Consider the following 72,089-nt stretch of genomic DNA (forward strand, 5'->3'; position numbering starts at 1 on the left):
CCTCATCATGGGAAACAACTTTGCCACATCCACTCTGTCTATGCCTTTTAACATTCGAAATGTTTCTATGAGGTCCCCCCTCATTCTTCTAAACTCCAAGGAATACAGTCCAAGAGCGGACAAACGTTCCTTATATGTTAACCCTCTCATTCCCGGAATCATTCTAGTGAATCTTCTCTGTACCCTCTCCAACGTCAGCACATCCTTTCTTCAATAAGGAGACCAAAACTGCCCACAGTACTCCAAGTGAGGTCTCACTAGCGCCTTATAGAGCTTCAACATCACATCCCTGCTCCTATACTCTATTCATCTAGAAATGAATGCCAACATTGCACTTGCCTTCTTCACTACTGACTCAACCTGGAGGTTAACTTTAAGGGAATCCTGTACGAGGATTCCCAAGTCCCGTTGCATCTCAGAACTTTGAATTCTTTCCCCATTTAAATAATAGTCTGCCCATTTATTTTTTCTGCCAAAGTGCATAACCATACACTTTCCAACATTGTACTTCATTTGCCACTTCTCTACCCATTCTTCCAATCTATCGAAGTCTCTCTGCAGACTCTCCGTTTCCTCAGCACTACTGGCCCCTCCACCTATCTTCGTATCGTCAGCAAACTTAGCCACAAAGCCATCTATTCCATAATCCAAATCATTGATGTACAATGTAAAAAGAAGCGGTCCCAACACTGATCCCTGTGGAACACCACTGGTAACCGGCAGCCAACCAGAATAGGATCCCTTTATTCCCACTCTCTGTTTCCTGCCAATCAGCCAACGCTCTATCCACGTATGTAACTTTCCCGTAATTCCATGGGCTCTTATCTTGTTAAGTAGCCTCATGTGTGGCACCTTGTCAAAGGCCTTCTGAAAATCCAAATATACAACATCCACTGCATCTCCCTTGTCTAGCCTACTGGTAATTTCCTCAAAAAATTGTAATAGGTTTGTCAGGCAGGATTTTCCTTTAAGGAATCCATGTTGAGTTCTTTGACTCTTTAGATTCGATTATATCTTCTTACTTATGGAAGAATAAATCCCCCCAATTAAACAAAGTTCATCTTCAGAAAACTCAAAAAATATGGGGGATTACCCCTCCCCAATTTTAGGTTTTACTACTGGGCAGTCAACATATGCTACGTTATGTTTTGGATATACTACATTAATCATGAAGACTGCCTGTTTTGAGTTTTTTCAGAAATTAATTCTGTTAATAAATTTTCTATTATTTCTCTTTTTTGTTGTTCAATTCCTCGATCCTTAAGTAATTTAACTGATAATTATGTAGTTAAGCATACTTTGAGGATTTGATTACAATTTAGAAAATTCTTTCAGTTATTTGGTGTTTCACTCTCTAGTCCCATTTTTTCTAATTATGTTTAAACCTTCTTTGACTGATGTAGTTTTTAAAGAGTGGAATAGACTAGGAATTAAATGTTTTCAGGATCTGTTTGTAGGTGATAGTCTTTCCTCATTTGATCAACCATCTATTAAATATAATCTTCGTAAAGCTCACTTTTTTAGATTTTACAAATTAGAGACTTCTTGCGTTTTCAACTTTATACACTTCCTAAATGTCCAGATAAGAATTTAATTGATACAATTTTTACTTTGAAACCTTTTCATAATGGATCTATTTCTAATATTTATAGTATGTTGTTGGCATTGTGAAACATTCTGTTAGACTAAATTGCAACCTCTGGGAACAAGACCTACAGATTTCAATTGATGAGGATATTTGGAATGAAATGTTAAAACTTGTTCACACCTCTTCGTTATGTGCGCGTCATTCTCTTTTACAATTTAAAGTGGTTCATAGAGCCTATATGACTAAAGACAAGCTCTCTCATGTTTACTCAGATTTTTCTCCATACTGTAATAGGTGTCATGTCAAGAGGCCTCTCTAATTCATATGTTTTGGTCCTGCCCACAGCTTGATAAACTTTGGCAAGAATTATTTCAAACTTTCTTGGAGCTTTTTAAAGTAAACTTTAAACCCAACCCTCTGACTTCCTTGTTTAGCATTGTTGGAGGAAATGATTTTACTCTTAAGCTGAATGATTTGCATATTTGGGCTTTTATTTCTCTTTTAGCCAGAAGAGTTTTGTTGCTTAAATAGAAAGGTACTGTTCCGCCTACTCATGCCCATTGGTTGATTGATGTTATGTCATGTTTAAATCTAGAGAAGATTAGCTGTTCTATTTCTATACCCAGACAAGATTTTTTCACATTATGGGGACCTTTTCGGAACTACTTTCACAATCTTCGAATTGTTCAGCAATGATGATGGCTATTATATGTTTCAATTTATGACTATATGTCAGAGATTTTTTTTCTTTTCTTTTAACCAAACAGCTGTTTTTTTTTCTCTCTTTTTTTCTGTTTTGTTATGGGGTTATGATTTTACTTTAGATTAGAATAAAATATACCTTTTCATCATTATGGTTAATTAACTATGCATAGTTATGAGGCATTTCAATCTTGTTTCTGTTTCCATAATATCATAATGTATTTTGTATTCATCTATGCAAGTAATTAATAAAAATATTGAAAAAGAATCGAGACTTGATGTGAGACTGAAATGAGAACAGAAATTGTGTATGAACTGAATGAGTATTTTGCATCAGTCTTCACTATAGAAGACTCAAACAGTATGCTGGAAGTTTAAGAGAGTCAGGGGTCTCTAGGAGTATTGCAGGGAAGGCGGATGAGTTGAGGGCGTGGATTGACAAGTGGAATTATGATGTTGTAGCAATTAGTGAAACTTGGCTACAGGAGGGGCAGGACTGGCAGCTTAATATTCCAGGGTTCTGATGTTTCAGATGTGATCGAGGCAGAGGAATGAAAGGTGGGGGAGTAGTATTGCTTGTTAAGGAAAATATTACAGCAGTGCTCAGGCAGGACAGATTAGAGGGCTTGTCTACTGAGTCTTTATAGGTGGAGCTGAGAAACAGGAAAGGTATGGCCACATTAGTGGGATTGTATTACAGACCACCCAATAGTCAACGAGACTTGGAAGAGCAAATCTGCAGAGAGATAGCAGGCAACTGCAGGAAACATAAAGTTGTGGTGGTAGGGGATTTTAATTTTCCATACATTGATTGGGACTCCCATACTGTTAGGGGTCTAGATGGATTAGAGTTTGTAAAATGTGTTCAGGAAAGTTTTCTAAATCAATATATAGAGGGACCAACTAGAGGGGATGCAATATTGGATCTCCTGTTAGGAAACAAATTAGGGCAAGTGACAGAAGTCTGTGTAGGGGAGCACTTTGGTTCCAGTGATCATAACACCATTAGTTTCAATTTGATCATGGACAAGGATAGATCTGGTCCTAGGGTTGAGGTTCTGAACTGGAAGAAGGCCAAATTTGAAGAAATGAGAAAGGATCTAAAAAGCGTGGATTGGGACAGGTTGTTCTCTGGCAAAGGTGTGATCGGTAGGTGGGAAGCCTTCAAAGGGGAAATTTTGAGAGTGCAGAGTTTGTATGTTCCTGTCAGGATTAAAGGCAAATTGAATAGGAATAAGGAACCTTGGTTCTCAAGGGATATTGCAACTCTGATAAAGAAGAAGAGGGAGTTGTATGAAATGTATAGGAAACAGGCGGTAAATCAGGTGCTTGAGGAGTATAAGAAGTGCAAGAAAATACTTAAGAAAGAAATTTCAGAAGGGCAAAAAGAAGGCATGAGGTTGCCTTGGCAGTCAAAGTGAAGGATAATCCAAAGAGCTTTTACAAGTATATTAAGAGCGAATGGATTGTAAGGGATAAAATTGGTCCTCTTGAAGATCACAGTAGTCGGCTTTGTGCGGAACCAAAGGAAATGGGGGAGATCTTAAATAGGTTTTTTGCGTCTGTATTTACTAAGGAAGCTGGCATGAAATCTATGGAATTGAGGGAATCAAGTAGTGAGACCATGGAAACTGTACAGATTGAAAAGGAGGAGGTGCTTGCCGTCTTGAGGAAAATTAAAGTGGATAAATCCCCGGGACCTGACAGAGTGTTCCCTTGGACCTTGAAGGAGACTAGTGTTGAAATTGCAGGGGCCCTGGCAGAAATATTTAAAATGTCGCTGTCTACGGGTGAAGTGCCGGAGGATTGGAGAGTGGCTCATGTTGTTCCGTTGTTTAAAAAAGGATCGAAAAGTAATCTGGGAAATTATAGGCTGGTGAGTTTAATGTCAGTAGTAGGTAAGTTATTGGAGGGAGTACTAAGAGACAGAATCTACAAGCATTTGGATAGACAGGGCTTATTAGGGAGAGTCAACATGACTTTGTGCGTGGTAGGTCATGTTTGACCCATCTCTTGGAGTTTTTCGAGGAGGTTACCAGGAAAGTGGATGAAGGGAAGGCAGTGGATATTGTCTACATGGACTTCAATAAGGCCTTTGACAAGGTCCCGCATGGGAGGTTAGTTAGGAAAATTCAGTCGCTAGGTATACATGGAGAGGTGGTAAATTGGATTAGACATTGGCTCGATGGAAGAAGCCAGAGAGTGGTGGTAGAGAATTGCTTCTCTGAGTGGAGGCCTGTGACTAGTGGTGTGCCACAGGGATCAGTGCTGGGTCCATTGTTATTTGTCATCTATATCAATGATCTGGATGATAATGTGGTAAATTGGATCAGCAAGTTTGTTGATGATACAAAGATTGGAGGTGTAGTAGACAGTGAGGAAGGTTTTCAGAGCCTGCAGAGGGACTTGGACCAGCTGGAAAAATGGGCTGAAAAATGGCAGATGGAGTTTAATACTGACAAGTGTGAGGTATTGCACGTTGGAAGGACAAACCAACGTAGAACATACAGGGTTAATGGTAAGGCACTGAGAAGTGCAGTGGAACAGAGGGATCTGGGAATACAGATACAAAATTCCCTGAAAGTGTCGTCACAGGTAGATAGGGTCGTAAAGAGAGCTTTTGGTACATTGGCCTTTATTAATCGAAGTATTGAGTATAAGAGCTGGAATGTTATGATGAGGTTGTATAAGGCATTGGTGAGGCCAAATCTGGAGTATTGAGTTCAGTTTTGGTCACCAAATTACAGGAAGGATATAAATAAGGTTGAAAGAGTGCAGAGAAGGTTTACAAGGATGTTGCTGGGACTTGAGAAACTCAGTTACAGAGAAAGGTTGAATAGGTTAGGACTTTATTCCCTGGAGCGTAGAAGAATGAGGGGAGATTTGATAGAGGTATATAAAATTATGATGGGTATAGATAGAGTGAATGCAAGCAGGCTTTTTCCACTGAGGCAAGGGGAGAAAAAAACCAGAGGACATGGGTTAAGGGTGAGGGGGGAAAAGTTTAAGGGGAACATTAGGGGGGGGCTTCTTCACACAGAGAGTGGTGGGAGTATGGAATGAGCTGCCAGACGAGGTGGTAAATGTGGGTTCTTTTTTAACATTTAAGAATAAATTGGACAGATACATGGATGGGAGGTGTATGGAGGGATATGGTCCGTGTGCAGGTCAGTGGGACTAGGCAGAAAATGGTTCAGCACAGCCAAGAAGGGCCAAAGGGCCAATTTCTGTGCTGTAGTTTCTATGGTTGTATGGTTCTATGGGTCAAAGAGTGTGAATTTGCCATTACGAGGAGAAGGTTCTTGGGATACTGAAAGGTCTGAAGGAAGATAAGCCACCTAACACAGGTGGTGTACACCTCAAGGTTCTGAAAGAGGTGGCTGAAGAGATCATGGAGGTATTAGTAATTATCTTCTAGAATCACCAGATTCAGGAATGGTTCCAGAAGAGCTGGAAAATTGTAAGTGTCCCTCTGCTCTTCAAGAAGGGAGAGAGTCAGAAGGAAAGAAGTCTTAGGCGATTTAGTCTGATAGCTGTAGTTGGGAAGATGTTGGATTCAATTGTTAAGAATGTGATTTCGGGGTGGTTGGAGGCACATGATATAACAATTCATAGTGAGCATGGTTTCCTCAACGAAAAAATCTTACCTGACAAGTCTGTTGGGATTCTTTGAAGAAGTAACAAGCAGGGTAGACAAAGGAGAATCAGTGAATGTCGCATACTCAGATTTTCAGAAGGCCTTTGAAACAAGGTGCCACATATGAGGGCTACTTCAGAAGTTAAGAGGCCCTGGTATAACAGGAAACATACCAGCATGGATGATTTAATGGTTGCTTGGCAAAGTGTCGAAACAAGGGGAGCCTTTTCTGATTGGCTGCCGGCGACTAGTGGTGTTCCACTGGGGTCTGTGCTGGGGCCATTTCTTTTTATGTCACATGTCAATGATTTGGATGACAGAATTGATTACTTTGTTGCAAAGTTTGAGGATGATACAAAGATAAGTGAAGGAGCAGGTTGTTTTGAGGAAACAGGGAAGCTACAGAAGGACTTAGACAGATTAGGAGAATGGTCAACTCAGTGGCAGTTGTGATGCAGAGTTTTGACGATAAATGTTCATGCACTTTAGTAGAAGAAATAAAAAAGTAGAGTATTTTCTAAATGGAGAGGACATTAAAAAATCTGAGTGCAAAGGGACTTGAGAGTCCTTGTGCAGGATTCCATTAAGGTTGATTTGCAGACCAGGTCAGTGATGAGGAAGGCAAATGTGATGTTAATATTCATTTCTGGTGACTAGAATATCAAAGCAAGGATGTAATGTTGAGGCTTTATAATGCACTGGTGAGGCCTCACTTGCAGTATTGTGAGCATTTTTGGGACCTTCATCTTTAAAAGGTCAAAGGAAGTTCACAAAAGTGATTCCAGGATCAAAATGATTGTCATATAAGGAGCGTTTGATGCCTCTGGGCCTCTCTTCACTGGAATCCACAAGAATGAGGGGTGACCTAGTTGAATCCTGTTTAATATTGAAAGGCCTCAATTAGAGTGGATGTGGAGAGGATGTTTCCTATGGTGGACGAGTCTTGGACCAGAGGACACAGAATAGAAGGGCTTCCTTTTAGAATAGAGATGAAGAGGAACTTCTGTAGCCAGAGAGTCGTGAATCTGTGAAATTCATTGCAGCAGGTAGTTCATTGCCAAGACATCACTTCTTATAGATGCCCTTGATGGTGGGCGGGTAGAGGTGTAACCATGATAGAACTAGCTGAGACTACTACTCTCTGTAGCATCTTGTATTCTTGTACCTTCGAATTTCCATATGAGGCCATGGTATAACCAGTCAGAATGCTGTCGACTGTACATCTGTCAAAGTTTGTTAGTCATTGATTACATGCTGAATCTTCTTTAATAAGATTCTGGCACACATTCTTCATGATTGCCGCTATGTTCTGGCCCAAGATAGATCCTGCAAAATACTGACACCCAGGAACGTGAGCTGCTCTAACTTCCCACCACATTCTTCAATGAGACCAGAGTGTGTTCATGTCTCTTCTCCTTCCTAAGATCTACAACCAGTTCACATTGTCAATGGATTCAAAATTCTTGCACACTCTTGCCTCACTCTCAGTTGCATATGGCAATAGTATCCTTGTAGAGTTTGCCTCAGCCTGTGTATTTCGCCTGGTTTGGTCGACCTGTCCAAGCACTCAGATAAAATGTGTCCAAAATCCCATGACTAATGTTACTAGATGTCCACTTTTCCAATGCTTGCATTTATTTTAGCTGTCCACAGTGATCCCCTGGTGTGATAAATGGCAGTTAGGATCACTGCCTTAAATTCCTCTGAGCACCGTCTCCATCCTGGCGATTGGACAAAGCAAGATATAGCATGGGACGCAGACACATGGGTATTAACTTAATCCTCTCCAAGTCTTTCAGACCATGTAGTTCCATTTGTCGGTGGGAATTACTGAAGAAAGGCATACCAGTGGGAATTTGTGCAAATTTACGAACCTGTTTAGCTATTTCTATCAATTGTTATACTATAAATGGGATTATGTACATAATGCTGGGTTTAACCAGGCCATTTCTACAGCTGGTAACGAGGGGATTCAGTGGGGCAGAAATTGATTTTCTGTGTGCTGAGGGACTCAGACTGAGTTTATGCTGGACAGGAGGAAGATCTAGACACAGGCTATCAGTCTCTCTGTCCCTCTGTCTGAGTCTACAACTCTCTTTCATTTACAGGAAAATAAACAAATGCAATAGAATTCATGAAAACTATGTATAAAACAAAGACTGATTTGCCAAAGAAGAAAAAATAAAACATAATACCTAGAATATGAGTTGAAATTTTGTCTGTAGGTCATGAATCAGTTCAGGACTGTGGTGTCTGAAGTTATTCACACCAGTTCAGCAACCTGATGGTTGTATGTTAACTACTGTTCCTGTAGCTGGTGGTGTGGGACCTAATCCTTCTGTGCCACCTGCCTGATGGTAGTAGTGAGAGGAGTGCGTGGCCTCAATGGGATGGGATTTGATGATGGATGCTGCATTCTGTGGCAGAGCTCCTCATAAATGTGGTCAGTGCTTGGAAGGACTTTGCCTGTGATGGACTCGGCTGCATCCAACGCTTTCTGTAAACTTTTCCACTCCTCAGCCTTGGTGTTTCTTTACCAGGCCATGAACAAAATTATTCAATGTCACTCCCAGTACACAAGTCTAAAGGAGAACTCAATATTTGTTACTTCAGATCTGATGCAGGATAAGAAAAAACACAATAAGATAAAGAACACAATATTATAATAAATATAACTACAGAAGATAGTTTATATACATAGAGTATGCAAACAACAGGAATTCTGCAGATGCTGGAAATTCAAGCAACACACATCAAAGTTGCTGGTGAATGCAGCAGGCCAGGCAGCATCTCTAGGAAGTGATGCAGTCGACGTTTCAGGCCGAGACCCTTCGTCAGTCTTCCTATGGACTCGGCTGCTGCCCAGCCACATAGGATGAGGATCATTATCGGACAGCTGTTCATCCTTTATGAGGTGAGGCCGACTTGTCCCTCTTGATGCCTAAGATGAGGTTTCTCTAGGCTGCTCTGTGATCCATTCTGTCACTGGAACTGAAGGCAGTGTCCCTGGCTTTTCATAGGAAACCGTTCAGCCAGGGTTTTTGGTTGGTCGTTCTTGAGTCACCAAGGTTGTCTACACACTTACTGATGCAGCTGGTGACAGATGAGGTATATTTCTCCAGGTCTGTGTCCTCTCTCTTTCTGGCAGCTGCTTTGAACATTTTTCAGTTTATCCATTCAAAACGGTGCTGAGGCATGGCGATTGCCTCATCAGGCCACACAGTGATGGTTCTCTTGACTGGTTCCTCCATTTTCAGCAGTGGTCGGAATGCTGAGATTAACATTATGGAGATGGGATCAGAGAGGCCAGGATGAGGGTATGGGATGGCTTTGTAAGTACCGTGTCTGTTAGAATAAACATGGTTGAATCTGTCCCCCCCCCCCCCCCCCCGTGGCAATGGTGATGTGTTGCAGGAATTTGGATAAAATGTAATCCAACCAGTTAGGGCACTCCCCACTGTGCATCTACAGAAATTTGTCTCTCACATTATTTTATATTTATAGAAGTCTCTTGTGTGCTATTCAACTCCTCATGTTTTCTATCCAACTGAACTGGGGTCAATTTCGAGTGACCCATTTGCCCACCAAACAGCATTTCTTTGGTAAAGGAGAGGAAACTGGAATACACCAAAAATACCGACACGGCGACGAGAAAACATGCACATTCCAAGTAAGCACAAAATAATCTGCAGATGCTGGGGTCAAAGCAACACTCACAACACGCTGGAGGAACTCAGCGGGTCGGGCAGCATCTGTGGAAAAGATCGGTCGATGTTTCGGGCTGGAACCCTTCATCAGGACTGTAGAGGGAAGGGGCAGAGACCCTATAAAGAAGGTGGAGGGAAGGTGGGAAGGAGATTGGGGGGTCGCTTCAATAACCCGACGCAGATTGGGGGACCGCTTCGTCGAGCACCTCCGCTCCGTCCGCCAAAACAGACAGGATCTCCCAGTAGCCACCCACTTAAACTCTGCTTCCCACTCCCATTCAGATATGTCCATACATGGCCTCCTCTACTGCCATGATGAGGCTAAACTCAGGTTGGAGGAGCAACACCTCATATACCATCTAGGTAGACTCCAGCCCCTTGGTAGGAACATAGAATTCTCCAACTTCCGGTTATTCCCTCCCCCTCCCTTCCCCTATCCCTATGTCACTCTGCCTCCTCCCCCAGCTGCCTATCACCTCCCTCATGGTTCTGCCTCCTTCTACTACCCATTGTGTTTTCCCCTATTCTTTCTTCACCTTTCCTGCCTATCACCTCCCTGCCTCCCCTCCCCCACCCCTTTATCTTTCACCTTACTGGTTTTTCACCTGGAACCTACCAGCCTTCTCCTTCCCACCCTCCCCCCCCCCCACCTCCTTTATAGGACCTCTGCCCCTTCCCTTTTCAGTCCTGACGAAGGGTTCCGGCCCGAAACGTCGACCGATCTTTTCCACGGATGCTGCCCGACCTGCTGAGTTCCTCCAGCGTGATGCACATTCCACGAACAGACATCATCGAAGGTCAGGAGGACAGGACAGCTGCACCTCCCGCTTTGCCATTGCGCCACTCCGCGTCATCTCGCTGCCTGCAGGCAAAGATTGGTTTGTTTTGTTGCAAACGGGATTGAATATTGTGCAGTAATGAGCAAACATCCAATTGTGATTTAGTTCTGACTTTAGAGGAAGGAAGGTCATTTATGATCATTTCAAACTGGTTTTACTTGATACCAGGACCTGATGAAATCGTACGTCGATATCATGGTGCTGGATTGATTTATCTGTAAATCTCTTAAGGAGGCTTCGATCCTGACACAGAGGGCAGTTTGAATATTCTCTCCGTGATCCTGAGAGTTTCCCCAGCGGCTTATATGTCCTTCCACATCCTAACTGGCTATCGTAAATTATCCACAATGTAGCTGGCTGGCTGAAGAATTGAGGAATCTATATTGGGCGGTGTATATTGGAATGATTGGCAGCTGTGAAAGAGTATATTGTAGTTTATAGGGATCTTTCTGTAAGTGCACGGTTCTGAGTGCACCGTCTGTATTCATGACACACTGAACCTGCAGAATGAAAAGAATCAAGTCACCCAGCAACGAGTGATCTCATGTATATCTTTATTTTCTATTTGATAACACACGTCAATCTGTCCAATCGTGAGAGGTTCACAGTGTGAATGAAAGCGGAAGCACAGAATGTACAAATCGCAACGGAGTGCCGATCCAAAACGGACCTTTACTGACGGAGCCTCTTTAATCAAAGATCCAGTGCAGGTAAAGACAAGAAATTGATTGTCAAACTGAATCTATTTATTACCATTACAGAATTTTAACTGTTAGATTGAGACAATTCTGGGCAGTTTATGTATTTGTAAACTGGGCCAACGATCGTAAAACCAATATCGCACAAACAATTTGAGAAAACTCTTGAATGGGTATTACTTTTGTCCTATTTTCTGCCTCTTTTACTATTGTGTAGACATTTAACATCGGGGATCTGCGGGTTTTCGAGTGGAATTGACGTTGAGCACGTAACAACAGCAGCAAACTGCCCTAAATTGATCATCGTAATCAGGTTTAATATCACCGGCATATGGCGTGAAATTTGTTAACGTTGCGGCAGCAGGACAATGCAATACATGATAAATGTAAAAAAAAACTGAATAACGGTAAGCATATGCAGTATGTGTATTTACTAGTTAAGTAAAATCAAGTTGTGCAAAACACAACAAATAAAAAGTAGTCTGGTACATAAAGAGGTTAGGATGTATCCAGGAAACGGGAGAGCTGGGAGCAAACCGCAATTCAGTCAAACACAACGTGCTGCATCATCGCAAACCGGCTAGAAAACAAGTGAGGGTAAAGATTTCCAGCTTGGGTTTAGTTCACTTTCCCAGCCTATCTGACCATTCCCAGTACTGCGTGAGACTGTATCATAAGACTTTAACGCAAGCTGCAGATCAGGTAAGAAAATCTCTGACCCGCGGACTTTGATGGGAGGTGTAGTGTCCAGCCGTTTGCGGGTTTCTCTTTCCTGTCTCCATCCGGACTGGGAGGTCGTGGAGAGTTAGCACACAGTTCAGATTGAGTGTGACCACGTCAGTTTCTTGAGCCATCTGATATTTCAAGTGCGACGTTATTTTATGATATTATTTAAAAGAGAGAAACAAAAGATGTTAAGGAGAAATCTGGAACACATAGCTAAACTAGAAAGTGATGAGTTGTTTGACATAATTCCACATAGTTGCAGTTTCAGGAAGCAATTCCAAAGGCACAGGATGTATACATCTCAAAGAGGAAGAATATACGAAAGCCAAGGTGACACAATCGTGGATAACAACGGAAGTCAAAGTCAAAATAAAATCCAAAGAGAGGCCATATAACGGAGCAAAAATTAGTGGCAATTAAGAGGATGGGGCTTTGAAAAACCAACAGAAAGCAACTAAAAAAGACAAAGATGGAATACGAAAGTAAGCTAGCCAATAAAATCAAAGAGGATACCAAAAGTTTCTCCAGATGTATAAAATATAAAAGGGGGTTGAGAGTGGATATCAGACCATTGGGAAATGATGCTGGAGAGGTAGTAATCGGGAAAAAAGAAATGGTGGATGAACTGAGTAAGTGTTTTGCATCAGGCTTCACTGTGGAAGACACTAGCAGTATGCTGGAAGTTCCAGGTTTCAGGGGTCATGAAGTGTGGGAAGTTACCATTACTAGAAAGAAGGTTCTTGGGAAACTGATAGGTCTGAAATTATATAAATCACCTGGATTGAATGGTGTACACACCTGAGCACTGAAAGAGGTGGCTGAAGAGATTGTGGAGAGATTACTAAAGATCTTTCAAGAATCACTAGTTTTTGGAATGGTTCTGGAAGACTGGAAAATTGCAAATGCTACTCCACTCTTCAAGAAGGGATGGAGGCAGAAGGAGGGAAACTATAGGCCAGTTACTTTGACCTCAGTGGTTGGGAAAATGTTGGAGCTGATTGTTAAGCATCTGGTTTCGGGGTAACTAGAGCCACATGATAAATAGGCCCAAGTCAGCATGGTTTCCGCAAGGGAAAATCTTGCCTGACAAATCTGTTGGAATTCTTTGAAGAAATAACAAGCAGGATAAATAAAGGAGAATTGGTTAATGTTGTGTACTTGTCAGAAGGCCTTTAAGAAGGGGCCACACATAAGGCTGCTTAACAAGCTTTGAGCCCATGGTATTACCGGAAATATTTTAGCATGGATAAAGCAGTGATTGATTGGTAGGAGGCAAAGAAAAGATAGAGGGTCCTTTTCTGGCTGGCTGCTGGTGACTAGTGAAGCTTCACAGGGGTCTGTGTTGGAACCAATTTTTTTTATGTTATATGTCAATGATTTAGATGATGGAATTGATGGATTTATTGCAAAGTTTGCCAACAATATGAAAATGGAGGAGCAGTTAGTTATGAGGAAGAAGAGAGGCTATAAAAGGATTTGGACATATTAGGAGAATGAGAAAAGAAGTGGCAGGTGGAATAGAGTGTCGAAAATTGTATGGTCATGCACTTTGATAGAAAGACTAATGGAAGGGTTGACTATTTTCTAAATGGAGAGAAAATACCAAAAACTGAGGCAGAAAGTGACTTTGGAGTCCTTTTCCAGGATTCCCTGAAGGTTAATTTACAGGTTGAGTTGGAGGTGGGGAAGTCAAATGCAATGTTAGCATTCATTTCAAGAGGACTAGAATATAAACGCAAAGATGTAATGTTGAGAATTTGTTAAGCACTGGTGAGGCCTCACTTGGAGTATTGTGAGCAGGTTTGGGCCCCTTAGAAAGGATGTGCTGAAACTGGAGATGGTTCAAAGGAGATTCACAAAAGATATTACAAGATTTAATGGCTTGTCATATGAAGGTTGTTTGATGGGCCTGGGCCTGTATTCACTAGAATTCGGGAGAATGAGGGGTGACATATTTGAAACCTATTCAATGGTGAAAGGCCTTAATAGAGTGAATGTGAAGAGGATATTTCCTACAGTGGAAGAGTCTAACACCAGAGGACACAGCATCAGAATATAGGGGTGTCCTTTTAGAATGGAGATGAGGAGGAATTTCTTTAGCCAGAGAGTGGTGAATATGTAGAATTCTTTGCCACGAACAGCCATGGAGATGAAGTCTTTATCTATATTTAAGGCAGAGGTTGATAGATTCTTCATTGGTTAGAGCATGAAGGGATATGGGGAGAAGGCAGGAGACTGGAGCTGAGAGGAAAATTGGATCAGCCATAATGAAATGGCGGAGCAGACTCGATGGGCCCAATGGCCTAAATCTAGTCCTATATTTTCTGGTCTTATAACAGAAGGCATGGGTTTGTCATGAAAAGCATGGTGATCAGTTGGAGAGAAACGGAAGTGGTGGTGGGTGTCAGTAGTCCCACAAAGTATAGTTGGCAGCTAAAATACAATTCCCCAGTCTCACTAGGTCTATTAAGGCTAGATCTTACCTGAATAAGCATTGGAATCACAACAGCACAGAGGTTGTTGTGTCATTGAGTGCCTTCAGGATCCTGTACTTCCTTCCTGATGGTAGTAATGAGAAGAGGGCATGTCCCAGTTGACTGGGGGAAGGGGGAGTTGGACCCTAATGATGGATGCTGCCTTTTTGAGGCATCGCTCCTTGAAGGTGTCATGGATATTGGGAAGGCGAGAGCCAATGATGGAGCTGGCTGAGTTTATAACTTTCTTAGCTTATTTTGAGCCTGTGGAGTGGTCACCCACCCACCTGCATACCAGACGATGATGCATCCAGTTAGAATTCACTCCACGGTGTCATATTGTCTCAATGTATTCTCACTTTTCAATGCTTTATGGACACAACTCTGAAAATTTCATCCTCTTGATTTAATTTTGTATTTAACTGTATCTTTAGTATTTTATTCCCATCTGTGAAGACAGAAAAGGTATTTGACAAGTCAGCTTTTTATTTTAATTTAATTGCAGTTTCACTGACATCTGCTGTCTATAGAAATAACATCTTTCAGTGAATGGTTGGGAGTGTGAGTGAAGAATGCTATTTTTCCCAAAACGATTGCCATGGGCTTTTCATTGAGACAGTAATGTGGCATTTTATAGCACAAGGGTTTCTGTCACTTCTCTTCAAGGTGGTGACTGATTTATGATGATGTTTGAGAATTCCACAGACAATTTTGACCATTCCCATTCAGCTTCAGTTCTCTATGTCCTGAGCTTCATGATAGGTCGCTCTTCATTGGAACATTCAGAAGGATGCACAACTACCCTCACAATCTCTTTCTTCATTTTGACTAAGGCAAGGTGAGACAATACGATTGCGTATTTGTAGTCGCTTGCATGAAACTAAATGTTAAAGGTGATTAGCTTCTCAGTCTAGGATATGTCTGGTAAAATAAAAAAAAGCACAACTCAATCTGTCTTCTCCTCTAGAAGTGGAAAAATCACACAAGGAAAGACAAAGAGGCTCCCCAAACATCATTTAAAGCCCTGTAGTCACTGGATTGTTATACAGACCAGCCAACGAGAGACAGAGATCAGGAATGGGAGGATCAAGCTCCAGGTAGGTCAGAAATTATGCACATTGTTTTTTCCCAGCTCTCCTGCATCAACAAAACCTGCTAGAGCAGAAGCCGTACAGAGCTCAGCTTTCGCTTTAGAACAGGATAGCACTGGCTCTTCGATGGATTAAAACCCTTTTATTTGCTTTTTGAGATGTGGGTATTGTCATCGAGAACAGCAGTTATTAAAAGTTCCTAACAGCCTCAAGCATGTAGCTGGGACCTGCCATTTTGAAAAGCTGCATTCGGGTCAATCTGATCCCATCTTGTGGTCGGCTAATGATTTCAGCAAGGTAGACCTGGTGACATTAAAGGAACAATGATACCTTCCCTCATAAGCATGGTGCTTAATGGAGATGAAGATACATGAGGAAATGTTATCTCATAGTAAAACCCTGATTTTATGGGATAATCAAAACAGTGTTAACGGTCATTCAACTGAAAAATCTCCGAAGAAAGAGTATCTATCAACTTAACCTTAACTCTATGACAGTAACATGGCTAAGTTCCTTGATGATCCATTATTTGAAAGACCAGAAAAATGAAAATCGTGGCTGCAAGAGGAGGTATGGTATCCACCAGTGAGTTGCTAACCTCTTCACACCCCAAAGACCCTCTACTATCTGTGAGGAAGAAGTTATATGCATGCAGGATTACCCCTCACTTTCCTATCATGAATCAAGCTCCAGCAGCACTCAAGAAGTTGGACAGGTGCACCATATGCTACCCAAAACAGTCACACTTTCCACCAGTACCACACAGAGGATGAAGTGAGTGCCACTCACAAGATTTAATGATGCTGCCTGTTTATGCTATTCTACAACAAAATGTCCACAAAGGGAATGAACCAGCGTTTTACTGTGAGATAATATTTCCTCATGTGTCTTCATCTCCATTATGCACCATGCTTATGAGGAACGGTACCATCGTTCCTTTAATGCCACCAGGTGTACCTGGATGAAATGAAGGCATTCCTCTGAAGGCCAGTCTACTCAGTGGGATGGATAACTTACTATGTCACAGGAAAGAGAAGAACAAGTGAAGATGTAAAAGAAACAAACACAACCATCACTGTTTAGACCACAAGACATAGGAGCAGAATTAGGTAACTTCACCCATCGAGTCTGTTCTGCCATTTCATCATAGCGGTATTATATTCCTCAACCCCATTCTCCTGTTTTCTCCCCTAATCTTTGATGTCCTTACTAATGGGGAACCTTTCAACCTCCATTTTAAATATACCCAACGACATGCCTCCACAGACACCTGTAGCAATGAATTCCACAGATTCAATACCTTGTGGCGAAAGAAATTCATCTCGATTCTAAAGGGACGTCCTTCCATTTAGAGGCTGTGACCTCTGGAACTAGACACTCCCGCTATTGGAAACATCCTCTTCATCTCCACTGTATCTAGGCCTTCCAGTATTTTTTACGTTTCAATGAGATTGCCTCCACCCCATCACTATTGTTCTAAACTCCCATGAATACAGGCCTAGAGCTATCAACCACATCTCATATGTTAACTCTTTCTACCCCTGTGACATTCTTGTGAATATTCCCTTGTCCCTCTACAATACTAGCATATCTTTTCATAGATATGGGGCCCCTAAATGCTCACAATACAGAAAGTATGGTCTGACTAATGTTGTATGAAGTCTCAATATCACATCCTTTCTGTAACGTTCTAGTCCTCTCAAAATAAATGCTAACATTGCATTTTCCTTCCTTGCCACCATCTCAACCTGCAAGTTAACCTTTCGGGAATCTTACACAAGGACACCCAAGTCCCTTTGTACCTCTGATTTATGAAATTGTCCTACATTTAGAAAATAATCTATATATTTATTCCTTCTACCAAAATGCCTGGCCATACACTTCACCACACTGTATTCGTTCTGCCACTTCTTTTCCTATTTCCGGATCTGTCCAAGTCCTTCTGCAGAATCCCTGCTTCCTCACCACCAACATCAATGGAACACCACTAGTCACTGGCAGCCAACCAGCAAAGGAATAAAGAGTCGTTGTTTCAGGCCGAGACCCTTCATCAGGACTAATGAAGTGTCTCTATCTGAAAGATCAGCTCTTTATTGCTATCCATAGATATGTACTGCCTGACCTGAGTTCCTCCAGCATTTTATGTATATAAGCGTTATTTCCACTCTTTGCTTTCTGCCAGTCAGCCAATCATCTATTCATGCTGCTATCCTTTTGGAATCTTATCTTGTTTCCAGTCTTCTGTGCAGCACCTTGTCAAAGGTCGCCTGAAAATTCAAGTAAACAACATTTACTGTCTCTCCTATATCTATCCTGCCTGCTATTTTCTCAAAGAATTTCAACAGATTTGTCAGGGAAGATTTCCCTTCAAGAAACCATACCGAGTTCGGCATATCTTATCATGTACCTTCAACTACCTTGATTCCTCATCCTTAATAATAGACCCTAACTTCTTGCCCAACTATTGAAGTCACGCAAACTTCCCTATAATTTCCTGTCTTTTGCCTCCCTCTATTCTGAAATCATTCCAGAGACCAGTGATTCTTGAAGGGTCATTCCTACTGTTCCACAATCTCTTTAGCTACCTTTTTTACAACCCTGGGGTGTAGACCATCCTGACCAGGTGACTTATCTACCTTCGGACTTTTCAGCTTCCCATGCACTTTCTTCGTGGTAGTCGCAAATACACTACCTCTTCCCTCAACACTATCAAATTTCTGGTATGCTGCTGAAGACTCCCACAGTGACAACTGTCACAAAACTCTTACTAGGTTCATCTGCCATTTCTTTGTCCTCTGATACTTGTTTTCCAGTGTCAGCTTTCAGCAGACCTGCGTTAAGTCTTGCCTCTCATTTACTATTTACATTGCCTATAAAAAGCATTCAACCCCATTGGATGTTTTCATGTTTTATTGTTTTACAACAATGGATGACAGTGGATTTAATTTGGCTTTTTTGACACTGATCAACTGAAAAAGACTCATTTGTGTCAAAGTGAAATCAGATCTCTACAAAGTGATCTAATTTAATTACAAATTTAAAACACAAAATAATTGATTGTACAAGTATTCATCCCCTTCAGGTCCCCATTCTTCTATACAAAACTGCTCAAGCTCTGTCAGATTGCATGGGAATCATGAATGAACAGGTCTTTTCAAGTCCAGCCACAAATCCTTAATTGGATTGAGGTCTGAACTCTGACTTGGCCACTACAGGACATCAACTTTGTTGGTTTTAGGCAATTCTTGTGTAGCTTTGGCTTTATGCTTGAGGTCATTGTCTTGCTGGAAAACAAATCTCGCAAGTCACAGTTCTCTTGCAGACTGAATCAGGATTTCCTCATTTTTGCTGCATTTACTATACCCTCTATCTTCGCAAGCCTTCCAGGGCCTGCTGCAGTGAAGCATCCCTACAGCCTGATGCAGCCACCACGATGCTTCACAATAGGGATGGTATATTTTTGATGATCTGTCGTGTTTGGCTTATCATATCATTTAGTCTGCCGGCCAAAAAGCTCAATTGTGGTTTCATCAGACCACAGAACCTTCTTCCAGCTGACTTCAGAGTCTCCCACTTGCCCTCTGGCAAACTCTAACTGAGATCTCATGTGAGGTTTTTTCAACAGTAGCTTTCTCTTTGCTACGCTCCCAGAAATCCGCGACGGGTGAAGCACCCAGTCAACAGTTGCTGAATGTGCATTGTCTCCCATCTCAGCCACTGAAACTTGTAATTACTCCACAGTTGTCATAGGTCTCTTGTCAGCCTCCCTCACTGGCCTCCTTCTTGCACAGTCACTCAAGATTTGAGGATGGCCTGCTCTAGGCAGATTTACAGATGTGCCATATTCTTTCTGTTTCTTGATGTTTGACAACTGGACTCCAAGTGATATTCAGTGACTTAGAAATTTTCTTGTATCCATCTCCTGACTAGTGCATTTCAATAATCTTTTTGCGGAGTTGCTTGGAGTGTTCTTTTGTCTTCATGGTGTAGTTTTTGCCTGCAGTTGGACCTTCCAGATACAGGTGTATTTTTACATCTTGACTGCACATGGATGATCTCTGTTTAACTAATTATGTGATTTCTAATCAAGGATGATTTGGTGTGTCATATTAAAGGGGTGTGATTATTTAAGTAATCAATTATTTTGCATTTTATATTTATAATTAATGTAGATCACTTTGTAGAGATTTGTTTTTTCTTTGACACAGAAGACTTTTTCTGTTGATCAGTGTTAAAAAAGCCAAATTAATCCACTGTGATTCAGTGTTGTAAAACAATAAAACTTCTGGGGTGGTGAGGTGAATACTTTTTACGGGCATGTATATATCTAAAAAGAAAGCGGCTTTTGGTTTCCTCTTATATTATTTGCTAGCTTACCTTCATATTTATCATTTCGCTTGTGACTGTTTTTTTTTAACCCAGTTGCTTTCCGCTTGTTTTTTTAAAAACATCCCGGGACCCTTTCTGTATTATTTTCAAAACCTTCAAAACCTTCAAATCGTTGTTTAAATTTAGATGTTGGCTATTATTAATTTTTATTATACGAGAAGGTATTTTACCTTTTTTTCTCCTTAATAAACAGCTTCAGTCTTGGTAGGGGTTAGACTTTTTTGTAATAAATTAGTATAATTCAATATAACTTTGACTGACCTACATGAATATGGGGTAATGAGATTGTTATTATGAATAGATATAATGTAATTAGTAGTTGTATTTTTTTCAACCTTTATATGTACTTCCTGGTATTCTGTATTCTTCTATGCAGAAACTAATAAAAATATTGAAAGAGAATAACTTCCCAATCCTCTAACTTCTCAGTATTATCTGCCATATTGTATGTCCTTTATTTTGCTTTATTGCTACCTTGACCTCCCTTGTTCCTATGGTTGCTTCATCCTCCCTTGACAATGTTTCTTCTTTGGGATGAACCAATCCTGTGTCTTCGGAATTGTCTGCCAGTGACTAGTGGTGTTCTGCAGGGGTCTGTGTTGGGACTGCTTCTTTTTACATTGTATATCAATGACTTGTTTGACGGAATTCATGATGGAATTTATGGCTTTGTGTCCAAGCTTGCAGACAACATGAGGATGGGTGGAGAGGCAGGTAGTCTTGAGGCCGCAGGGAGGCCACAGAAGGACTTAGATTAGGAGAAAGGACAAAGTGGCAAATGGAATACACTTTTGGGAAATGTATGAAAGTATAGACTATTTTCTAAAAGGGGAGAAAATTCAAAAAATAGAAGTGCAAAGGCACGCTGGAGTCCTCGTGCAGGATTCCCAAAAGGTTCTTTTGAAGGTTGAGATTCTTTTGAGAAAGGAAAATGCAATGTTAGCATTCATTTTGATCGGACTGGAATATAAAAGCAAGGATGTAATGCTGAGGCTTTATAAGGCACTGGTGAAGCCTGTCTGAGTATTGTCAGCAATTTTAAGTCACTTGTTTAAGAAAGGATGTGTTGACATTGGAGAGGGTTCAGAGGAGCTACATGAGAATGATTCCAGGAAGGAAAGGATTATCGTCTGTGGAGCGATTGATTACTGTGGGCCTTCACTTGCTGGAATTTAGCAAAATGAGGGGGATCTCACAGACACTTACTGAATGTTGAAAGACCTAAATACTTTACATGTGGAGAGGATATTTTCTATGACGGGTGAGTCTAGGACCACAGGGCACACCATCAGAATAGAGGGGCATTCGTTTAGAATGTAAATGAGGATGAATTTCTTTAACCAGAGGGTGGTGAATGTGTGGAATTCATTGCCACGGGCAGCTGTGGAGGTCAGATTAGGGTACATTTAAGGTGGTGATTGATTGGTTCTTGATTAGTCAAGGCATGAAAGTTACAGGGAGAAACCAGGAAAATGGTGTGGAGAGAGAAATGGATCAGCCATGATGAAATGGCAGAGCAGACTTAATGAACCAAATGGCTTAATTCTCCTCCAGTGTCTTATGGTCTAATTGTTGTCAAAATGTCCAGCCATTACACTTCTATCATCCCTGTCAGAGAACTTTATTGCACTGTATTTTATGCATCCAATTTTATCTTCTCCCTCTCAAACTGCAGGATGAATTCTATACTGGTATGATGACTGACTTGTAAGGGTTCTTTTATGTATGGGGCCCTTAACCAAATCTAATTGATTACACAACATCTAATCCAGAATCTCAACCAAAAGCTGTTTGAAAAACATGTCTTATACATTCTACAAATGCTCTCTCTTGGAATCCATTACCAAACTGATTTTCCAATCAACCTAAATATTGTAATCTCACATGGCCAACACAACATTACCCTCCTTTCATGCCTTTTCTGTCTACCATTGTAATTTGTACCCCACATCCTTGCTAACATTTGGACGCTTATATAAAGCTCCCAGCAGGGTCATTTTTTCACCCTTTGTAGACTGCATCTTCCAATCATATGTCTGTCTTTTTGTGACTTTATTTATTTATTTATTTTTTTAACCAATGAAGCCATCCCAACATCTCTGCCCAGCTGCCTTTCCTTTTGATACGATGTGTATCCTTGGCTGTTAGCTCCCAACTGTGATCTTCCTTCAATGATAACTCAGTGATGCTCATCATACCTGGCAATCTGTAACTGTTCTGTGAGATCATCTACTTTATTACATATACCTCATGCATTCAAATACAACAGATTCAGTTCAGTATTCACCACCCTTTTCAATTTTGTCACCATGTTACTGAAGATAATTTCTTATCCATTTCTAAACTTTGTCTTCTGCATTATTCTGGAGACTTCTGCAACCTCTCCTGGACTCTCCTTCCCTTTTATTGTATCTGTACTTTTCCAACATGTAGAACCCACCTCCTACGATTTAGCTTAAAGCCCTAACCACAGCCCTGGTTATGTGATCCTGAGTCCTGGTCCCAGCATACTTCAGGTGGAGCCTGCTCCATCAGAACAGCTCCCTTTCTCCAACCCTGGTGCCAATGTTCCACAAATTCAAACCCACTTCTCCCACACCAAACTTTATCTTTCTGATCTCATTGACCCTGTGCAAATTGAATTTTGCTCAGATAAAGCCAGAGATTATTATGTGTTTGTTTCTGCATTTTAATTTAGCCCCTAGCTTCTTAAATTTCCCCAGCAGAAACTCTTCCCTTATTCTTCTAAGATTACTGGTACCCATGTGAAACACAAAAATGGAACCTTTCCCCTTCCCATGCATAATTTCTCTGCAATTCAGAAGGGATGTCCCAGACCCAGGAACCAGACAGATAACATTGCCTTTGGGACTCTCGATCCTTGTGACAGAGAATTATGCAGATTCCATTGTCTATACAATCACCAATTAAAACTACGTTTCTCTTCTCTCCCCGTTCTTGAACAGCGCCATGAACCACAGTGCCGTGGTTCGGTTGCTCGTCTTCCCTACAGCCCTCTGTCTAATGCTCACAGGGAGCATCAATCTCAAACAAGAGAAAATCTGCAGATGATGGAAATAGAAATGATAGAATCATGGAAAACCTACAGTACAATACAGACCCACAATGCTGTGCTGAACATGTACTTACTTTAGAAATTTCCTCGGGTTACCCATAGCCCTCTTTTTCTAAGCTCCATGTAAAGAAGCTCTTAAAAGACCCTATTGTATCCGTCTCCACCACCGTCACCGGCAGACCATTCCATGCACTCACCACTCTCTGGTTGAAAAACTTACCTGACATCTCCTCTGTACCTACTTCCAAGCACCTTAAAACTGCGCCCTTTCCTGTTAGCCATTTCAGCCCTGAGAATAAGCCTCTGACTATCCACATGATCAATGCCTCTCATCATCATATACATCTCCGTCAGGTCACCTCACATCCTCCGTCACTACAAGGAGAAAAGGCCAAGTTCACTCAACCAAATCTGATAAGGCGTGCTCCCCAATCCAGGCAACATCCTTGTAAATCTCCTCTGCACTCTTTCTATAGTTTCTACATCCTTCTTGTAGTGAAGTAACCAGAACTGAGCACAGTACTCTAAGTGAGGTCTGACCTGGTCCCATATAACTGTAGCATTACCTCTCGGTTCTTGAACTCAATCCCATGGATGATGAAGGTCAATACACCATATGCTTTCCTAACCACAGAGTCAACGTCCACAGCAGCTTTGAGTGTCTCATGGACTCGGACCCCAAGATCCCTCTGATCCTCCACACTGCCAACAGTCTAACCATTAATGCTATATACTGCCATCATATTTGACCTACCAAAATGAACCACCTCACACTTATCTGGTTTAAACTCCATCTGTCACTTCTCAGCCCAGTTTTGCATCCTATTGATGTCCCGCTGTAACCTCTAACAGCCCTCCACACTATCCACAGCAACCCCAACCTTTGTGTCATCAGCAAATTTACTAACCCATCCCTCCACTTCCTCATCCAGGTCATTTATAAAATCACAAAAAGAAGTGGTCCCAGAACAGATCCCTGAGGCACACCACTGGCCACCGACCTCCATGCAGGATATGACCCGTCTACAACCGCTCTTTGCCCTCTGTAGGCAAGCCATTTCTGGATCCACAAAGCAAGGTCCCCTTGGATTCCATGCCTCCTTACTTTCTCAATAAGCCTTGCATGAGGTACCTTATCAACTGCCTTGCTGAAACCCATATACACTACATCTACTGCTCTACGTTCATCAATGTGTTTAGTCACATCCTCAAAAAATTCAATCAGGCTTGTAAGGCATGTCCTGCCTTTGACAGGTCATAGTTATATACACAAAATTCTGGAGGAACTCATCAGGCCAGGCAGGATCTTTGAAGAAGAGTAAACGATCAATGTTTTGGGCAGAGAAATGAAGGGTCTCGGCCCAAAACATCAACTGTTTACTCTTTTCCATCGATGTTGCCTGGCCTGCCAAGTTTCCCAGCATTTTGTGTGTATTGCACCAACCTCAGACCTGTTGGGCAAGTTGACGGGTTGAGACTCCTCCAGCACTCCCTCTTGGAACACCCCCTCCCCAAATGTCTCATTCGCAGTCACACCCTCTAGGCCCTGAGCAGAGTCCAGGTAACTCTTGCCCTCCCTGATGCATCATAGTGTTTGAAGCTCAGATTCCAGTTCCTCAAATTTGAGCCAGAGTTTCTTGAATAATTCAGGTGTGGTCACCACAAACCAGCTCCCACATCGTGTGCTAAAACACATCACCTATTTTCTTTTATTTGTTGCAATTTGGTATCCTTATAATTAAGTATGTTATCTACAGTTCTATGCAAAAGTCTTAGGCACATGTATAGCTAGGGTGCCTAAGACATTTTTGCACTATACTGTATTTATCAATGTGGAGCAGGGAGTGGTGTGAATGTTGTTGCTGTGTTTCGTGTGGGGGGAAGAGGGGTTTAGGGGCCAATGATTTGTTGCATTTGTGCGAGAGAGGGGACTTGGTGGTGGATTGATGATGGTGTTGCTGTTCTTTCTTTTGTGCAGGGGTGGGTGAGTTTGTTGTTTCTCTTTGAACTGAATCCATGTTTTTCTTTATTTCGTTGCTATCTGGAGAAGAAGAATCTCAGTTGTATGTTGCATACATACTTTACTGATAAATGAACCGTCGAACTTGTAACAATCTGGTGGGAGCAAAGGATGTTGGAAATGGTGAGGCTGGAGAGCCGCGAGAGGAGTGTGAGGCAGTTGGCTGAGAAGGAATGCCAGGGGTGGGGGTGATTGTATACATATATGTATAAGGCCTTTGCACACTAATGTATAAAATAACTTACCTGTTCTTATCTGCTACAATTCTGTTTTCTTTATCAAAGCCTCTTGAGCCAAAGTCTCACATTTTAAACTACTCTGCTGACAAAGTCACACAATGCCCAATCCAAAATGGCTTCTGTGACCTTGGTCTCCACCTCTTCTCACCAAAGCCTCAGCTCAGTATCTAACTTGGCCATTTTTTCCTGAAACTCACACGCAAGGAGATTTGGACTTTAGTGGTTTCACCCCCTGCACAATCTCACGCTTGCTATTCCAAACTCCAGTTTATATGGACTACATCACTAACTGTTGGTATGCATTCTTCTTAGTGCCTACTGAAAGAGTGTGGCTGTTTTTTGCCACACTCAATGGAGCTTTATCCTGGGATCAAAGACAGTTTTCATTATGTATGGGAAGAAGCTCTCATGTCCACAATTGCGCAAAGGTTTGAAGTTCAAATTGTCCAAATTAGGTATAGGAGTGCATGTGAATAAGGACTTTGTACATTCTCCCTGTGACCACGTGAGTTTACACCAACAGTCTAAAGACATACCAGTTGGTAGGATAATTGGTCACTGTAAATTGTCCCATGATTAGGCCAGGGTTAAATTGGGAGATTGCTGGGTGGCGTGGCTCGAAGTGCCGGAAGGTCTTTTTCTGTCCTGTATCTCAATAAATCAATAATGAGAGTGAATTGAAGTCTTTGGATCTAGGTTCTGTGGTGGCACAGTCCTGGATAATGAACAGCATGCTTGTGAATATTTCAGCCACGTCTTTAGCACTCACAGTGGTTGAGGATAAACATGTTCTGTGAAACTGTTTATATCCCCCCCACCACCACTGTTTAGCTGTGTAGCGTCATTCAGAACTGCATGTGCTGATATTAGATTATTGACTGTGGTAGATTGTATCAGTGATTGAAGGATTCTGGGTCTGAAATGTGCTGTTTCCATTCCATTGGTGCACCATGCTGCAGAGAGAACGCATCATCTGCATAGGAACCTCTGACAACCACTCCTCTTTTGAACCCTATCAAATAATTGCTAGCACCCCTCACAATATAGGGCTTCATTTGCTCCAATCACCCTTCACCAACTTCACTTGCAGCATCAGTTCAGGGAGGCAAAGGTTTTGACAATCTTGTTCTGACAGGAGATTACATGATGAAGTAACATTGATAAACAGAAATAAAATGGTAGAAATATGTGAACATAGAAAATGGAACATAGAATAGTACAGCACAGTACAGGTGCTTTGGCCCACAATGTTATGCCGACCCTCAAACCCTGCCCCCATATAACCCCCCACCTTAAATTCCTCCATATACCTGTCTAGTAGTCTCTTAAATTTCACGAGTGTACCTGCCTCCACCACTGACTCAGGCAGTGCATTCCACACACCAACCACTCTCTGAGTAAAAAACATAGAACATAGAACGTAGAACAGTACAGCACAGTACAGGCCCTTCAGCCCACAATGTTGTGCCGACCCTCAAACCCTGCCTCCCATATAAGCCCCCACCCTAGTTTCCTCCATATACCTGTCTAGTAGTCTCTTAAACTTCACTAGTGTATTGCCTCCACCACTGGCTCAGGCAGTGCATTCCATGCACCAACCACTCTCTGAGTAAAAAACCTTCCTCTAATATCCCCCTTGAACTTCCCACCCCTTACCTTAAAGCCATGTCCTCTTGTATTGAGCAGTGGTGCCCTGGGGAAGAGGCGCTGGCTATACACTCTATCTATTCCTCTTATTATCTTGTACACCTCTATCATGTCTCCTCTCATCCTCCTTCTCTCCAAAGGGTAAAGCCCTAGCTCCCTTAATCTCTGATCATAATGAATACTTTCTAAACCAGGCACCATTCTGGTAAATCTCCTCTGTACCCTTTCCAATGCTTCCACATCCTTCCTATAGTGAGGTGACCAGAACTGGACACAATACTCCAAGTGTGGCCTAACCAGAGTTTTATAGAGCTGCATCATTACATCGCGTCTCTTAAACTCTATCCCTCGACTTATGAAAGCTAACACCCCATAAGCTTTCTTAACTACCCTATCCACCTGTGAGGCAACTTTCAGGGATCTGTGGACATATACCCTGAGATCCCTCTGCTCCTCCACACTACCAAGTATCCTGCCATTTACTTTGTACTCTGCCTTGGAGTTTGTCCTTCCAAAGTGTACCACCTCACACTTCTCCGGGTTGAACCCCATCTGCCACTTCTCAGCCTACTTCTGCATCCTATCAACGTCTCTCTGCAATCTCTGACAATCCTCTACACTATCTACAACACCACCAACCTTTGTGTCGTCTGCAAACTTGCCAACCCACCCTTCTACCCCCACGTCCAGGTCGTTAATAAAAATCACAAAAAGTAGAGGTCCCAGAACAGATCCTTGTGGGACACCACTAGTCACAATCCTCCAATCTGAATGTACTCCCTCTGCCTTCTGCAGGCAAGCCAATTCTGAATCCACCTGGCCAAACTTCCCTGGATCCCATGCCTTCTAACTTTCTGAATAAGCCTACCATGTGGAACCTTGTCAAATGCCTTACAAAAATCCATATAGATCACATCCACTGTACTACCCTCATCTATATGCCTGGTCTCCTCCTCAAAGAACTCTATCAGGTTTGTTAGACATGATCTGCCCTTCACAAAGCCATGCTGACTGTCCCTGATCAGACCATGATTCTCTAAATGCCTATAGATCTTATCTCTAAGAATCTTTTCCCACAGCTTTCCCACCACACACGTTAGGCTGACCTGGTCTATAATTACCCGGACTAACCCTACTACCTTTTTTGAACAAGGGAACAACATTTGCCTCCCTCCAATCCTCCGGTACCATTTCCGTGGACAACGAGGACATAAAGATCCTAGCCAGAGGCTCAGCAATCTCTTCTCTCGCCTCGTGGAGCAGCCTGGGGAATATTCCGTCAGGCCCCGGGGACTTATCTGTCCCAATGTATTTTAACAACTCCAACACCTCCTCTCCCTTAATATCAGCATGCTCCAGAACATCAACTTCACTCATATTGTCCTCACCATCATCAAGTTCCCTCTCATTGGTGAATACCGAAGAGAAGTATTCATTGAGGACCTCGCTCACTTCCACAGCCTCCAGGCACATCTTCCCACCTTTATCTCTAATCGGTCCTACCTTCCCTTTTGTCATCCTTTTTTTCTTCACATAATTGAAGAATGCCTTGGGGTTTTCCTTTACCCTACTCGCCAATGCCTTCTCATGCCCCCTTCTTGCTCTTCTCAGCCCCTTCTTAAGCTCCTTTCTTGCTTCCCTATATTCCTCAATATCCCCCTTGAACTTCCCACCCCTTACCTTAAAGCCATGTCCTCTTGTATTGAGCTGTGGTGCCCTGTGGAAGAGGCACTGGCTATCCACTCTATCTATTCCTCTTACTATCTTGTACACCTCTATCATGTCTCCCCTCATCCTCCTTCTCTCCAAAGAATAAAGCCCTATCTCCCTTAATCTCTGATCATAATGCATATTCTCTAAACCAGGCAGCATCCTGGTAATTCTCCTCTGTACCCTTTCCAATGCTTCCACATCCTTGCTATAGTGAGGCGACCAGAGATGCTACTCTGCGGACAAAGAGGTTGGCATCTAGTGCTCCATTAGTGAAAATCAATGGGGTTTAAGCAAAGTCAAAGCATATTTACCATTCAGGGGGTTGTGCAAGTGTCGAATAAGCTGCCAACACAAGTGGTGCTTGTGATCTCGGGATTTTAACGTTTAAGAGAATTTTCAATCGGTACAGCAATAATAGGAGTATGTAGGGCTGTGGTCCCAGTGCAGGTTGATGGGAGTAGGCAGTTTAGCTGGGTTGGGTATGGACTACAAGGGCCGAAAGGCCTACTTCTGTGCTGTACTTTCCTATGACTACTTATCCTTATGCATATTTTAATAACAAATTATAGATAGCTGTTGGATAGCAAATTGTAATAGCAAAGAGAACTTAGACCATTGAAAGTAAGGACTAACATGAGAACGTTCTGTGAATGCTATGCTGTGAAATATAAATGGAAGTTGCTTCAATTGAAAATTTTAATGGAACATATTTTCTTTCAGTCAACAGGTGGCAGAGACTGAGTCCTCCTCATACTTCACACAGGAAGAACTGAGCAAACTAAAGTCTGATTTTGAAGCAGGTGGGGTGGAAAAAGTTAAACCACTGATAGAGAAGAAGGTAACTGATCTGGATAACACAGAGCTTAACATCGCAGTGACGGGAGAGTCAGGTACAGGAAAATCCACCTTCATCAACGCTATGAGAGGACTTCGGAGCGGTGATCCGGGAGCAGCTAAAGTTGGGAACATAGAAACAACAAAGGAGCCAACCGGGTACTCACATCCCACTCTGCCCAATGTTCGTTATTGGGACCTGCCAGGGATCGGAACTACACAATTTACAGCAGCTAAATATCTCACAGAAATGAAATTCAAAAGATTTGATTTCTTTATCATAATCTCCGCTGTTCGATTCAAAGAAACTGATGTAAAACTTGCCAAAGAGATTAAACGGCTAGGGAAAAAATTCTATTTTGTCCGTTCTAAGATTGATGCTGATCTTTATTCCATGAAGAAAGATAAGGTGGTTATTAATGAAGAAGAAGAAGAGCTGGAAAAGATTTGGAGTGACACTGTCAGGAGGTTGGCAGAGGCAGGGTTTCCAGATCCAACTGTGTTCCTGATATCCAGTTTCGAGCCGGATCATTTTGATTTCATTCGGTTAAATGAAAGACTCAAAGGTGATCTAAATAATGTAAAGGAAAGGATCTTTGTCCTGGCCCTTCCAAATTTAATGTAGAGATAGTTCAGAGGAAATATGAGATTCTGAAAAAATCATATCTGGATATTTGCAACACTCTCTGGGGGATTGGGAGCAGTCCCAGTTCCCGGTGTGCCTCTCGCTTGTGATATCCGGAAATGCTTGGGTCTGGATCAGGGGAGCAGTGCTAATTTTTTAGGTGCCGGAGCTGACAAAATGCTTGCCATTTCTTATATCCTCTCTATATATATGTTAGACCCAATTTGTGTACCTGCTCATTTCATGTACTGGGCAACTTCCTTGTCCCATTCGTGTAATGAGCAGGTACACAAATTGGGTGTGACATATATATATGAATAGGGCTTCTTATAATGTCAAGCACTAAACCAAGATGAAAGCAATATATGAATTCCAGAGCTCCACAGAAATATAGTGATAGTTAAGACATTGACAAGTTTATAGCCTATCACTACATTTCAGTGCCTAACTGGTGCAATAAATCATATAATACAATTTAACAACATGACAAAGTATTGCACGGTTGCACTCACTAATTAGTCGATGCCGATTCTGCCGTGATCTTTAAGTTCTTGAGGCTCTAGCGCTTTACATAGCTAGCCAGCCATCCCTTACTAGCCAGAAACTCCCTCGGCTCGCTCTCCTCAACCCCCTCACAGTAGTGCTCATAAAGGCTAAGTGCTTTTTCAAGCATAATTTTGCCATCAACAGGGATATGCTTCTGTGACATGTCCTCTAGACACACACTTAGTATTTGCAAGCACGAACCAGAGAAACCATTTTTGCCGTTGTAGGGGTAGCACTAACACTTCCATGAATTTCAGCTTCTTTCTGCTTTATCGTGTGAATGGTCAATTCGTTCTTACCGACCTTACGGCCCACTTCGGCAAGCGACATGCCACTTTTCAAGAGATCTATGATTTTTATTTTCTTGCCGAACAATTCTCAAACAACGAGTGCTGGAGAGAGACTGAGGATCTGTGAAATGGTGGGAGGCTACAGCAGGGCATGCTGGGACAACGGATTGAGCGAGGAGGAATTTCACAAATACCTGAATAAAAAGCAGTTCCAGCTCCAGGATTTCACCAAAAGCGATCAAATATCCTCATGTTATTAGTAGTATTTTTCCCACCAGCCACCATCCCATCTCCCCAACTCCCAGTTCCGTAAAATTCTCTATATTTAATATGCAGCCACTGTTAAATTCCCCGATTGTTTATTTTGACATTTTTTTACAGAGTTGCAGGAGCGGCGCGCCGGTGATCTCCGGCAGCACTGCACTCCTGGTCTGGATGATGCTTCTCTTCGAGGACTGGTCAACAGAGCAAGAAAACCTGTGGAAGAGCTAAAGGCAACAGTAAAAGCTTCACTACTGGAGGAAATAACCACAGATGCAATTATGAGGTTAGGCTGTTGTTACTGTTTCAGCCCTGGAATTCGCTCTCGACTTTGTCCCTGTCATTGGCTCCATTTTTGGAGCATGCTCATCATTTCTCATGACGTACAAGATGCTGTGTGCTGCACTGAAGGATCTTACAGACATTGCAGAGTGATGAAAGTTGCCTTTGAAACTGATTAACTGCTCTGTAAATGTATCGACCCAGTATTTGTATCACACCATGCTTAATAATTAGATGACATCACACCAAGCACAGAATCCTGCTGTAATTCTACTCAATAATGTTCACTTCTACTGCATGCATTCCTGGAAATATTTCTTATTCAATACCTGGGTGCGGTGGAGGAGGGGGAAGGAGTTCCAATCTGCAGCTTTGTAGAAAACCAGTGCAAGATTAACAGAGTGCTGCTCCATGAACTAAACGTTAAAATTAAACTATATCTGCCTTCAGAGGTGTACATAAAGGATATACCTGAGAAATGTTGGCCTACAGAAGGCACAGCTGGGTGGGCTGTGAGGCAATAATCAGAAGCACCTTACATTATTTAGCCAATTACTTGTTTAAAAAAAGAACTGCACAGGCCAGATGATAGCTGATAACTGAATGCAGCGTATAGATGCCTGTATCAATCGAGATGTTGTAAATCATTGTTTGAAATATCATGTGCCACCTTCAAGCTAAAGTTTGACGATCAAATTGTCCAAATTAGGCATAGGTACATGTGAATAAGTGATTCTTGAAAGCCCCATGATGACGAGGCCCATTGCTCTGTTGATGTTTCTGTGTAGACAGATTAGGTGTACTAGATTTGACACCTGAGCAATGTTACGTCTTGACGTGTAGATACCTGCATTGAAAGACCTGAGGTGTTCTGTACTATATTCTGGAAGTTGCCTGGTCTTATCACCTTTATGTTGCACCTCAAGTATTGCGTCTTCCATTTGTTAGTATCGAGTGGCATTGTAACGTAGTGGTTAGCATAACGTCTTACTGTACCAGTGAACTGGGTTCAATTCCTGCCCCTGCCTGTAAGGACTTTGTACATTCTCCCTGTGGCCATGTGAGTTTTCACCAACAGTCTAAAGACATACCAGTTGGTAGGATAATTGGTCACTGTAAATTGTCCCATAATTAGGCTAGGGTTAAATTGGGAGATTGCTGGGCAGTATGGCTGAAAGTGCTGGAAGGTCTTTTTCTGTCCTGTATCTCAATAAATCAATAATGTAGAGTGAATTGAAGTCTTTGGATCTAGGTTCTGTGGTGGCACAGACCTGGATAATAAACAGCATGCTTGTGAATATTTCAGCCGTGTCTTTAGCACTCACAATGGTTGAGGATGGACATGTTCTGTGAAACTGTTTATATCCACCCCCCACACAACTGTTTAGCTGTGTAGCATCATTCAGAACTGCATGTGCTGATATTAGATTTTTGACCGTGGTAGATCGAATCAATAATTGAAGAATGCTGGGTCTGAAATGTGCTGTTTCCATTCCATTGGTGCACCACGCTGCAGAGAGACGCATCATCTGCATAGGAACCTCTGACAACCACTCCTCTTCAGCACCCTAGCAAACAATTACTAGCACCCCTCACAATATAGGGCTTCATTGCTCCAATCACCCTGCACCAACTTCACTTGCAATTTCAGTTCAGGGAGACAAAGATTTTGACAATCTGGTTGGGCTGACAGGAGATTACATGGTGAAGTAACATTGATGAACAGAAATAAAATGGTAGAAATATGTGAACATGCTGCTCTGTGGACAAACAGGTTGACATCTAGTGCTCCATTTGTTACATCAATGGGGTTTAAGCAAAGTCAAAGCATATTAACTGGCTGTGCAAGTGTGAAATAAACTGACAGCACAAGTGGTGCTTGAGATCTCGGGATTTTAACGTTTAAGAGAAGTTTCAATGGGTACAGCAATAATAGGAGTATGGAGGGCTATGGTCCCATAGAAACCATAGAAAAGAACAGGCCTTTTGGCCCTTCTTGGCTGTGCTGAACCATTTTCTGCCTAGTCCCACTGACCTGCACACAGACCATATCTCTCCATACACCTCCCATCCATGTATCTGTCCAATTTATTCTTAAATGTTAAAAAAGATCCCGCATTTACCACCTCATCTGGCAGCTCATTCCATACTCCCACCACTCTCTGTGTGAAGAAGCCCCCCCTAATGTTCCCTTTAAACTTTTCCCCCCTCACCCTTAACCCATGTCCTCTGTTTTTTTTCTCCCCTTGCCTCAGTGGAAAAAGCCTGCTTGCATTCACTCTATCTTTAACCATCATAATTTTATATACCTCTATCAAATCTCCCCTCATTCTTCTATGCTCCAGGGAATAAAGTCCTAACCTATTCAATCTTTCTCTGTAACTGAGTTTCTCAAGTCCCGGCAACAGCCTTGTAAACCTTCTCTGCACTCTTTCAACCTTATTTATATCCTTCCTGTAATTTGGCGACCAAAACTGAACATGATACTCCAGATTCGGCCTCACCAATGCCTTATACAACCTCATCATAACATTCCAGCTCTTATACTCAACACTTTGATTAATAAAGGCCAATGTACCAAAAGCTCTCTTTACGACCCTATCTACCTGTGATGCCACTTTTAGGGAATTTTGTATCTGTATTCCCAGATCCCTCTGTTCTACTGCACTCCTCAGTGCCTTACCATTAACCCTGTATGTTCTACCTTGGTTTGTCCTTCCAACGTGCAATACCTCACCCTTGTCTGTATTAAACTCCATTTGCCATTTTTCAGCCCATTTTTCCAGCTGGTCCAAGTCCCTCTGCAGGCTCTGAAAACCTTCCTCACTGTCTACTACACCTCCAATCTTTGTATCATCAGCAAATTTGCTTTTCCAATTTACCACATTATCATCCAGATCATTGATATAGATGACAAATAACAATGGACCCAGCACTGATCCCTGTGGCACACCACTAGTCACAGGCCTCCACTCAGAGAAGCAATTCTCTACTACCACTCTTTGGCTTCTTCCATTGAGCCAATGTTTAATCCAATTTACCACCTTTCCATGTATACCTAGCGACTGAATTTTCCTAACTATCCTCCCATGCGGGACCTTGTCAAAGGCCTTACTGAAGTCCATGTAGACAATATCCACTGCCTTCCCTTCATCCACTTTCCTGGTAACCTCCTCGAAAAACTCCAAGAGATGGGTCAAACATGACCTACCACGCACAAAGCCATGTTGACTCTCCCTAATAAGTCCTTGTCTATCCAAATGCTTGTAGGTTCTGTCTCTTAGTACTCTCTCCAATAACTTACCTACTACCAATGTTAAACTTACCGGCCTATAATTTCCCCGATTACTTTTCGATCCTTTTTTAAACAAGTGCAGTGTAGTGCAGTTCGATGGGAGTAGGCAGTTTAACTGGTTTGGGTATGGACTAGAAGGGCTGAAGGGCCTGTTTCTGTGCTGTACTTTCCTATGACTACTTACCATGCATATTTTAATAACACTGGCATGAGAATGTTCTGTGAATGCTATGCTGTGAAATATAAATGGATGTTGTTTCAGTTGAGAATTTTAATGGAACATATTTTCTTTCAGTGAACAGGTGGCAGAGACTGAGACCCCCTCATTCTTCACACAGGAAGAACTGAGCAAACAAAATTCTGTCTTTGAAACAGGTGGGGTGGAAGAAGTTAAACCACTGATTGAGAAGAAAGTAACTGATCTGGACAAAACAGAGCTCAACATTGCAGTGACGGGAGAATCAGGTGCAGGAAAATCCTCCTTCATCAATGCGATGAGAGGACTTCGGAACACTGATCTGGGAGCAGCTGAAGTTGGGACCACAGAAACAACAATGGAGCCAACCGGGTACTCACATCCCACTCTGCCCAATGTTTGCTATTGGGACCTGCCAGGGATGGGAACTACACAATTTCCAGCAGCTACATATCTCACAAAAATGAAGTTCGAAAGATTTGATTTCTTTATCATAATCTCCGCTGTTCGATTCAGAGAAAATGATGTAAAACTTGCCAAAGAGATTAAACGGCTGGGGAAGCAATTCCATTTTGTCCGCTCTAAGATTGATGCTGATCTTTATTCCATGAGGAAAGAGAAGAAGGTTATTAATAAAAAAGAAGAGCTGGAAAAGATACGGAGTGACACTGTCAGGAGGTTGACAGAGGCAGGGTTTCCAGATCCAACTGTGTTCCTGATATCCAGTTTCGAGCCGAAAAATTTTGATTTCATTCAGTTAAATGAAAGACTCAAAGGTGATCTAAATAATGTAAAGAAAAGAATCTTTGTCCTGGCCCTTCCAAATCTAAGTGTAGAGATAGTTCAGAGGAAATATGAGATTCTGAAGAAACATATCTGGATGTTTGCAACACTCTCAGGGGGATTGGGAGAGGTCCCAGTTCCTGGTGTCTCTCTAGCTTGTCATATCCAGAAATGCTTGGGTCTGGATCAGAGGAGCAGTGCTAAGTTTTTAGGTGCTGGAGCTGACAAAATGCTTGCCATTTCCTATATGCTCTCTATATATACGTTAGACCCAATTTGGGTACCTGATCATTTCATGTACTGGGCAACTTCCTTGTCCCATTCCTGTAAGAGCAGGTACACAAATTAGGTGTAACATATATATACATATATATATATGAATAGGGCTTCTTATAATGTCAAGCACTAAACCAAGATGAAAGCAATATATGAATTTCAAAGCTCCACAGAAATATAGTGATAGTTAAGACATTAACAAGTTTATAGCCTATCATTACATTTCAGTGCCTAACTGGTACAATAAAACATATAATACTTAATTTAATAATATGACAAAGTATTGCATGTTTGCACTCACTAATTAACCGATGCTGATTCTCCCGTGATCTTTAAGTTCTTGAGGCTGTAGCGCTTTACGTGACTAGCCAGCCATCCCTTACTAGCCTTAAACTCCTTCCTCTCACTCTCCTCAAACCCCTCACAGTAGTGCTGATAGAAGCTAAGTTCATTTTCACGCATAATTTTGCCATCAACAGGGATATGCTTCTGTGACATGTCCTCTAGCCACACACTTAATGCTTTCTCAGTCTTTACAGGCACTTCATCATGAACCAGGGAGACCCTTTTTGCCGTTGTAGGGGTAGCACTAACACTTCCATGAATTTCAGCTTCTTTCTGCTTTATCGTGTGAATGCTCGATTCATTCTTACCGACCTTACGACCCACTTCGGCAAGCGACATGCCACTTTTCAAAAGATCTAAGATTTTTATTTTTTTGGCAAACAATTCTCAAACAACGAGTGCTGGAGAGAGACTGAGGATCTGTGAAATGGTGGGAGGCTACAGCAGGGCATGCTGGGACAACGGGTTGAGCGAGGAGGAATTTCACAAATACCTGAATAAAAAGCAGTTACAGCTCCAGAATTTCACCAAAAATGATCAAATATCCTCATGTTATTAGTGGTATTTTCCTCACCAGCTACCACCCTTTCTCCCCAACCCCCACTTCCGTAAAATTCCCTCTATTTAATATGCAGCCACTGTTAAATTCCCCGATTGTTTATTTTGACATTTTTTTACAGAGTTGCAGGAGCGGCGCGCCAGTGATCTCCGGCAGCACTGCACTCCTGGTCTGGATGATGCTTCTCTTCGAGGACTGGTCAACAGAGCAAGAAAACCTGTGGAAGAGCTAAAGGCAACAGTAAAAGCTTCACTACTGGGGGAAATAACCACAGATGCAATTATGAGGTTAGGCTGTTGTTACTGTTTCAGCCCTGGAATTCACTCTCAACTTTGTCCCTGTCCTTGGCTCCATTTTTGGAGCAGGCTCATCATTTCTCATGATGTACAAGATACTGAGTGCTGCACTGAAGGATCTTACAGAGAATGCAGAGAGAATGGGGAAAGTTGCCTTTGAAACTGATTAGCTGCTCTGTAAAGTATCGACCCAGTGAATTTGTATCACACCATGCTTAATAATTGGATGACATCACACCAAGCACAAAATCCTACTGTAATTCTACTCAATAATGTTCACTTCTACTGCATGGGTTCCTGGAAATATTTCTGATTCAATACCTGGGGGTGGTGGGGGCGGGGGAAAGAGTTTCAATCTGCAGCTTTGTGGAAAACCAGTGCAAAATTAACAGAGTGCTGCTCCATGAACTAAACGTTAAAATTAAACTATATCTGCCTTCAGAGTGTACATAAAGGATGTACCCAATAAATATTGGCCTATAAAGGCACGGCTGGGTGGGCTGTGAGGTAATAATCAGAAGCACTTTACATTATTTAGCCAATTACTTGTTTAAAAAAAGAACTGCACAGGTCAGATGATAGCTGATAACTGAATGCAGTGTATAGATGCCTGTATCAATTGAGATGTTGTAAATCATTGTTTGAAATATCATGTGCCACTCCAACCAACTGTACTAACCTCTGATCTTAACTATCGGGAAGGATTTCACAGCCTGTTTTCAGTACTTATGAACCAGTTCAGTTTCACTTGCCTTCAAGAGAAGCTCCAAATAATTAAAACAAATATCATTAAAAAACTTGGCACAAGGCTTATGTCAAGATCCAGGATCAATGAAGGGCTTGCAACTGAGTTGAAACTTGATGTTTCAACCCCTATGATAAGTTGGCACTCTCGATGTTGGCAGTGGGCTTGGAGTGGTGACAAGGAGGGTAGGTATGTATTTGGGGTCATCAGATGGGCACCCTCCTTCTTTGACGTTTCACTGATAAGCCCATGACATCTCCAGAGGGCTCAACTTTGCTACCTAGCGTCCCAGATACAGTCCTCTCAGTTCCATACCCTCCTGTCTTCATCTTGCAGCCCAGTTATTGTCTTTCCTTTTAATCTAAATCCACTTACTGCTTTCTTCTGCTGCATTTGACAAGGACTTGATTGCCCTCACCCCCATCTTCCTCAATAGACTGGTCATAGATGAAGCCACGAATCCCCTGCATCCCACTTCTACAGGGAAAATCTTGGTCTTCCAGCCGTTCTGGGCAGCCTCAGTTGCCAGTTCCGAGTAATGGTCTTTTTCCTCTCATAAGCTTCTTCAACACCATCTTCCCATGGTACTGTTAATTCCACAACATACGCCATCTTGGCTGTTGTGGACCACAGGACCATGTCTGGCCGGAGTGTTGTAGCTGCAATGTCTGGGGGAAACACAAGCTTTTTTTCCAAGTCCACGTCCATTTTCCAATCTCGAGCAACCTGCAGAATGCTTACATCTTTTGATGTTAAATGGTGCTCTGGAGGTTGGCCTGCTGGTACAAATCGTATGATATGAACATTTCTTGCTGATGTTTGTGGCAGAGCATTTGTGGTGATTCGCCTCTGTTCCAAGATTGCTCCCAGCTGTCTGAGAACTTGGTTATACCGCCAAGTGTACCGCCCCTGGGTGAGGCTCGCGGTGCATCCTGTTAAAATGTGCCTTAGTGATCCAGGTACTTGACAAAGGGAGCAAGCGGGGTCTTCTCCCCACCACTGGTTCAGGTTCTGGGGTGCAGGTAGGAGGTCATAAGTGGCTCTGATGATAAAATTTAGCCGAGATCCCTCCATCTCCCAGATATCATGCCAGTTGAGTTTCCTCTTTTCCAGGCTCTCCCAATTAGTCCATTGGCCCTGCTTGGATATTAAGATGGTCCTGGCGTGTCAATCTGCCTCTTCCTGTCTTCTTACCTCCTCCACCATGAGCCATCTCTTCTGCACTGATGTTGCTTTGTGCCATTGAGGAGCCTTTGGGACAAGCCCGAGCCCGGCTCTCCCAAGTTGGACTTGGCCAACCACATCCCTGAAGTGAAGAGCAGACTTAGCACTCTGAACAGCTTCAGATGGGGTCCACTTCCTCCCTGTTGCAACACGGTGGGGGGGGGGCGGGCGCTGTTCGAATAACTGTATCTTCAGATTCAGTGAGGGTCATGACCAACCTTGCTTTGGTGCATTTGAATTCTTCCACAAGACTTGCAATTGGTAATTCTAATTTGCTGTTCCCGTACAGTTCAACAGGACTTAAGCATTGTGGAAATCCAAGCCACTGTTTCATATGTGTGCTGATCACTCTTTAAAGATTTTCCACCTTGTTGATGGGGATTTCATATACTGTTAAAGGCCACGTGAGTCTTGGGAGTATGCCGAACTGGAGGCACCACAGCTTGAATTTTCCTGGCTGCCTGGTCTTGTTGATGCAAGCTATGTACATGATGGTATCCTTTTTGAGTTGTTCAAACTGCTCAGTTTAAAGTTCGGCTTAGCATCAGCCCAAGCTCTCCATTGGCATTTCTGAAACAGGACAGGTGTTCCGTCAATATGAAAACTTTGATCCATGACTTCACCTTTGACAATGGAAATGCTTCTGCAATTGCTGGGCTTGATCTTCATCCTCGCCCATGTGATGTTTTGATGAAGCTTTTCCAGAAGTCTCTTGGTGCAGGGGACAGTTGTCGTCAGTATCGTTATATCGTCCATATAGGCTTCTATTGGTGGTAATCTTTGACCAAACTGTAGCCGTTTTCCTCCTGCAACCTATTTTGGGGCTCTGATAATGAGCTCCATTGACATAGTGAAGGCCAATGGGGAGATGCTGAACCCCGCCATGATGCCTACTTCCAGTGGTTGCCAAGGTGTAGTGAAGTCTGATGTTGTGAGACAAACTTGCATACCTTGGAAGTAGTGTTTTATCAGATTTCTTACTGTTGCAGGAACCTGAATGAATTCAAAAGCAGTCCACTGATGATACTGATAAATGAACCTTTGAACTTGTAACAATCTGGTGGGAGCAAAGGATGCTGGGAATGGTAATGCTGGAGAGCCGCAAGAGGAGTGTGAGGCAGTTGGCTGAGAGGGAATGCCAGGGGCGGGTCTGATTGTTTACATATGTGTATAAGATCTTTGCACAATAATGTAAAAAATACCTGTTCTTATCTGCTACAATTTTGTTTCCTTTATCAAAGTCTCACATGTTAGAATACTCTACAGACCCACTCACTCAATAGCCAATCAAAAGTGGCTTCCGAGACCTTGGTCTCCACCTCTTCTCACCGAAGCCTCTTGAGCCAAAGCCTCAGTTCAGTACTCTAACTTTACCAGTCTGCCTGAAACTCACAAGCAAGGAGATTTGCACTTTTTAGTGGTTTCACCCTCTGCACAATCTTACTCTTGCTATTATAAACTCCAGTTTATATGGACTACATCACTAACTGTTGGTATGCATTTTCCTTAGGGCCTACTGAAAGAGTGTGGCTCTTTTTTGCCACACTCAGTGAAGCTTTATCCTGGGATCAAAGACAGTTTTCTATGTATGGGAAGAAGCTCTCATGTCCACAATTGAGCAAAGGTTTGAAGATCAAATTGTCCAAATTAGGCATAGGTGTGCATGTGAATAAGTGATTCTTGAAAGCCCCATGATGACGAGACCCATTGCTCTGTTGATGTTTCTGTGTAGACAGATTTGGTGTACTAGATTTGACACCTGAGCAACGTTACGTCTTGACGTGTAGATACTTGCATTGAAAGACCTGAGGTCTTCTGTACTATATTCTGGAGGTTACCTGGTCCTATTGCCTTTATGTTCCATCTTAAGTATTGCGTCTTCCATTTGTTAGTGTCGAGTGGCATGGTACTGAGGTGGTTAGCATAACGTCTTACAGTAACAGCGAACTGGATTCAATTCCCTCCTCTGCCTGTAAAGAGTTTGTACATTCTCCCTGTGACCACATGAGTTTACACCAACAGTGTAAAGACATACCAGTTGGTAGGATAATTGGTCACTGTAAATTGTCCCATAATTAGGCTAGGGTTAAATTGGGAGATTGCTGGGCAGTATGGCTGAAAGTGCCGGAAGGTCTTTTTCTGTCCTGTATCTCAATAAATCAATAATGTAGAGTGAATTGAAGTCTTTGGATCTAGGTTCTGTGGTGACACAGACCTGGATAATGAACAGCATGCTTGTGAATACTTCAGCCACGTCTTTAGCACTCACAATGGTTGAGGATGGACATGTTCTGAGAAACTGTTTATATCCCCCCCCACACACAACTGTCTAGCTGTGTAGCATCATTCAGAACTGCATGTGCTGATATTAGATTTTTGACCGTGGTAGATCGAATCAATAATTGAAGAATGCCAAGCCTGAAATGTGCTGTTTCCATTCCATTGGTGCACCATGCTGCAGAGAGACGCATCATCTGCATAGGAACCTCTGACAACCACTCCTCTTCAGCACCCTAGCAAACAATTACTAGCACCCCTCACAATATAGGGCTTCATTGCACCAATCACCCTGCACCAACTTCACTTGCAATTTCAGTTCAGGGAGGCAAAGATTTAGACAACCTTGTTCTGACAGGAAATGACATGGTGAAGTAACATTGATGAACAGAAATAAAATGGTAGAAATATGTGAAGATGCTGCTCTGCAGACAAACAGGTTGACATCTGGTGATCCATTAGTGAAACCAGTGGGACTTAAGCAAAGTCTAAGCATATTAACTGGTTAGAGGGTTGTGAAAGTGTCGAATAAGCTGCCAACACAAGTGGTGCTTGTCATCTCGGGATTTTAAGGTTTAAGAGGAGTTTCAAAAGGTACAGCAGTAATAGGGGTATGGCGGGCTATGGTCCCAGTGCAGTTCGATGGGAGTAGGCAGTTTAACTGGTTTGGGTATGGACGAGAAGGGGTGAAAAGCCTATTTCTGTCCTGTACTTTCCTATGACTACTTATCCTTATGCATATTTTAATAACAAATTATAGATAGCTGTTGGATAGCAAATTGTAATAGCAAAGAGCACTTAGACCATTGAAAGTAAGGACTGACATGAGGATGTTCTGTGAATGTCATGCGATGAAATAGAAATGGAAGTTGTTTCAGCTGAGTACTTTAATGCAACATATTTTCTTTCAGTGAACGGGTGGCAGAGACTGAGACCTCCGCATTCTTCACACAGGAAGAACTGAGCAAACTGAAGTCTGATTTTGAAGCAGGAGGGGTGGAAAAAGTTAAACCACTGATAGAGAAGAAAGTAACTGAACTGGACAAAACAGAGCTTAACATCGCAGTGACAGGAGAAACAGGTACAGGAAAATCCACCTTCATCAATGCCATGAGAGGACTTCAGAGCACTGATCCAGAAGCAGCTGAAGTTGGGACCACAGAAACAACAATGGAGCCAACCGGGTACTCACATCCCACTCTGCCCAATGTTCGCTATTGGGACCTGCCAGGTATTGGATCTACACAATTTCCAGCATCTAAATATCTCACAGAAATGAAATTCAAAAGATTTGATTTCTTTATCATAATCTCCTCTGTTCGATTCAAAGAAAATGATGTAAAACTTGCCCAGGAGATTAAACGGCTAGGGAAACAATTCTGTTTTGTCCGCTCTAAGATTGATGCTGATCTTTATTCTATGAGGAAAAAGAAGTTTATTAATGAAGGACAAGAGCTGGAAAAGATTCGGAGTGACACTGTCAGGAGGTTGGCACAGGCAGGGTTTCCAGATCCAACTGTGTTCCTGATATCCAGTTTAGAGCCAGATCGTTTTGATTTCATTCCGTTAAATGAAGGACTGGAAGGTGATCTAAATAATGTAAAGAAAAGGATCTTTATCCTTGCCCTTCCAAATCTAAGTGTGGAAATAGTTCAGAGGAAATACGAGATTCTGAAAAAACATATCTGGATGTTTGCAACACTCTCTGGGGGATTGGGAGCGGTCCCAGTTCCCGGCTTCTCTCTCGCTTGTGATACCGGAATTTTGATTGGAGCCATTGTCCACTTCCGGAAGTGCCTGGGGCTGGATGATGCTTCTCTTCAAAGACTGGCCAACAGAGCAGGAAAACCTGTGGAAGAGCTGAAGGGGACTGTAAAAGGTCCACTACTGGGGGAAATAACCGCAGGTGCAATTATGAGGTTAGGTTGGGGTGCTGTTGCTGTTACCGTTTCAGCCCTGGAATTCGCTCTCGACTTTGTCCCTGTCATTGGCTCCATTTTTGGAGCAGGCTCATCATTTCTCATGACGTACAAGATACTGAGTGTTGCACTGAAGGATCTTACAGAGAATGCAGAGAGAGTGGTGAAAGTTGCCTTTGAAACTGATTAGCTGGTCTGGAAAGGTATCGACCCAGTGAATTTGTATCACACCATGCTTAATAATTTGATGACATCACATCAAGCAAAAAATCCTGCTTTAATTCTACTCAACAATGTTCACTTCTACTGCATGGGTTCCTGGAAATACTTCTGATTCAATACCTGGTGGTGGTGGGGGCGGGGGAAGGAGTTCCAATCTGCAGCCTTCTGGAAAACCAGTGCAAGATTAACAGAGTGCTGTTCCATGAATTAAATGTTAAAATTAAACTATATCTGCCTTCAGAGGTGTACATAAAGGATGTACCCGATAGATGTTCTTTTTCAATATTTTTATTAATTTCTACATAAGGAATACAGAGTACAAGTATATATTATGTCAAAAAAAGATAAAATAATACCGATAAATATTAGAATCACACTTGCAACCCCATGACTCTATATTCATGTAAATTTAATTAAATCATAATATTGAAATATGATAATTTTATTATTATATAGAAAAAAATCTAAACTCACTACAAAGATCGAAGCTGCTTGGTAAAGAAAGAAAGAAGGAAAAGAAATCCTTATCATATACTGAAATATGTTACCAACTAACATATATTCTTTAACAACAAATTAAAGATTTCGAAAATAGTTCAAAAATGGTCCCCACCTTGTGTGAAATTGTTGGCTAGGTTCAGAAATTGAACAATGGATCTTTTCTAAATTTATACATGATATAACATCACATAACCATTGAGCGTGAGTAGGCGGATGTCCACCTTCCATTTAAGCAAGAGCGTCCTCCTAGCTATAAGAGAAATAAGAGCCAAAGTGTGCAAATCAGATGTCTCCAGAATAATATCTTTTTTCTCCAACAACACTGAATAAAGCAGTCAAAGGGTTAGGCTTAAAATTAATTTGAAAAGTACAGAGAAAGTTTGAAATACTTCCTTCCAGTATTTCCCGAGACTCGGACATGTCCAAAACATATGAATTAATGAAGCTTCTCCACTATTACATCTATCACAAAAGGGAGATATATCCAAATAAAAACGAGATAGCTTAACCTTGGTCATGTGCGCCCTATGGACCACTTTAAATTGTAAGAGGGAATGGCGGGCACATAACGATGAAGTGTTAGCCAATTTAAAAATCTTATTCCAAGTTTCCTCAGAAATTGAAGTCTGTAAATCTTGTTCCCAAAGATTTTTAATTTTGTCTAAAGGAGCATTTCTCATTTCTAGCAACATACCATAAATATTAGATATTGAACCATTGTGAAAAGGTTTCAAATTAAAAATTACATCTGATAAGTTCTTATCAGGACTTTTAGGAAATGTATATAATTAAGATCGCAGAAAGTCTCTAATTTGTAGATCTTGAAAAAAGTGGGTTTTTGGTAAGCTTTACTTAGCTGACAATTTCTCAAACGAAAAGAGACCTCCTCCACAAACAAATCCTGAAAATATTTAATACGCAATCTATCCCATTCTTTAAAAACTAGATCGGTCATAGAGAGTTTAAAAAGTAATTAGAAAAAGTGGGACTAGAAAGAGAAAATCTCAATAAACCAAAATATTTTCTGAATTGTACCCAGATCCTCAAAGTGTGTTTAACTACCAAATTGTCAGTTAGTTTACTTAAAGATAAAGGAAGTGAGGATCCAAGAAAAGAAATGATGGAAAATTTATCAACAGAATTAGCTTCTAAAGAAACTCATACCGGACAGGCCTCACGGTTAATATAATATGACCAAAACGTAAGGTTTCATATATTGCCTGGCCAGTAATAAAACCTAAATTTGGGTAAAATCCATTCTTTTTACCTTTTTGAAGATTAACTTTAATCAAAAATCTTTATTTTTCCATATATAAGATAGAATAGAATCAAGAGAATCAAAAAAAAAAGATTTAGGAATGAAAACGGGTAAGGCCTGGAAAAGGTATATAAATTTAGGTAAGATATTCATTTTAATAGAATTAATTCAGTCAACCAACGATAACAAAAGGGGCGACAAGTTTGATAGTGCCCTTTTAATATGGTTCTGTAGGATAAGAAAATTTTCTTTAAGTAGGTATTTATAATTCTTAGTAATTGTTACACCAAAATAGATAAATTGATTTCTTACAATTTTAAAAGGAGGGTTAGTATTAATTGATACCAAATTATCCAGAGGAAAAAGTTCGGTCTTATGTAAATTCAGTTTATATCCTGAGAACTGACTAAAACAGGAGTGCAAAGAAAGCACACAAGGTAATGAAGTCTCAACATTAGAAATAAAAAGCAATGGATCATCAGCATAAAGTGAAACTTTATGGATAGTACCTCTTCTTACGATACTAGTAATATCATTAGATTCTCGAAAAGCAATGACTAAGGGTTTTAAAGCCAGATCAAAGAGTAAAGCGCTCAGGGAACAACCTTGTCTAGTTCCACATTGAAGTTTAAATGGTTTGGAATTCTGAAAATTAGTAAGAACCCGAGCAGAGGGAAATAGATAAAGTAATTTAATCCATTGAATGAAATCGGGCCCAAAATAAAATTTTTCTAAGGTTCTAAATAAATAATTCCATTCAACCCGATCGAAAGCCTCAGTGTCTAAAGATATCACACATTCCGTTATCAGGAGAATAAATAACATTTAATAAACAATGAATATTAAAGTGGGAATATCGATTTTTAATAAATCCAGTCTGATCATCAGAAATGAGAGACGGTAAAATATTTTCAATCCTACAAGCCAGAACTTTGGATAGAATTTTAGTATCAACATTAAGTCAGGAGATTGGTCTACATGGAGAACATTCAATTGGGTTCTTATTCTTCTTAAGAACAAGCAAAATAGAAGCCTCATAAAAAGATTGTGGCAACCTACCCAACTTAAAGGAGTCTGAAAAGACTGAACATAAATGCGGTATAAGCAGTGAGGGAAAAGCCTTATAGAATTCTCCAGAAAATCCATCAGGACCCGGAGTGCAATGAATGTACAGCCTTGGCAACTTCCTCATAAGGAATAAGGTTGATCCAACTGTTTTTGGTTATGAACAGAAAGTGTAGGAATGTTTAATTGGTCTAAAAAATATTCATAGCAGTAATATCTTTATGAGGGTCGGAACTATGAAGTTTAGAATAAAATTCTGTAAAGGTATCATTAATTTCTAAATGGTCAGTTGTCCTACCACCATTAGCTTTACAAATTTCTTTAATTTGGCGTTTAGCTATAAAGATTTTTAATTGATTAGCCAACAATTTACCCATTTTATCTCCATGAATATAAAACTGACTTTTATCTTTTAAAAGCTGAGTTTCAATTGGATAAGTTAAAAGAAGATCATATTTAGTTTTAATTTCAACATGCCTTTTATATAAAGCCGGATCTGGAGCCAAGGCATATTTTTGGTCTAATTGTTTCAACTGGTTACCTAATTCAATTCTCTCTTTATTAGCTTTTTTCTTAACACTTGCAGCAGAAGAAATAATTTGTCCTCTAATATAAGCCTTGAAAGCATCCCATATAATAAGACTAGAAGTCTTTTCCAGCATGTTCTCTTTAAAAAAAAAGATTAATTTGTCTCTCTAGGAACTTTAAAAAATCCTTGTTAGATAGCAAAGTTAGATTAAAATACCAAAACCTATTTATTTGAGGGAGACCAGGGAGACTTAAAGATAAAAGCACAGGAGCATGATCTGAGACAGCAATCTCTTAATATTCACAGGGTCGAACTAATGGAATCATTTGGCTATCAGTAAAAAAAACAATCAATACCTAGAGGTGGTGAGGACGGGGGAAGAAGTTCCAGTTTGCAGCATTGTGGAAAACCAGTACAAGATTAACAGAGTGCTGCTCCATGAATTAAACTTTAAAATTAAACTATATCTGCCTTCAGAGGTATACATAAAGTATGTACCCGATAAATGTTGACCTATAAAGGCACAGCTGGGTGGGCTGTGAGGCAATAATCAGAAGTACCTTACATTATTCAGCCAATTACTTTTTTAAAAAAAGAACTGCACAGGCCAGATGATAGCTTATAACTGAGTGCAGCGTATAGATGCCTGTATCAATTGAGATGTTGTAAATCATGGGTTGAAATATCAAGTGCCACTCCAACCAACTGTTGTAACCTCTGATCTTAACTATCAGGAAGACTTTCACAGCCTGTGTTCAGTGCTTATCAACCGGTTCAGTTTCACTTACCTTCGAGAGAACTTCGAAGTAATTAAAATAAATATCGTATAAAAAATTTGGCACAAGGATTATGTCAAGATTCAGGAACAATGAAGGGCTTGCAGCTAAGTTAAAACTTGATGTTTCAATCCCTAGATCTCATTTAAATTAGTCAAACAATTGTCTAATTCTCCCTTCTGCAGGTTCTGTGAGTTTCATATGAACCCTCCTGGTTGGCGTATATTACTCATACAGCACAGCAAGTCATGTTATTCTACTCGGGAGCTAGTAAAGGGGGTTCCCCCGCATGAGGGGACCAGCAGAGAGGGCCCCTCTCTGAAGGGACGGATGGCACAACGGCCCATGGAAGGCCGGGGTCCCGCAAGTCGAGGTGCCTGTTCTAAGTGTGCGGAAGAGGGGCACTTCAGGCGGGAATGTGAACGGCTGGGGGAGCAAGTCCCCGGGCATCTCAGCAGGAAGAGGAGTCGGGAAACTTAGAGGAGACCCAGTGAGGGAACGGCCCAGAGTCTCTGGGAAAATTGCTGGTTCCCAGCAATGTACCACAGCACCCCGGCGAGGAAAAGATCCTATTCCAGAAAGATTGGTGGGACCCCGGTCCGACATTTCAATACGGATAGAGGGAATAGATGCCAAAGGAATACTTGACACTGGATGGCAGGTCACGTTACCGTACCTTTCGTTCTATGATCAGTATTTGCAGCATTTACCCTTGACACCCTTCAGTGCATTTGGAAATCTGGGGTATCAGCGCTGGTGATTACCCACACGAGGGTTATTTGTCAGTGAAGCTGGAGTTCTTGGAGGCCGCGGTGGGAATGTCTGCAGCTTATGAGGCCTTTTTGCTGGTTTGCCTGGACCCAACTGAGACTGGGGGTGTGTCAGTTCTGGTGGGGACCAACACCTCTATTGTGCGCGGGCCTCTGGGGGCCTGCAAGGAGCAGGCGGGTGAGGACTTTTGGAGACACTGGCGGTGCACCCAGTGCTTCGAGTGGCTTTTGAGGAAGTGTGTGGCTGCACTGGGCAGGACACGGAATTTAAATTGGAACTGTGTGGTGTGTCCAGTCTAAGCCCCGGGTGGTATGACCCAGGGAAAAAGTGAGTGTGATGAGGACCCCCAGATTTCCCGGGGTGCCTGGGGAGTGAAGCCCTTTTGGTGGTCATCCTGGAAGATTTTGAGGGGGAATCGAGATTTCCGGCTGGGGTGCTGGTGAGACCTGAGTTGCAGAGTACAGGCGCATAGGATGGTGGTAGTCGTCAGCAACACTACGGAAAGGGAGCTCACCTTTAAGCGAGAGATGCCCTTGGCACATTTGTTCCTGGTGACGGTGATGCATAGTGCCCCCAAAAGGCTCGCTGAGGCAGAGCTATTGGGAAACAGGGATAAGTTGGTTGGCCGCTGAAGCTTTTAAATCTGGGGCCTCCCCTGCGCCGGAGGCTTCGAAGCAGAGACTGGGGGTGAAGATGTTGATGCGGAAGTATTTCTTTTCCTTGACAAGTTTGATGTGGGTTGTTCCAGGAGCAGTCGCCACACCACCTGGGTGACCGAAGACACCCCGTTTCGAGAGAGGTCGTGGTGACTGGCCCCTACAGACGTGGAAGACATGCGGCAGCATTTGTGTAAGTTGAAGGAAGCTGGGATCATTGTGGAGTCCCGAAGTCCTTATGCATCCCCAATAGTGGTGGCCTGGAAAAAAATGGGAAGATTTATATGTGTGTGAACTATAGGACACTGAACAGGCGCACCGTCCCTGACCAGTATACTGTCCCAAAGGTCGAAGATGCGCTGGGCTGTCTGAGTGGGGCGAAGTGGTTTAGCATACTGGATTTGAGGAATGGATATTACCAGATCCCGATGAGTGAGGCCAATGAAGAGAAGACGCCACTCATATGCCTTCTAGGATTTTACCAGTTCTAGAGGATGCCCCAGGACATATTGGGAAATCCTGCCACCTTTCAGAGGATCATGGAGAAGACGGTGGGGGATATGAACTTGCTTGAGGTGCTGGTATGCTAGGATGACTTGATAGTATTTGGATCCACCTTGGAAGAACATGAAGCGAGGCGAATGAAGGTGTTGGACCGATTGAAGGATGAAGGATTAAAACTTTCCTTGGACAAATGTCAGTTCTGCCAGTCGGTTAGCTATATTGAACACATAATCTCGAGGTATGGAGTAGTTACAGACCCAGCTAGGATAGAAGCGGTGACCACTTGACCAAGGCTCCAGACTGTGAGTCCTCTGCGCACGTTCTTGTGGTTCTGTGGACACTACCGAAAATTCATGAAGGGCTACGCTAAGGTGAGTCTCCCCTTGACCCAGCTTCTGCGTGGCTACCCTCCTCTGGGACAGAGAGGGACAGGGAGGAGAGGCCGGGAGGTTGGAGAATATTTGAATCCGTCAGAGCCCTTTGGACAGAGATGGGATGACAAACGTGAGGAGGCTTTTCAGTCGTTGAAAGAGATGCTGACGCAGACCCCAGTGCTGGCGTTTGTGGACCCCCGATTACCCTATGTGCTACACACCGATGCCAGTCGTGAGGGGTTAGGGGCAGTCCTGTATCAAGATCAAGGCTCGGGCTGAGGCCCGTAGCATTTGTCAGCTGGAGTTTGTCACCCTCTGAGAGGAACTATCCCACCCACAAATTGGAATTTCTGGTGTTGAAATGGGTGGTGGTAGATAAGCTGAGTGGCTATCTCTACAGGGCCAAGTTTGAGGTGAGGACAGACAACAACCCACTCACCTACATTCTGACCTTGGCGAAACTAGATGCCACAGGCAATCGGCGGTTGACAACCTTGTCCGTATATGATTTCAGCCTGAAGTACTGGCTGGGGAGCCGGATGTCGATGTTGATGCTCTGTCCCGACGGAGGCCTGAGGGATGAGGAGTGGGAGAGCGTCCCTGCATCTGAGGTGAAAGCCATGTGTCAGTTTGCTATCACTGTGCAGGGCGAGGAAAAGGAGAGGCCCGATCGCGCCATGGACTCATTGGGAGTGTCTGACGACACCCTACCTCTAGTTTACTGAGACCTGACTGCTCCGAAGACCACGCAGCTACCGGAGTTAAGCCCTGGGGAAGTGGCCGCTGCTCAACGAGATGACCTGGGCATTGGCCCTGTCTGACACACAGTTAAAGAGACGGGCGGAGAAGACAACACACGTTTCGGTGTCCCTGTTACTGAGAGAATGGCTTCGGTTGAGGTTGAAGAATCAAATGTTATACCGGGTAACGTCACCCCCGGACCAACCTCGGTGTTGGCAGCTGGTCCTGCCGGAGGAGTATCAGAAGGTTGTGTTGAAGTCACTCCATGATGACTCCAGACAATTGGGGGTGGAAAGGACCTATGGATTGCTCAAGGACCAGTTTCATTGGCCCCAAATGAGGTCAGAGGTCGAAGAGTACTGCAAATCCTGCATTCGGTGCATACGCCGGAAGACGCTGCCTGTGCAGGCTGCTCCTTTGTCACACTTGCAGAGTGTGGGGCCTTTGGACCTGGTGTGTATGGATTTCCTGCTATAGAACCTGATGCCAGCAACACAGCGCATGTCTTAGTCATCACGGACCACTACACCAGGTATGCTCAAGCTTTTCCTACCAAGGATGACGGTGGCCAAAGCGCTACGGAAGAAGAATTTTGTGCATTATGGCCTTCCTCGGTGGAAATATAGTGACCAGGGATGGGACTTCAAGAGTAAGTTCATCTGTGAGTTATTCAGAATGCTGGGGGTGGAGCAGTTGAGGACTACGCCCTATCATCCGCCGGGCGATCCCCAGCCAAAGAGGTTTAATTGAATGTTGCTAGACATGCTTGACACTCTGGAGATCAGCAAAAAGAACAGATGGAGTCAACATATCAGGCATCTGGTTCACTATTACAACTGTACACAGAATCGAGGCTACGGGATACTCACCCCTTTATCTGATGTTTGGGCACGAGGCAAGTTTGCCCATTGACCTCTGTTTCGGAACTGACGCTGGTGGGGTATCACCAAAGCCTTATTTGAAATATGTGTCTGATATGAGGAAAGAGTTGAAAAGGGCTTACGAGTTGGCTGGGGAGGTGGCCGCCAGACAGAAACGGGGAAATCAGAGGAGGTATGACCAGAAAGTAAAGTTCTCTCAACTCCTACTGGGAGACCGAGTTCTCACAAGGAATTTGGGATTACCTGGAAAGCACAAGTTGGCTGATCGCTAGTCGGCCACACCCTATGTAGTGGAGAGTCAGATGCCAACTTTACCAGTTTTCCGGTGCAGCCTAAGGATGGAAAGGGGCCTGAAAAGGTCCTCCATTGGAATCACCTGTTGCCCCTGGGGCAAGATGTACAGGTAGAGCCGGAGCCTGACGTGGCGGCTGCACCTAGTACAAGGACTCTGCGTTCCCGCGGGATGACGGAAAATCCCATCCCAGAAGAGACAGGCCCGCGCCCAGCCTCTGTCGGGGATGCTGATTCGGAAGATGATGATTTGGACTATTGGTACAGAATGTCGTTCGCTGATGCCCCAATGATGGAGGAAGAGACTCCTGGCCTTTTCCCCACTGGATTAGACAGGGTAAGCGGGGTTAGTGATGGGTAATCGGTGGTACCGCAGGGCCCTGAATGAGAGGGTGTGGGGCCTGAACAGGAGACAGATGATTCCGGAGTGCAGAGGGGTTTGAGTGACCACTCGCGGGAGGGTTCACCACATTGATCCCAAGGGTCCCCCATAGTGTCTGAAGTGGAAGAGGGGGTACACCGGTCTCAAAGAAGTGGGAACCCCCCAGATAGGTTGACCTATGTATCACCTGGGGAACAGGGTGTGGTCCCCACTGTTTTGGGGAGCTATGTCACTGTTTTCTGCACTTGGATTGGGCTCTGTGATTTGCAGGGAGGGTTGGCAAATTATTTGAATGTCATGAGGGCATGACTAAATTTGGTGGGGGGAGAATGTAGGGTTCTCAATAATATTAATTGAAATGTGAATTGTTAAGGCTGACAAAATGGCTTCTTTGTAATGTTAACTGCTGAGTTAATTGTAGCAGCTTGTTTGGGTTATAATCACTGATTACAGGATTAATGACTTATTTATATTAATAAATCACAAGAAATAATAGAAAATATTGCAAGATGACAGAATAAATTGCATAATATTGAAATAACATAACATAAAACTTTTCATCTTTATTTTACTGTAAATTAAGCTCAAACAGTATTCTCTTCAACTAAGCTTAACTCATCCTTTATCATCACTTGGAGGAAATGGCTCTGGATGATACCAGTGCTGTGTCACATCCAATATCTCAAGTTATTCCAAACTACTTCAGAAATGAAACTACCTCTTGTAAATTTATTCAAAGCACGCCACTTGTGACTGTGCAAATTACATTCAGTCTTTTCCACTGCAAGTCCAGTATTAGTGAATTTAATTATATTGCATCATCCATATTAAGCTGGATTTTCTTTTGTCAGGAGAAAACTGAGGACTGAAAAGATCTTGCCCTAGTAAATGCTTACTTGTCATGTCTGTTCTGTGGCTGTTCTCCCATAGAAACTCTGTGGTAAACAGATGAACAAGTTGTTTGCTTCTAGCTGAGCTACTCATTTCATGGATTCCCTCGCCCACCGGGTGTACAATAAAAGAAAATGCTCTCGTTGCTCAAAAACTGAAATGAAAGCCAGGTGAGCGAGATGCTCACCAAATCAGGCAAACACTACAGTGAGAAGGAAATTTCAAGATGCAAGGCAATTCTCTTCACTTGAAACCGCATCAAAAGTTTTTGTCAATCATTCTAATTATTCCTCCTCATATAGCAGATGGACACAGAAATCAACTTCAGTGCTACAGAGTGTGAATTAATGTTATCTTTGTTTGGCTATAATCACCAAAACATATGTAGGGTTCTCAATAATATTAATTGAAATGTGAATTGTTAAGGCTGAGAAAATGGCTTCTTTGTCATGTTAACTGCTGAGTTAACTGTGGCAGCTTGTTTGGGTTATAATCACTGATAACGGGAATTGTATTCATTTGCTAACCAGTTGGGATAGATGTTATTCTTTCGTGTGTGTTTGTAAGCTGTTGCTTACACTGGATTTGGGGTCTTTTCGTCGGAGAAGAAGAAGAGGTTGGACGGGAGTTGAGCGCTCTGGTCGACCACGGGGTAGGGTGATCCCAGCGACGGTCGATGGAGTTCAGAGGAGATCGAGGGATGGACAGGATACCTGTTTTCGTGAGCTGCAACGAGTTATTTTGTGCACAGAACTGATAAACTTATTGATTTGACGCCTTTATTGTATTTGTTTCTACTAACCCATCACACAGAAATAGTTATAAAGTGTAATCATTTAATTGTATAGTGTGTACTGTCTGATATTTTTGGGTTGTAAGCTTGTACCAAGGTGCAACACACAGTATCCACACCAACGCGATTACAGCGTTGCTGGGGTCAACACCAGCTTACCCTAGATGAACGGGGAACAAAATGGGCAAAGGCGTTACACATAAGAAAATATTGTTGAATCAATGTAAGATTACAGAGTAAAATATTGAAAAGTGTTAAGTAAACTGAACTACTTTATTTCTTGGCAATTAATTTGATACAATTGAAATAAACAGTAGACATTATGACATGATTATGATGAAGTTTAAGGTTGTTGGGGAAGTAAGAAATGATTCTCTGATTCTGGTAAATAGCGGGTTAAAATTAGGTGCCAACTTGTGTATGCTCTGTTCTGTGAAAAGTTGGAGAGACTGTCCTTGACTGAAAAAAAAACTGCCTTCAGTTTTTTTTTACACAACTCACAGCTGTCCCTTTGAGAATGACCCGTGGGCTGTATTCACATAGGTTGCATACATCATGCCCCACGATGTCACGTCACTGGTCTATGTTCCCACCATTGTCTATTCAAGTTTTACTGATAAGGCAAGAATTTGTCTGAAATTAAAACACCTGATTTGGTGTACTCTCTTATCGAAGTTATTAAGTTTTGCTGTAACTGATTTAGTGGGAATATCCATGAAACTGGCTGTTCTTTGCTTCACCAGTTCTATAAAATGTCATGTTTCTGAGTATTAGACAGGAAGCTCGTCTGAGCCACTGTCTCTCTTTGATGACCGGCTCCGAGTCCTTTCTGTCCGGCTGAGTTCGAACAAATACACTGCTGAAAGGTTAAAATAAAAACTTGTGTGTGGTGTAGTTATTTAGTCTGGCAAATTTAAGTTTACATTTGGTGCCGTGACTTGGATCCCAACATAGGGAACGTTTCTCTGGGCTGAGTAAGTGACCGAGAGTTTGAATTGAACCCAACCGAGTGGTAGGGCGCCCCGAGGTGTTTTACCTCTGGCCACTCATTGTGTCTGGTCAGGCGTTCTGTCCCTCGCCCCGAGGATTCTGTACCTTGACGGGATCCAACGAACCACCTGGACCAGGAGAATAAAGTAAGCAGTTGTTTTGTGAGTATTAAAGTCTGCGGGTTCTGAAGAATTGGGCAATAGGTCTTTGACCTGGTCGATTAAACTAATTGGGCAACAGGTCTCTGGCCTAGTCAATTAAGCTGTACAGCACAGGTGGCAGACGCCTCCCGAGGTTAAGCACAGCACTGACAAAAAAAAACTGGGAAATGGTGTGTCCACCAGGGGAGCTTAAGATAGGACCTCTTGTGAACAAGCAGTAAATTTAATTTGGAAAAAGAATTGCGGTAAAAAGTTTAAATTATTGATCAAAGAATGGAAAGATAAAGCTGGTACCAGATGGAATAGTACTTTACTGGCCAGTTAGAAGAACAATGCCTGTGATAAAGGGGATAGAGGTGTGTACTGTCATGGTTCAGTCTGTGAAGTCCGCATTCCGTTTCACGGTCCGGTCTGTGGACTCAGGACTCCGGGTCATCCAGCTGTCCCTTGTTTTGTTTGAGTTAATCATAGGCACCTGATTCCTATCTTGGGGCTCGGAATATAAGTAGACTTGGGGTTGTGTGTAGGCTGCTGGTTTGTCTTGTCAAGATCCCCTGGGAGCAACCTGCTGGTGGAAGGCTAGAGCGGCCGCTTGTCATCTTTAGGCCGTGTTGGAGAACCATCGCTTCATGGAGCCTTGCTGTCGATAGTCGGAGCTGTCTTTGCAGTATGGATTCGGCTGTTTCCCGGGCTAGCTGAGTGGCTGCCAGTCACTCTGAGCTAGGTAGGGATCAGGCTGTTTCCATAGCCAGCTGAGGTTGCTGGCCGAACTGAGACTCGGAGCTACCCCAGAGCAGAGATGGAACTGTCTGTCGTTCTTTGGCGTAGGTTTCTTCTTGTCCTCGCCTCTGTGGGGTAAGTCTGGTCGTTCTGCCATTGCCCTGTGGGGGGTCCTGTCTTGTCTTGTCCTCGCCCCCTTTGGGTAAGTCCTGCCGTTCTGCAGTTACCCAACAGGTGGACCTGTCCCACCCTGGTGTGGAGATAAAGTTGAGTCCCGGCTTGTCTATGGATGAGTATGTCTATGTACTGTCCAGTCTCATGTTAGTGTCGAGTTAAAGATGAGTCCCAGCTTTTTGAAGGATAAGTCCCGGCTCTCTGTTGATGTAGAGTTCCTAGTCTGTCCAGCCTCCGAGTTATCAGCCTCCGCATTCTAAGACCAAGACCCCAGCCTGCAAACCTCAAGACCAAGACCCCAGCCTCAAGCCTCAAGTCCCCAGCCACGTCCTGTCCAGTAGTCATGTCATGTCCAATCCTGGTTTTGGGGCCCGAGCCCGAGGCAAGACCAGGTTCTGGGTTCTTGTCCGGTCTCTGGCTCAGAGCCCAAGCCCAGGCACCTAGTTCATAGTTCCTTGTCTGAGTTCCCTGTTTCTTGTCCATGTCCTAGCCCAAGTCTGCGTTCTTGTCCCTGCTCCTTGTCTGTACCCTGTCACGTCCCTACTCTAGTCAAGTCCTGTTCTTTGTACTTCAGTGTCTGTGTCTTGCATTTGAGTCCGTTCCCAATGCCCGCATTGTGACATGTACAGGTGATGGCACTCCCAAGAGCTGGGAGAAGTTGAAGGCAGAGTGTGAATGGGTAGATGGAAGGAAAAGAAAGAAAGAAACAAAGAAAACAGGCAAAGGCAGATATGAACAGACAGGGAGGTTTAAATCGGTAGTGCCACGCACGAGATCCAGGGCCAAATACGGGATCCCGAACCTATGTCTGACAAACCAACCCTGTTTGAGGACAGTGACCACGATGAGGATTGGGCACCCACCGTATCCCTCACCTTACCAGGGGCCAAGTGAACCTGGTGCTCCCGAACCTCAATCCTCCCAGTACTCAGATAGGGGAATCAAGGGTTATGGGGACAAGGCAGGAACCGGGTATTGATAGTAGATGATCAGCCATGATCTCAGAATGGCGGTGCAGGCTCGAAGGGCCAAATGGTCTACTTCAGCACCTATTGTCTATTGTCTCAGATACGGTGGCCACTCGGGTAAAACAGCGGCAGCGGGGAAGGGGAGACTCTCTATTTGAGATCCAGAAGGGAATACCGAGGATTATTCCGAGACAGAGGGGGGAAGAATCCAATAAAACCCCAGAGTTAATGGCTCCACAAAGACAATTGCCCACCCAAATGCTGCCCTGTCCACGAGCAGCCGAGGAGGGGCAGCCCTCAGTAATCCCTGTGTATGCACCCTGGAAGCCATAGGAAATGATAACGATCATGAATCAGGCCCCAGACAGAAAAGAAAAACCAGCACAGTTTGCTCAGTATGTCCGCAGTACTACACAAATGTATAATGCAACCCCGCAAGATTTATTCCGTCTCTGCAGCATGATTCTCTCAGCTGATGAGGGGCGGAAATGGAAGGCAGAAGTAAGATACCAAACCTTTCAGGAGTTACAGGCGGGAATCCATAATTAGAAGGAACACAGACCAAATTATTCAAGCCTCGGAGAGGACTCTCCAACAACCTGTAAATAGCACTAAAGGTACTTGAATGCTAACCTAAGCCTGGGAAATCGGGACCAGCCTACCAGGAGCGACTTTTGGCCTGCTACAGCACTTTCGCAAGTGACCAAGCCTTTAAATATGGGAATTCATCCCTCAGTTTAATGCCCTACTGCTCCAATGCTTACCAATTAAGTCAGTCAATATGATTAAAACTAATAATATGGATTGGCCTGACAATGACCGAAATCGAATGCGAAGAGCTTTGACATATTACTGGGACCCAGCTTTCGAATCCAGATCAACCCCGAAGGGAACTAATATTAAAGGTGAATATGTTCAGCGGGAAGAAGGATACCAGCGGGCTATATCTGGGGATCAGAAATGGGAAAGGAAGCACGGAACGCACGTATTCACGTACCCAGCCATTGCAGGTGGAATTCCAGGGGGGTCCAGTGTGAGGTTTCACTTACAGCCACCACTAGTCTGGGGTGTAAGATAGCAGGGAGAGACTTGCTCTGTCCGTTGGAAATCGAGTTTCTATGCACAGACAAGGATATCACCCTGAGACTAATGAACAACCGACTGCTTCCCCAGTTACCACCGCCCCCCCCCCCACCCCCAGTGGCGGGCAATTAATCTGGACACCACTTCGATTGAACCCTCACTGCCAGCGGTCGACCCCCATGTGACTCTGTGCTATGATCCTACGGGGTGCTCAGCTGAGGAAAGCCAATATAATGCACCCCTCGAGGGACAGTAGTTCCCAGTCACGGTGATTGGAGAGGTAAAAGGTAGAGAGGGCAGTACATTACTGGCCGAAGTTCCGGATTTCCTTTGGCGACAGACAAGATTGGTGGTTCCCCATACCACCGTTAGTGTTTGCCCTGGGTTCAAGCTACAAAGCCTAGGGTTCCTTGCCTATACCCTGACGAAACAGGCCTCCAGCACTGAGGGAGACTGGCAAGACGGCCGCAGGCCAACTCTGATACTGGAAGGTGTCGGAGGAGAAGACGGGACATTCTTTTAATATTGACCGAACCCAAGACGTTGTACCCCATATCTGGGCAATTTCAGGCCATGAAATCGGCCACACCAAATGACCCCCTGTCCGGATCACTGTAAAAGAAGGACAGACTCTCCCATCCCTTTCGCAATACCCCCTCAAGCCCGAGGCAACGTCTTATGAGGATGGAAGCTCTTTTGTGGATCCAGCAGGAAAACAATGTTCTGGCTATAGGATAGTGATGAACAGTGAAATAGTTAAACAGACCTCTTTTGAAACAGTTGTCTCCGCCCACAAGGCTGAACTGTCTGCTCTGACTCGTCTCTGTATCCTAGCAACAGACTAAAGTGCAGTCTAACAGATTACTCAGTTCTGATTTTGAAGAATCCACCAGAGAACCAATTCTTTGTAGAAGACCTAAAAAAAAAACAAAGTCATAAATGAAGATGACTCTGAAGAGGGAGTCCACAACTATTTGGAACAAAATAAAGAGGGACTGAATGAGGGCTGCAGTGGAGGAGCCAAAAGTACAAGCATAAGCTGGAATCCTCCTTGATTAATGTTTAGAATTTTAAAATGAAAAAGCCTGTGGAAAAGAAATCTCAAACCAAGACTAAAGTGCAAACCTTTACACAGACTCCCTTCATGCACTGACTATGGAACTTTGGGGATCCCTGATTCCTCTGGCCATCATATTAGTGATGCTACCTTTGTAAACAATTTACTCAGCGCTCTACAGCTACCTCGAGTTTTGGCTATTATTAAATGTGCTGCTCACACCGGAGAATCTGATGAGATTTCAAAAGGCAACGCTTGAGCAGATGCAGCAGCTAAACAGACAGCCTTGAATCCCACACTTTTAGTCCCCTCGGGAACCCAGCAAGCTCCTATTAGACAAAATCTAAGGACGGGCACGCCAGACATGGGGGAAATATGTAACTTCCAGGGGGACACCCCTGAAGGAGAGTGCAAACTATGGTCCCAAATGGGTTGCCCCCTTGAACCGCAGACCAATTTATGGGTAACCCCTGCGGGACAGGTCTGTGTTCCCTCTGTGTTTTTACCTATTTTGATAGATTATGCATGTAATTGTACACACTTGGGCAAGGAGGGAATAGTAAATACATTATTACAATCTTGGTGGTACCCTAAAAAAACGATGCTGGAAAGGGGATGTCTCTGGAACCACCCCCTTGCCTGGTGGACCTTTTTCTTGTTTACAACTTGATTTTATAGAATTATCCAGAATACATTGTTATTAAGTATTACTTGATGATAGTAGATATAGTTAGCAGATGGATTGAAGCTGTTCCTACAACTAATAATGCCGTTATGACTGTTGTGAAAATATTACTAAAAGAAATTCCTCGTGATGGAATTCTGGAAATGATAAGCTCGGACAATGGGCCACATTTTGTTGCCAAAATAAATGAGGAAGTCTGTAAAGAACTTGCTATAAAACAGCAGTTCCACTGCACCCATCACCCGAAAGCAGTCGGCGTAGTGGAATGAGCCAATGGTACTTCGAAAGATAAGTTGGCTAAACTTACATAAGAAATTGGATTGACCTGGTTGAAGGTTTTACCCTTTGCCCTATTCCATATGAGAATCACGCAATCAAGTAAGACGGGGTTATCACCTGCAGAAATTATCTACGAGAAGCCCATGAGAACTCCATGGGACCCCGACCTTGTTTGCCGCTCCTCCATAGAATAGAAACCATAGAAAAACTACAGCACAGAAACAGGCCTTTTGGCCCTTCTTGGCTGTGCCCAACCATTTTCTGCCTAGTCCCACTGACCTGCACACGGACCATATCCCTCCATACACCTCCCATCCATGTATCTGTCCAATTTATTCTTAAATGTTAAAAAAAGAACCCACATTTACCACCTTGTCTGGCAGCTCATTCCATACTCCCACCGCTCTCTGTGTGAAGAAGCCCTCCCTAATGTTCCCTTTAAACTTTTCCCCCTTCACCCTTAACCCATGTCCTCTGGTTTTTTCCTCCCCTTGCCTCAGTGGAAACAGCCTGCTTGCATTCACTCTATCTATACTCATCATAACTTTATATACCTCTATCAAATCTCCCCTCATTCTTCTACGCTCCAGGGAATAAAGTCCTAACCTATTCAATCTTTCTCTGTAACTGAGTTTCTCAAGTCCCGGCAACAGCCTTGTAAACCTTCTCTGCACTCTTTCAACCTTATTAATATCCTTCCTGTAATGTGGTGACCAAAACTGAACACAAGAGCCTCACCAATGCCTTATACAACCTCATCATAACATTCCAGCTCTTATACTCCACACTTTGATTAATAAAGGCCAATGTACCAAAAGCTCTCTTTATGACCCTATCTACCTGTGACACCACTTTTAGGGAATTTTGTATCTGTATTCCCAGATTCCTCTGTTCTACTGCACTCCTCAGTGCCTTACTATTTACCCTGTATGTTCTACCTTGGTTTGTCCTTCCAAAGTTCAATATCTCACACTTATCTGTATTAAACTCTATCTGCCATTTTTCAGCCCATTTTTCCAGCTGGTCCAAATCCCTCTGCAAGCTTTGAAAACCCTCCTCACTGTCCACTACACCTCCAATCTTTGTATCATCAGCAAATTTGTTGATCCAATTTACCACATTATCATCCAGATCATTGATATAGATGACAAATAACAATGGACCCAGCACTGATCCAGTAGTCACAGGCCTCCACTCTGAGAAGCAACCCTCTACTACCACTCTTTGGCTTCTTCCATTGAGCCAATGTCTGATCCAATTTACCACCTCTCCATGTATACCTAGCGACTGAATTTTCCTAACTAACCTCCCATGCAGGACCTTGTCAAAGGCCTTACTGAAGTCCATGTAGACAACATCCACTGCCTTCCCTTCATCCACTTTCCTGGTAACCTCCTCGAAAAACTCCAATAGATTGGTCAAACATGACCTACCATGCACAAAGCCATGTTGACTCTCCCTAATAAGTCCCTGTCTATCCAAATGCTTGTAGATTCCGTCTCTTAGTACTCCCTCAAATAACTTACCCACTACTGATGTCAAACTTACCGGCCTATAATTTCCCGGATTACTTTTTGATCCTTTTTTAAACAACGGAACAACATGAGCCATTCTCCAGTCCACCGGCACCTCACCTGTAGACACCGACATTTTAAATATATCTACCAGGGCCCCTGCAATTTCAACACTAGTCTCTTTCAAGGTCCGAGGGAATACCCTGTCAGGTCCTGGGGATTTATCCACTTTAATTTGCCTCAAGATAGCAAGCACCTCCTCCTTTTCAATCTGTACAGTTTCCATGATCTCACTACTTGTTTCCCTTAATTCCATAGACTTCATGCCAGTTTCCTTAGTAAATACAGATGCTAAAAAAACATTTAAGACCTCTCCCATTTCTTTTGGTTCCACACATAGCCAACCACTCTGATCTTCAAGAGGACCAATTTTATCCCTTACAATCCTTTTACTCTTAATATACCTGTAAAAGCTCTTTGGATTATCCTTCACTTTGACTGCCAAGGCAACCTCATGTTTTCTTTTAGCCCTCCTGATATCCTTCTTAAGTATTTTCTTGCACTTTTTATACTCCTCAAGCACCTTATTTACTCCCTGTTTCCTATGCATGTCATACAACTCTCTCTTCTTTATCAGAGTTGCAATATTCCTCAAGAACCAAGGTTCCTTATCCCTATTCACTTTGCCTTTAATCCTGACAGGAACATACAAGCTCTACACTCTCAAAAATTTCTCCTTTGAAGACTTCCCACTTACCGATCACATCCTTGCCAGAGAACAACCTGTCCCAATCCACACTTTTTAGATCCTTTCTCATTTCTTCAGATTTGGCCTTCTTCCAGTTTAGAACCTCAACCCTCGGACCAGATCTATCTTTATCCATGATCAAGTTGAAACTAATGGTGTTATGATCACTGGAACCAAAGTGCTCCCCTACACACACTTCCATCACTTGTCCTAACTGGTTTCTTAATAGGAGATCTAATATTGCATCCCCTCTAGTTGGTACCTCTATGTATTGATTTAGAGAACTTTCCTGAACACATGTTACAAACTCTAACCCAGCTAGACCTTTAACAGTATGGGAGTCCCAATCAATATCTGGAAAATTAAAATCCCCTACCACAACTTTATGTTTCCTGAAGTTGCCTGCTATCTCTCTGCAGATTTGCTCCTCCAATTCTCGTTGACTATTGGGTGGTCAGTAATACAATCTCACTAATGTGGCCATATCTTTCCTGTTTCTCAGCTCCACCCATAAGGACTCAGTAGACAAGCCCTCTAATCTGTCCTGCCTGAGTACTGCTGTAATATTTTCCCTAACAAGCAATGCTACTCCCCCACCTTTCATTCCTCTGCCTCGATCACATCTGAAACATCGGAACCCAGGAATATTAAGCTGCCAGTCCTGCCCCTCCTGTAGCCAAGTTTCACTAATTGCTATAACGTTCTAATTCCACGTGTCAATCCATGCCCTCAACTCATCCACCTTCCCCGCAATACTCCCAGCATTGAAATATATACACCTCAGGAGATTTTTACCACCACTCACAACCTTTCTATTTGCGGCTTTGCTTGAACTTCTAACATCATTTATTTTCACCCCAGCCCCACTGTCAGCTCTGGCACTCTGGTTCCCACCCCACTGCAAATCTAGTTTAAAGCCTCCCCAACAGCACTAACAAACCTTCCTGAAATGATATTGGTCCCCTTGTAGTTCAAGTGTAACCCATCTCTCTTGTACAGGTCCCACCTGCCCCAGAAGAGGTCCCAATGATCCCTGACAGCTTACCTGCAAAATTAGATATGCATACCTTCGGGGAGGAGATGGGAAAATATTTATGAAAATTAACCAAAACTCTCCAAGGCTTGCATTCGCAGGTGCGGCAGGCCGATCAGGAAGACGAGGCCCAGCCTAGCGGTGACTACCCCACAACTGAGCCTGGAGATTTTGTCCTGATCGAGAACTGGGATCGAGGGAAACTCGGACCTTGGTGGAGACAACCACACTCACCATGACTGATTCTAAATATTTCACAACAACCAAGAAAGGAGAAATCTTTGAACTCAAAGCAGAACTCAACAGTGACAAGAAGGAGAAAAATAAAGAAGCAGTGAAGAAAGTGATTGCATCAATGACCATTGGCACAGATGTCAGTGCCCTCTTTCCTGATGTCGTAAACTGTATGTAGACAGACAAATTGAAGTTGAAGATGCTGATGTACCTCTCTTGAATGAACTATGCAAAGAGCAAACCAGATATGGCAATTATGGCTGTCAACGCTTTTGTTAAGGACTGAGAAGATCCCAATCCACTTTTCAGAATGCTGGCCATGAGAACAATAGGCTGCATCCGTGTGGATAAAATTACTGAGTAATTGTGTGAACCCCTGCGAAGATGTCTAAATGATGAAGACCCTTATGTATGAAAAACTGCTGCTGTCTGTGTAGCCCAGCTATATGACATCAATGCACAGCTGGCACACCCTTTTTTCTCCAAACATACCTTTGCTCATTGCGGCCAAAAAGTCCTATTTAAAATTCATCAGTCCACAGGACTTGTTTCCAAATTGCATCAGGCCTGTTTAGATGTTCCTTTGCAAACTTCTGACGTGGAATTTTGCGGTGAGGACACAGGAAAGATTTTGGAGAAAAAAAGGTGCAGAATTTCATGAAAAGAACACCTCTCCAACTGTTAAGCATGGGGTGGATCGATCATGTTCTGGGCTTGTGTTGCAGCCAATGGCACGAGGAACATTTCACTGGTAGAGGGAAGAATGAATTCAATTAGATACCAGCAAATTCTGGAAGCGAACATCACACCGTCCATAAAAAAGCTGCTGATGAAAAGAGGATGGCTTCTACAACAGGGCAATGATCCTAAACACACCTCAAAGTCCACAATGGACTGCCTCAAGAGGCATAAGCTGAAGATTTTGTCATGGTCCTCACGGTCCCCTGACCAGCATCGAAGATCTGTGGATAGACCTCAAAAGAGCAGTGCATGCAAGATGGCCCAAGAATCTCACAGGACTTGAAGTCTTTTACAAGGAAGAATGGGCAAAAATCCCCTAAACAAGAATGGAAAGACTCTTAGCTGGCTACAAAAAGCATTTACAAACTGTGATACTTGCCAAAGGGGGTGTTACTAAGTACTGACCATGCAGGGTGCCCAAACTTTTGCTTCGGCCCCTTTTCCATTTTTTGTTATGTTGAAACTGTAAAAGATGGAAATAAAAGTTTTCTTGCTTAAAATATTAAAGAAATGTGTCATCTTTAACTTTATGTCTTTTGGAAATCAGGTCATCTTTTACTTGCTTAGCTATTTACAGTAACAGAAATTTTGACGCAGGGTGCCCAAACCTTTGAATGCCACTGTATTTATCCTTGATTGTTTTGTCAATTATATCCCAAAGGATGACTGAGAAGCTCAAAGCATCTGTGAGCGTGTGACGCCACGTTTATCTCACACCAACTGAGCTGCTGGCCTGTCAGCTGTAAAGGTTCTGATGAAATTCATGGAAATGCTTTCAAAGGACTTAGATTGCTATGGTACTTTGTTGAAGAAACTGGCTAACCCACTATTAACGCTGTTGTCTGCAGAACCAGAACTACAATATGTTGCCCTCCGGAATATCAACCTCATTATATAGAAAAGATCTGAGATTCTTAAGCATGAAACAAAGGTTTTCTTTGTAAAATACAATTATCCAATATAAGTGAAACTGGAAAAACTGGATATTATGATTTGATTGGCTTCTCAAGCCAACACTGCACGGGTTTACTTTTTTCTTTTACTTTACTTTATTGTCATCAAACAATTGATACTAGAGCATGCAATCATCACAGTGATATTTGATTCTATGCTTTGTGCTCCCTGGAGTACAAATCGATAGTAAATAGTAAAAATTTGACTATTTTAGCAGAATTGAAGGAGTATGCCACTGGAGTAGATGTTAACTTCATACAGAAAGCTGTGCGTGTAATTGGACGATGTGCAATTAAAGTTGAGCAAACAGCAGAACGCTGCGTGAGTACGCTACTTGACCTCACTCAGACAAAAGTAAACTACGTCATCCAAGAAGCTATTGTGGTAATAAAGGACATTTTCCGTAAATACCCAAACAAGTATGAAAGGGTTATTGCAACACTTTGTGAAAATCTGGACTCATTGAATGAACCAGAAGCAAGATCAGTGATGATAGGAATAGTTGGAGAGTATGCAGAAAGAATTGACAATGCCGATGAGCTATTAGAGAGCTTCCTGGAAGGATTCCATGACGAGATCACACAGGTTCAACTACAACTTTTGACTGCTATTGTGAAACTATTCTTTTAAAAAAAAAAACAACTGAGACACAAGAGCTGGTGCAACAAGTTCTAAGCTTAGCGACACAGGATTCCGACAACCCTGACTTGAAAGGCCATAGCTATATAGACTGGTGTCTACGTTCTAGAGATCCAGTGGCAGCAAAAGCAGTTGTATTGGCAGAAAAACCTCTGATTTCAGAAGAAACTGATCTTATTGAGCCAACACTCCTTGATGAATGAATCTGTCATACTGGAACACTGGCCCATGTGTACTATAAGCCACCTAGTGCATTGGTAGAGGGGCAATCTCGGAGGACACATCGAACAGACTACAAATGTGTTACTGAAGGAACTGAATAGAAGGACTCTATTGGACTAAAGGAAGATGTATGGGTTGATAGTAGTGTTTTGCATTTCAGAAGTCTGATTGTATTAATTTTGATTATTGTCTGTATCCTACGGTGCCTTTGGCTATGTTTTGTATCATGATGTAGAAGCAACAATCTGTTCTGAAAGGTTATCATGTAATGATAAAAAGGAGGGAGTGATGAAGTTTAAGGGTGTTGTGGAAGTAAGAAATGATTCTCTGATTCTGGTAAATAGCGTGTTAAAATTAGGTGCCAGCTTGTGTATGCTCTGTTCTGTGAAAAGTTGGAGAGACTGTCCTTGACTGAAAAAAACTGCCTTCAGTTTTTTTTAAACAACTCACAGCTGTCCCTTTCAGAACGACTCATGGCCTGTATTCACATAACTTGCATACATCATGCTCCACGATGTCACATCACTGATCAATGTTCCCACCTTTGTCTATTCAAGTTTTACTGATAAGGCAAGAATTTGTCTGTAATTAAAACCTGTGATTTAGTGTGCTCTCTTATCTAAGTAATAAAGTTTTGCTGTAACTGATTTGGTGGGAATATCCATGAAACTGACTGTTCTTTGCTTCGCCAGTCCTAAAAAATGTTATGTTTCTGAATGTTAGACAGAAAGCTCGTCTGAGCCGCCAAGCAGGGACAGTCTCTGTCTCTCTTTGATGACCGGCTCCAAGTCCTTTCTCGCTGGCTGAATTCAAACAAATAAACAAGTGAAAGGCTAACATTAAGACTTGTGTGTGGTGTAGTTATTTAGTCCGGAAAATTTAAGTTTCCATAGACATTATAACATGGATGTTAAGGAGCAAGCACTGAGTGTTCCCATGCTTTCTTCCCGTACTTTCATTTTCTGAGGAATTATCCAGTCTCCAGCAGAGACGTCACGTCATTACACCATCTTCACCATCAGGGCTGTGCCATCAAAAACACAAGAGATCTCACAGATGTTGGAAATCCAGAGTAACACACACACAATACTGCAGAATCTGAGCAGGCCAGGCACTGTCTATGGACAGGAATAATCAGTTGGCATTTATTTGATTTCATCAGATCCTGATGAAGGGCCTCAGCCCAAATGGCAACTATTTATTCTTCATAAATACTACTTGCACTACTGAGTTCCGCCAGCATTGTGTGTTAGTGCCATCAAAGGAGAGATAAATTATCTGGAAGAAGCCATATTCAGAAGGTAGCAACATCACACTCAATGCCAGCATAACCAAGGAACTGGACTTCAGGAAGGAGAAGTCATGAGAACACATATCAGTCATCACTGAGCAAAGGAAAGGCTGAGCAGCTTCTAGTTCTTGCACATTAACATCTCAGAGTATCTTTCTAGGGTTCAACACAGTTATGCAATCACTAGCATTAAAGATTATGAGGAGAAGGCCGGTGAGCGGAATGAACGAGGGGGAAAAGGATCAGCCATGATTGAATGGTGGAACAGACTCAGTGGGCCAAATGGCCTAATTTTGCTCCTATGTCTTATGGACTTAGAGCTGCTTGCATTGGGAGTAACTGGTGAGAGCATCTTACTTGAACTATTCTGCTTATTTACAGATTTGAACATTGGAGCGATATTAGTGTTGTGATATACTTTGTTCTTTAATTATTTTACCAAATTCCAGATGTGTGTATTGTTGGTCCATAACTATGCCCCTAATAAATTTACATGATTAAAACATGTGCAAATGTAACTTATTGGGGCCTAATTTCTTTAATTCTCTTTTGCAATGTGGTTTTATCATACCAAGTCAGATAACAAGCCAGTTGCATTCTATTTCAGATTGCTGCCACATTGTAGTATCCTGTGTAGTAATTAAATTCTGGACATACTTTGAATAAATTCTACCCCAGCTTATGCATGTAATAGCTACAAAGATTAAAATCAGAACCCTGCACAGCAGTCTGAAGATTGTAGAAGGACGATGTCATTCCTTACATGGAATAGGAATGCAAAGTGAAGTATTACTGATGGGAAAACAAATGATTTAAGATGGCATTAACTGGTTGGTCATGACAACCCAGAAATGTGTGACTTTAAGAAATGCTAAGAATTTAGCTTTTCTTTTGCTGGGGTGGGTTATTTTTTTTCAACATGCTGTTATGCCTATTGTTTATGAAATCCACGTCTCTCTCATTAACATTAACCGTTAACGAAATGAAATGTCAGTCAAGAACTACATTCATTTTTCTTTAAGTAATGCACAATAGAGATTCAAAATAACATAAACTTTTTTAACTTTGTGTATCTGCCCAATGTACTCATACCAGTAAAGGTGGTTTGTATGAGCAAATTTGACTCATCAGTGGCTCAAAGCATGGACTGGAAATCATGAAAACATTTAAAGTTAACACCTCAGGGCTTCAGTAACTGGGTTCTATTCTGCCAAATGTTGTTCCCTCTTTAAACTTTTCCTAACTTTTATTTCTGCGTTGGGAAGGGCATCTCCAAAATGCTCAGTTTCAGGTTACTCAACCACTGTAAGATGCCATAAATGCAGGCAAGTGATGGGAACATGAGATGAGTGAGTTACAGGGCAAATTGTTTAGGAAGGTTATTTTCTTCAAGCTGCCATAAACTCAGTGGGCCAAAAGGGTTCCTGATATTAGGCTACCTTGAAATAATGTCCCATGAGGGCTTTTAAAACAAGATGAAATATGTAACATATTGTCCAGTTAAATTAATGGATATTTTGACTTAAAACAACAAGAACTACTATCATGGTACTTCCTTGTGTATAGATATTTGAAAACCTAAAGTGCAACTTCTTTTGCTGAGTTGACTGTTGCAGTGGTCATGAGCTGCTGTATTGCCACTCTGGTTTTTCTGTATCTTTGGGAGGAACCTGGTATCCCACCATGATTGGCATTTGGCAGTTTCCAGTACTTCTACCGTGCCTGTAATTCAGCTCAGGTAATCACTCTGATCTGAGCACCTCAGTGTCAGAGAAGATTCAATTGTACTTGTTGGTGAGAGTTGTGCATAAACCTACATTATTCAAGCGATGCTCGAACTCCGGCCAACCAAAATGAAAAGTCAGCAAGGAGGACATCCAGATTTTTTTAGTATTTATGGTGTATGATTTTTAATTTTGGTAATTGTGTGAATTGACATCTGTAAAGGTAAAGCAAAGAGTATTGGAGGGTTGCAAATGGTGTTCCCTTGTTCAAGAAAGGGAGTAGAGGTAACCCAGAAAATTATAGACCAGTGAGTCTGACTTCAGAAGTGGGCAAGTTGTTGGAGAAGATCCTGAGAGACAAGATTTATATGCATTTGGAGAGATATAATCTGATTAGGGATAGTTAGCATTACCTGCCCTTGACAGACCTGATTGAATTCTTTGAGGAAGTAACAAAACACATTGATGAAGGTAGAGCTGTGGATGTAGTGCATATGGATTTCAGTAAGGCATTTGATAAGGTTACCCATGCCAGGCTCGTTCAGAAAGTAAGAATGTATGTAATCCAAGGAGACCTTGCTTTGTGGATTCAGAATTGGCTTGTCCACAGAAGGCAAAGGGTGGTTGTAGATTATTCATATTCCGCATGAAGATTGGTGGCCAGTGATGTTCTGTGGGGATCTGTTCTAGTGCACCTCTTCTTTGTGATTTTTATAAATCACCTGGATGAAGAAGTAGAAGAGTGGGTTAATAAGTTTGCTGATGACACAAAGGTTGGGGGTGTTGTGGATAGTCTGGAGGATTGTCAGAGGTTACAGCAGGCCATCAATACGATGCAGAACTGGGCTGAGAAGTGGCAGATGGACTTCAAGCCATACAGGAGTGAAGTGGTTCATTTTAATAGGTCCAATTTGAAGACAGAATATAATATAACTGTTTAGACTCTTGTCAGTGGAGAGGATCTACAGATCTTGGGGTCCGTATCGATAGGACATTCATAGCTGTTTCACAGGTTGACAGTGTTATTAAGAAGGCATATGTGTGTTGGCATTCATCAACCGTGGGATTGATTTCAAGAGTTGTGAGATAATGTTACAGCTATACAATACCTTGGTTAGACCCCACTTGGAGTACTGTGTTCAGTTCAGGTCGCCTCACTACAGGAAGGATGTGGATACAATAAAGAGATTGCAGAGGAGATTTACAAGGATGTTACCTGGAATGGAAGATGTACCTTATGAGACTAGGTTAAGGGTACTTGGCCTTTTCTCCTTTGGAGTGATGAAGGATGAGAGGTAACCTGATAGAGGTGTGCAAGATGAGGGGCATTGATTATTTAGACAGCCAGAGGCTTTTCCCCCCAGGGTTGAAATGGCTAACATGACGGAGCATAGTTTTAAGGTGCTCGGAAATAGGTACCAAGGGGATGTTGGGGTAACTTTTTCACAGAAACTGGTGGGTGTGTGGAATGCACTGCTGGTGGCGGTGTTAGAAGCGGATACAATAGGGTCTTTTAAGAGCCTCTTAGATAGGTACATGGAGCTTAGAAAAATAGAGGGCTGTGCACTAGGGAAATTCTAGGCAGTTTCTAGAGTAGGTTACATGGTCCGCACAACATTGTGGGCCAAGGGGCCTGTAATGTAATGAAACTTTCTATGTTCAAAGTCAATGAGATGTGGCTGTGTGGAAAAATGCAGACTCTGGAAGTTCAACATAAAACTGGAAATAGATCTCAGCAGATCAAGCCGAAAGAGGAAATTTTTTAAAAATCTTGACATTTCCGGTCAAGGAGCTTACTTAAGTACTTTTAAAAAAAGAAAAGACAGGTGTCAAAATTTGCAAAAACGGGGTCCACTTAAATGGAAGTAAATCTGAATATCTGTGATCGTGGGGGACCAAGGTAATCAAGGTCATATTGAATTAGAGAGAAAAAAATATATAGATGAAGGAATTTGACCATCAAGTCATGGAGACAGTATTCTGTCCAGAATATTGAAAGGTACTGAGAGCAGAAAGGACTCTGGATCTGGAATGCAGTGAAACCTGGTGAAAATTATGGCGTGCTGTCCATTGAGTGTTGCTGGCATGGTGGAAGAGAATGGAATGTGTCAATCCCATCGGGTCTATGCTGCCCCTTACATTAATCTGCTCATTTTCATCATGACATTCATTTTCCCTATTCTAGAGACAATTATTAAAGAAGTTTGATCTCATGCCATCCTTACGATGTTCCTTTTATCTTCATATGCTAATAATAGTTTACAGAGGCCAATTAACACATCAAATATTGGGAAAGAAGAGCTCACCATCATTCTGGAATCAGAACTTACGAAGATGAAGGTGAAGCTGATGCCATGAGTCACTTGTAATCAGAGAGGGAGCAAAAACACTGACAGGAATGTGGGAGGGTTCGGTGTTCAAGGGGATGGATATCGAGGAGTGTTAGAATTCAGGATCTGTTCAAGTTTAAAAGAAAAATCGTTTTTTGTTGAAAAGTCAGATGAAGAGTAAAGTAGACCAGTGGATCAAGACAGTTTGAACATAGAATTACTTCCCACTTTTACCAAGAATAGTGCAACATGAAAGAGCACATGGCACGAAGCTTGGGAAAGGGTGTGGTTGTAACAATAAGTATTCTCTGACACCTTCTCCACTTCAATGTCGGTACTCCAGGAGGATAGCTTACTTATGAGGTGATGAGAAGCAAAGGGGAAAATAATAAATTTCACACCTTTTGCGGTTTCATGGTCGACTGCAATGAAAATCTCTGCGTGATACATGCTCCCCTTCTCCCCTCCCCCAACGTTAAAGGCATACCAACTGGTGTGTTACGAGGAAGTGGGCTGATGAACTTGGTAAGTGAACAGAAGACACAAATTATGAATAAGCACATTAAATATTATTTACAGATAAACAGTGAAACATTTGACCAAACTTC

General features: G+C 42.5%; 1 protein-coding gene and 1 pseudogene across 4 annotated transcripts; both read left to right on the top strand.

The window, feature by feature from the left end:
• The first annotated feature begins 11,094 nt into the window (after window positions 1–11,094).
• LOC140204089 (uncharacterized) lies at window positions 11,095–44,221 on the top strand. 4 transcript variants are annotated; one of them, XM_072270408.1, is made up of 8 exons: window positions 11,095–11,183; window positions 11,389–11,578; window positions 15,339–15,468; window positions 29,267–29,946; window positions 31,223–31,388; window positions 34,975–35,651; window positions 36,960–37,125; window positions 42,292–44,221. In XM_072270408.1, exons 3-8 carry the CDS (start codon window positions 15,449–15,451, stop codon window positions 43,487–43,489), a joined length of 2,907 nt encoding a protein of 968 aa, XP_072126509.1. In that variant the 5' UTR covers window positions 11,095–11,183; window positions 11,389–11,578; window positions 15,339–15,448; the 3' UTR covers window positions 43,490–44,221. The 4 variants fall into 4 exon arrangements, with proteins under 4 accessions (XP_072126509.1, XP_072126510.1, XP_072126511.1 ...); XM_072270409.1 differs by lacking the exon at window positions 11,389–11,578 and having other exon boundaries at window positions 11,108–11,183; XM_072270410.1 differs by lacking the exons at window positions 11,095–11,183; window positions 11,389–11,578 and adding an exon at window positions 11,998–12,379.
• Window positions 44,222–63,581: 19,360 nt separating this feature from the next.
• LOC140203699 (AP-1 complex subunit beta-1-like) lies at window positions 63,582–66,237 on the top strand (annotated as a pseudogene).
• The last annotated feature ends 5,852 nt before the right edge of the window (window positions 66,238–72,089 follow it).

The sequence above is a fragment of the Mobula birostris genome, chromosome 10 (assembly GCF_030028105.1).
Source record: "Mobula birostris isolate sMobBir1 chromosome 10, sMobBir1.hap1, whole genome shotgun sequence".
Taxonomy (NCBI): domain Eukaryota; kingdom Metazoa; phylum Chordata; class Chondrichthyes; order Myliobatiformes; family Myliobatidae; genus Mobula; species Mobula birostris.

Bases quoted from the DNA above. Each gene is read 5' to 3' on its own strand.
- LOC140204089 (XM_072270408.1), top strand. From the start codon at position 15,449: ATGGGAGGATCAAGCTCCAG. The intron at 15,469-29,266 runs GTAGGTCAGAAA...ATTTTCTTTCAG, and splicing joins ATGGGAGGATCAAGCTCCAG to TCAACAGGTGGCAGAGACTG. The intron at 31,389-34,974 runs GTTAGGCTGTTG...ATTTTCTTTCAG, and splicing joins ACCACAGATGCAATTATGAG to TGAACAGGTGGCAGAGACTG.